Consider the following 72,089-nt stretch of genomic DNA (forward strand, 5'->3'; position numbering starts at 1 on the left):
TACATTCAGCTAAGCCATCCTTCAAAAGTGAAGATGAAATAAGTATATTTTAGATAACTAAGACTACAGAACCCATCACTGGTAAACTTGCATTACAAAAAATGCAAAACTAAGTTCCTTAAATTGAAGGGAAACAATACCAGAAGGTGGTCTGGACCTATCGGAAAGAATAAAGATCCTCAGAAATGGAATATATATTTAGAGAACTGTAAATATTTATTCTTTTCTTCTTTTATTTCTTTAAAAATTGAAGACAAAAATTTTTCTTTAAAGAAAAATTGTAATACTGAATTGTGGGAATTATATCATTTGTAAATGTAGTGTGTATGAGAACAGTAGCAGGATGGACGAAGGAATAGGTGGAACTACACTGTTACAAGGTTTCTATATTAAATATGAAATAGTGCAGTATTGGTCCTAAGTAGACTGATCATTTATAGCTGCATCCCATAATCCACAGAGCAGCTACTAAAAATATAACACAAATAAGTACACCTAAAAAGGCAACAGAGGAAATCAAAATTGGAAACTAAAACCTATGTTATTAACTCTCACAAAACAACAACAAAAAAAAAGGCAGGGAAAGCGTTATAGAGGAAGAATAACAAATCTGCTTTAAAAAAAATAAGTAAATAGAAAACACAGCAACAAACTGGTCCTAAGTTAAAAATAATCAGACTAAACACTCAGAAACAGACTACAGCTAAAAAGCAAACTGTCAGACTTGATTAAAAAAAAAGTAGGGCAGCCTGGGTGGCTCAGTGGTTTACCACCGGCCTTCGGTCCAGGGTGTGATCCTGGAGCCCCAGGATCCAGTCCCATGTCAGGCTCCCTGCATGGAGCCTGCACCTCCCTCTGTGTTTCTGCCTCTCTCTCTTCCCCCCCTCCCCCTTCGGTGTCTCTCAAGAATAAATAAATAAAATCTTTAAAAAAAAAGGTGACACTAGTTATATAAGTTATTATAAAAATTATATAAAAAAGAAAAAGTCACAAATAGTTTGAAGAGAATGATAGGAAAAGATAAACTATGCAAACATCAGTGATAAGAAAGCTGAGATATCAGACAAAGCAAACTACAAGATAAGGAGAATTACCAACAATAGATACATTTCATAACGTAAATAGGGGTGAGACACAATAATAATAAATGTGTATGTGTCTGAAACAGTCATAAACTACTGACAGAACTAAAGGAAAGTAGAGACACATTCACAAACATTACTGGAGATTTTACTACCTCTTACCCCTTAGTTGGCACTTGAGTAAGCAAATTAAACCCAAAGAAAGTAATAATAATAATAATTAATAAAAATCAGTGAAATTTGAAATGACAAAGTTAACAAAGTCAAAGTTGGTTCTTGGAAAAGTTGAATAAAACTGCATAATGCCTATCAAGAAAGACAGAAAACATAAACTATGTATTAGAAATAAAAGATGGAATGTTATGATAACTCCACCATCATCAAAAGGATGAAGGAATACCACAACCTCATGTTTATAAATTCAAAATCTCAGCTGAAATGGACAAATTTCTTAATGGACATAAATTACCAGATTGATAAAATAGAAAATCTGACTACCAACATACATATCTATCAAAGAATATAGTTTACTGTCAAATATCACTCCACGATGAAAATTCCAGGCCCAGATGATTTCACCAGTGAATTCTCTCAATTAAGGGGGAAAAAAAAATGATAGCCAACTTTTGGTTTCATATGAAACAAACTTTTAGAAAATAATGGAGGAAGAGACACTCCCCTACTCATAGGATACCCAAGCCTGATACTAACATTATAAGGAAAAAAATACAAATAGTCTCTATAATATGGATGTAGAAGTCTTAACAAAATATTAACAATAAAATATTCTACTATAATCTCCTTCCTTCTCTCTCTCTCTTTCACACACACACACACACACACACGCACACACACACACACTACAAAGGAAAAGTGGGAGCTGAGGATGGTGAGAAAGCAAATGTCACCCTTTCAAGATGTAGCCGTGACATCTGCAGGAAGGTAAGGCAGTAGGAGAGGTGTATTTTATGGTTAAAAACTCAAAGTTTTTCAAAGATTCCATAACAACTGAGGTTGTTTCCTTCAATGACTTATCCGGCTGTCCAACGCAGAGTACTCCAACTGGCCCCAGCTAATCGGCATTTTATCCAAGGACAGGAAAACATAGGTTACATCTCCACGTGGTTGGTGTTACTTCCTTTTTTTCTTTTTTTAATTTATTTTTCCTCTTATATAAGTCTTGTTTTTTTTTTTTTAAAGATGAAATTAATTTATTGATTGGCTTCCCTTGTATACAAATAAAATAGTGTGCTAATGTTAATGTAACTGTGTGTCTGATTTACCATTTGACGCTGTAGTATCTCCAAAGGATTGGAAACAAATCCTTTGGATTTGTCTTTTAAACAAATCCTTTGTCTTTTCAAAGGCAACTATATTTTAGTAAATTATCAAATAGCCATGTAATGTGATGGCATAGAACGATAAATAAAAACACAATATCTCTATATGCGTTAGTCTGGAAGGTTTTCCAAGGTATGAGCCCTGTGCAGCAGAGTACGTGCCATGTACGATCATTTGAGAGTGATGTGAAGAACAAATAATTACATGCTTTTAATATAGATAATATCTCTGGAAGGACAAACAAAAAACTGTTAATAACAGTCGCCTTTTGGGAAAGGACCTTGGTGGCCCAAAACAGCAGAGGGAGACATTTTTTACTGTCTACTCCTTCCTTTCTTGTTAAAGGGAGTCTGTACCTTAATTCCAACGTGAGGAAGGTCCTGCACACCATCAACAAGAAATTCTGCAACGCCAGCTGGGTGTCCTACAGTCCAACTCCGATCTGACGCTCTGTACTCTGAGAGCCTCGGATTCCATGGGTGAAGAGCTTCATCCCACATGACTCCCCACCTCCCCCAGCCCCCAACCCCCACCATCATCACTTCAAATGCCAGTTGCAAACTCAGATTATTTATCACTTGTGCTTCTGATTGGAAGGTCCCACAGCTCCCTCCTTGGGTTCAATTAATTTGACAGCCTGGCTCATGGAGCTCAGAGAAACATTACACTTACTAGATTACTGGTTTATTATAAAAGGATGTAGTTCAGGAACATCCTGAGGATTCAGAAAGAAATCCCTAGGGCAGAGTATGGGAAAAGGTTCTGAGTTCCATGCTCTTTCCGGTGTGCTATCCTCCCCAAATCTCTGCATGTTGTCCAACCTGGAAGCTCTCCAAACCTCACTCATTTGGGTTTGTATGGAGGCTTCATTACCTAAGACAGGATTGATGAAATCATCAGCCACAGGCAACTGGTTCAACCCCTCCTCTCCCAGGAGTAGGGCTGCAAGCTCCACCCCTTTAATCACTTGGTTGGGTCTCCCAGTTCCTAAAGTACAGTCACTTTATTAACATAACAAAAGACACTTCTATTGCTTTCATCACTTAAGAAATTCCAAGAGTTTTAGGAGCTCTGTCAGAAGCGAATATCAAATATTTGTTTCTTCTTACAGCAATATCACTTCGTGAATCTAGTACTTTGTGAACCTATCCAGCGATTGGCTCTGGGGTGCAAAATTAAGTTTGCATTTGTCATTTGCTTGACAAACAGTGATCTTCAACGTGCTTATTATTATGCAGAATTGGAGAATTATTGGAAATAGAGTGAGGAAAGTGGCAGAGGGGCCACGTGGCTTCCTGAAGTAAAAACACAGAGATACTTCTCTTTCATTATGCTTTGTCCTCATGTACTGAAGAGGCTCCTGCTGAATGTGGTGAAGGAAGGCAGGAAAAAGTCTTTCCTAACAGCAAGAGAAGTGGTGATTTGCCTTGTGACTGGGCTCAATTCAGACTCTCTACATAACCAGAGCCTTCCTTCCTCTCTGTCCTAGTTTCCTCCCTCTCTGCTTCTTGTTTACCATGTTGGCATTTCCCTCCTCGAAGCCTCTGCACTCAATGTCCCTGATGCTTGGACTGTTCTTCCAACAGGTCCTCCTCCCAGGGTTCTCTTCTCATTTCAGGTTGTCACTCACATGTTTTTTCTTCAGAGATGCCTCCTCTTACTGCTGAAAAGCAATTGTCTACGACCTGGTCATGCTCTATCATGTTAAGCATTTTATCTTCACAGTTTATCAGTGAGTGAAATTATTTTATTTGTATATTTGCTCAGGTGATTTTTGTTTGCTTCCTCCTGACTTTATCATAAGTTCCCTGAAAGCAGGGGCTGCCTTTAATTGCCAAAGCCCTAATGTTCACGCAAGAGTCTGGCACATGGCAGCTTGTTCACTGCTTGATGAGCTGTTTTTTTTTTTTTTTTTTTTTTAAGATTTTATTTATTTATTCATGAGAGACACACAGAAAGAGGCAGAGACACAGGCAGAGGGAGAAGCAGGCTCCAATGCAGGGAGACTGATGCAGGGACTCGATTCCAGGACTCTAGGATCAGGCCCTGGGCTGAAGGCAGCACTAAACCACTGAGCCACCAGGGCTGCCCCTGAACTAGCAGTTTTGATATGGGACAATCAGCCTCTGGTAACCTTGTGGAGATCACAATCACACCTTTAAAGGTCTAACTCTGAGTTCCAAATCTAGTAATGAGATAAAAGTAGCCACAGAGTGAGCAGGGACTCCATTCACCAGGAATGGGGGTTAACTTTTGAGTCTAGTTTCATCTTCCACACTTGGGATATCTGACTCTAAACTTTAGCTAATGGATTATTCTACCCAGATTCATGCTTTAGAGTGAATGAGCTAGTGAGCCCTACACTTGCTACCTTTCCCCCTCCCTCCCTCCCTTCATTTCTTCCTTTTTATTCTTGCTGCTTAATATTACCATAGGAAGGATACCAAGAAAGAGTTCTCTTGGTAGGGCTCAATCTATTTAATTGTAAATGTTAGAATATATGTGAGCTTGGGGATCCCTGGGTGGCTCAGCGGTTTAGTGCCTGCCTTTGGCCCAGGGTGCGATCCTGGAGTCGGGTCTGACGTCGGGCTCCTGGCATGGAGCCTGCTTCTCCCTCCTTCTGTGTCTCTGCCTCTTCTCTATCATAAATAAATAAATCAATATTTTTTTTTTAAAAGAACATGTGAGCTTTTCCAACTTAATGAAGTCACGTGCCCACATACAGTTTTCCATTTTTAAATTTTTGTTTCGTTTTGGGTTGAAAATGATGTAATATTTAAAATAAGAATTTTACACTATTTGCAATACTTATTATAAGACTCATTTTTAGCTATTTATATATAAAATAACTTATATAATTTCATCAAATAATAGGATCCTTATTCATATATGAACTATATAGTTATTATAAACACATATGCAGTTTTTTTATATTTTATTTTTAACTTTATCAGCCAAGAAAGCTTTCCTCTTTTATCAGCCAGGAAATAATTCATCCAGACCCCACTAATAAAGTAGAAATACCAAGATGTATAAGATACTGTGCCTGCCCTCATAAAGCTCTTATTTCAGTTGGGGAAATACATACATTCACTAACAAAGATGAGACCTTTAATAACAATTATTTAAGGCAAGGAAACAGTGTAGAAAATAAAGTAACTAAGTTACTCTGGGTGTATATAGGATGGGTAGAGATCACAGTGTATTTTTTCCCAAAGGGAATCCATGAGCACCATAGGTTAATTTTGGGAGTTAAATTGCTCTATGTACAAAAACATGTGAATATTTCTTTTAAAGATTTTTTTTTTTTTTTTCCATGAGGGACAGAGAGAGACAGACACAGGCAGAGGGAGAAGCAGGCTCCCTGCAGGGATCCCGATGCAGGACTCAATCCGTGGACCCCAGGATCACAACCTGAGCCAAAGACAGACGTTTCAACCACTGAGCCCCCGGTGCCCCACCCGTTCCATGTCTTATAGTTTTGGTGATATAAAAAGATTTCTAGTTATGTTTATGAAATATCATTTATCTATAGTGCTGATGGGATCTGACAAAGTGATCTAGGACACCTTATTTTGCAAACACACTCCAAGATTAATCTTCAGAGTGAAACCTCCTGAATGACTATCTCAAAACCTTTATTCCTCAACCTGCTGGCTTTCCCTTCTTTCTTTTTTTAGAGAGACTGAGCAAGTGGGAGTGGGGGTGGGGTAGGGGAAGGCCAGAGGGAGAGAGAGAATCTTAAGCAGGCTCCAGGTTCAGTAGGGAACCCAATGCAGGGCTCCTCATGATGCTGACATCAAGACCTGAGCCACAATCAAGAGTCCAATGCTTAACTGACAAGAGCCACCCAGATGCCCCGCCTGACATTCTAATATCAGATACAAAGCATTTGACTAACTCCTTAAATATTAATTCTTTTTTCATTTTAAAGATTTAATGAGGTCCACATCTTAATAACAAGGATAGACTACATGAATGTTGACTGTATTATTTACTATAGTGAACATTTATAAGGAAACAAATTGCCCAGAATAGGTTGAATTGTAGTTGCAGCATCAAAGATTATTAGAAAGGCATAATAGCATGGAAATATGTTCATTATATATTGTTGGGTGGAAAATTCTGGTAACCAAAAAATGCAGTTTGACCTCATTTTCTATTTAAAATAAAAAGGTTTGAATATATGCATATGTATTGTATTTCTATATATGGAGAGAGATATATGCAGAAATCTAACACATACGTATACACACATAGGTAGCATGGGAGAAAGACAGACACAGAAAAACAGAGATAGAGGGAATTGTATCTCCACTTTCTTCACTCTCTGCTCAATTCCAACTACAGGAAAAAAAGCACTAGAAATTAAAAGCTGGAAGAGGACAAAATATGCTCATTATGATTATTTTGGGGAGATGGGAATGAGTTATTTTTGCTATATGCACTAAGTATTTGATAATTTTATAATTACATTACCTTTGTTTTTTTTTTTAAATTAATTTTTAATTTTTTTTTTTTTATTTACGATAGTCACAGGGAGAGAGAGAGAGAGGCAGAGATATAGGCAGAGGGAGAAGCAGGCTCCATGCACCGGGAGCCCGACGTGGGATTCGATCCCAGGTCTCCAGGATCGCGCCCTGGGCCAAAGGCAGGCGCCAAACCGCTGTGCCACCCAGGGATCCCCTAATTACATTACCTTTGTAATTTGTGTAGTATTTCAAGTAAAAGGAGTTTGAATTCAAATTTTCAGTCAGTTTTTGAAGATTTTCAGTCATTTCTAGTAGAAGGTATATCAGCATAATGATTATTTCATCTTTAAAAAATTCTGGTATAGTTAACATAGTGTTATATTAATATCAGGTATACAGCATAGTGTCCCAACAGTTTTTTTTTTTATTTTTTTTTAAGATTTTATTTACTTGAGAGAGAGAATGCAGGTGCGCACAAGGATGGGAGCGGCAGGAGGAGGAACAGAGCAGGAAGTCAGACTCAGACTCCATCTAGGGACTCTGGGATCATGACCTCAGCCAAAGGCCAATGCTCAACCAACTGAGCCACCCAGGTGCCCAGTGATTCAACAATTTTATACATTACTCAGTGCTCATCGTGATCGGTGGACTCTTAATTCCCTTCACCTATTTCACCCGTCCCCTCACCCACCTCCCCTCTGGTAACCCTCTGTTTATTCTCATAGTTAAGAGTCTGGTGTTTTGGTTTATCCTTTTTTTTCTTTGTTTTAGTAAGTTCTGTATGTGAGTGAAGTCACAGGGTACTTGTCTTTCTCTGACTGGGTTATTTTGCTTAACATTATACTCTCCATCCATGTTGCTGCAAATGGCAATGATTCTTTCATTGTTAGCCCACAAATAAGACTCATACCACATTCTCCAAAATCATGAAATGAAATATGGCACAATCAATAAATAATATCACCCAATAACTCTTGAATGGCTAACTTTAATTAAGCGTAACATGAAGTATGCTACTAAAAAGCAGACATTAAATACATCTCCTCAAGTAATTCTTAAAACAACATCCTAAATTTAATACCAATAATTTAGTTAACATTATACAATTACATGTAACATGTTTCAAAATAATCAAATCACATAAAATTTTAAGACAACAAGAATTCAGGGCAGTCACCAGTGAAGCATTTACATAGCATTCATTATTCGGTCAGCCAAGGTACCTAGGAAGTCGGGCAACTGATGTAGATTCTGGAAGCTCACAGGTTGGAATACCTGCTAATATAGCACTATTGGAATTAGAGCCAAGATGACATCGGCAAAATCTGTTTTCTGTACTAGTTTTTTCTTGGGAACTACTTTGACTAACATGCAATTTCCCCCATTTTGTGAAATTCTTGTTTCCCATTGTGTCTTTGCCTGTGACTCAGGGCTTGAGAACCTTCAGTACTCTCCCACCCATGAAGTAGTAACAAAGGTGCCCAGAGAGGTGCCTCAACCCTTGACCTGGTGGGGTTATGGGAAGACACTGAAGAATCAGGGACCATCTGAGAGGATCAAAATGAGCTAAGTCGATAATGACCATGGTTATGGAAGTTAGCGTGACATTTTTTACCAGGTTCTCAGAACTACATGGAGTGGTGGGCAGGTTACAACTAGAAAACTGGACACCTGATTTCTAACTCCAGATTCTTATGATTAGTGGTATGGGTTCTGGCATGTCAGTTGTCTGGCTCAACTTAGAGCATTTGAGGCAGTTTTATTAAACTATTAAACCTTCCAGATGCACTAGAGTTTTATCACTCTAAGTTAATACAACTCTGGACCTTAGCTATTATCAGCTAGTGCTTTGGCCACAGTGAAAAATATCAATACTATTCAAACAATAACATTTTCAAAACGTGATGCGATACAAACCCCTGGAATGTTATTGTCCCTGAACAACTCTTATCTTAAGAGAACTGCCTCTTCCTTCTGATCTAAAATGCCATATAGTTTCTCTTTATTTATGTAACACTGCTTTCTTGGTTGTTATGGAAAATAATTATTTATAAAATTTGATTTCTTGTCTTGAAATGTAAATTTCTAGGCAAATTGTTTTCAGCTTTGTTTTAAAATATTCATTGACTTCCTACTTTCTTTACTCTGAAGTGTCAGCATTCAAGTGATTAATACAATTTACAAAACTAGAAGTTTAATCTGTAAATCTATAGGCTTTTAATATCCTTAATTTGAATTTTAATTCCTCCATATTAAAGTTCCCCATTTGAGGGAAATGACTTGCTGGGTCTTTTCAAACACCTCAGTTTTCCTTTTCATCCTACTTTACAAGCAGTGGTAAGAAATTAGAATTTAGATTTCCTTTTAGGAAATCCCTAACATGGGTCATCTCCATATTCTCCTTTGAGTGCTAGACTGGCCAGGAAATCACAGATGTCTTCTTGTATGCTAAAAATATATGTCAAAAAACCCACCCATGTTAACCTATTCATATCCATGAAGTGGGGAAATGCAGGGCTCTTGACAGTAAAGAAATGAAAACAATGCCATGTGCTTTACATTAATTAGTAATTTCACCCAGTGCTCACAAGAATTGAGAAGTGATAACAGCAAGCCACTAAACAGGATAATAGAGCAGAAAATAATTGGGAAGTTTAAGTAAATATTTAACGTGAAATTTATGACACATACATTTATGATCTCACAGTGCTCGCTTCGGCAGCACATATACATACATTTATGATCTCACAATCTTTTTTCCTTTTACTTCCCTGGAATCTGCAAATACCTTTTTAGCTGTGAATAGCTAATTCGATACCATAAACAAAGATTCATTTGGGTGGGCACTATATACATATTTGGTGAAAAAAAAGAGCAGCTAAATCCCATGTGGATAATACACACTGAGTATTGAGAATTTCAATTTCATGAAGTATTCTCCTGGTTCCTGGAGGTATAAAGCAGCTTTGGTTTTGTTCATAATTTTAAAACAAATTTATCTGTAGCAGTGATGTGATCTTAGAAAGTCACCCATGACACGTTTATCCTGCACACAAAGCACAAGGAAGTTAATCCTCACAGTGGAACCTCCTGAATGACTATCTCAAAGCCTACGTTCCACAGCCTGCTGGCTTTCCTGATATTTTAATACTAGATACAAGGCATTTGATGAATTCTTTAAATATTATGGACTCTTCTTTCATTTTACAGATCTAATAAAGTTGACCATCTCTAATAATAAACAAATACTTCGTAAAGGAAAGATAATCTCCAGATAACAATACATGGTTTCAAGATCTGAGAGGTAAAATGTGTTTGGAAATACAGAGCATAAAAATGAGCATATGGATTCTGGGAGGGAGAAAGACTTAATTCTAATCCCAACTCAGTCACATGCTAAATATATGGCACGTTATTTGTCCGAGTCTCAGTATTTTTTATCTGCAAAATAACACCTACAGTGAATAAGTATTAGAATGATAAGAATTCACATTTGTAAAGATCCAGCAGAGAGCATACATTAGGTGCTTAAAAAATAGGAATTATTCTCATCCATCGTCGCATCACATCATTGGCTAAAGTAGTCTTTCAGCTCTGAGCGCATACATTTGGCCTGTGATAAAGTAGCTGACCAGTTCAAGTAGGAGTCCAATTAAGCAGTGATCAAATAAATAAATATTCTTAGGGAATTTTCTACAAATTGCCTTCCTGTACAGCTATCCTCTAAATATATGCTATAAGACTCTGGAATAAGCTAAGAGATCAAAAATTGCCTTTATCACCTTTATGGCTTTAGTCTGGAGAAAATTATTAACAGTGATAATGACCTTGAACTCTTAAGGAATTGCCATAACTTTCCTGGAAGTCTATCACTACCAAGAAATGGATATTTTTTGGTACCACTGAAATAATAAAGTGAGCTAGAATTTAGAAGACAAATTTCAGAGGTCTACTCACTATAAAGTGCCTATGATTGTCACGTTAAGTCTGGGACAGATAAAACTTATCTTAAAATAGAAGGCAAACTTCTTAAATAAAATGCCTTGATTTGAGTTCTACTGAACTACTGCCTCAACTGACCAAAACTCTTAACTTGCACAGTGCAAGGGCAACTGCTCAAGGCAAAGCTAAAGATCAGTTTTAGAAATAAAAAATATATGTGTGTCTATATATATATTTATATATTTATATGCATACCCCTAGTGACGATTCCCCTTGAAACCTGAATCTAGGTGCACAATCATTCACAGATTCAATTTTTTCTATGACTGTAGTACCCAGATGGCTTCCTTTTTATTCTGGGGAATAAATACACTTAAATACCATGCAAAGCTTAGTGAAAGTGATCATGGATCATCTGATTGTAAGGACTCTGAGGACATGATGAAGGGTCATTTGAATGGTAAGAGCAATCTGATTATTAGCTTCTCATTTGAGGAAGTTTTTACCTTCATTTCAAAAAACGCTTGCAATTATTTCACCGATTAAACCCCAAATCATCTTCTCCATGGTCAATGGAAACAGCCGGCATGTAATTAAAATAGAGTCTTTTAACTATAACTAATTGAATAAATAGTGACTAAAATGGTGAATTGATAAATAACTAAATAGTGTAAAAATAAGAATTATCAAAACACTCTTGAGAACACAGTTCTGCTTGGAGGGCTCCAAGGAGGAAGTGCCTCATTTTCAAGAAAGGAATGACGCTTCTTTTGTTTTCGTTCAATTCTTTCCTGCCTTTCTTTCTTTTCCTAAAGAGAAAAATAGAAAACTAAAAATTTATATACACATGTGAACATTATTTTCAAAACAGGTTGCTTGCTGAAGAACAAAGAAATCTATTATAAGACATTTAAATGTCATTTCCTACTTAATTGAAAGGAATAAGAACTAGAGAACATTGCTAGAGAACATTGCTCACTTATAAGTATACCACCAACAGGTATTAATGCACCACTTAATCACGTATTTGTTAATATTAAAAGTGAAAATATTTAAACAAAATTATGAAAAAATGAGAAAAGACCTATAACTGCATAACCCAAAGAGAATAATTATGAGAAGTTACTGATGACTTTCTGAGAACAGATTCTCAGAACTCAATTTACTGCAAAGGTTGAGTATGTCATGATAACTACTTACCACCATTTGTTAACCTATTTTTGTTGCTGTCGAAAACATGATGGGGTTTTTTCCCTGCACAAAGACAATACTACAAACATTCCTGTTTGATTCCTTGTACTTACAGTCAAGATTTTCTCTCCATGTATATGCCTAGGAGTGAAACTGCTGGTTTGCATATACGAATATGTTCAACTTTCCTGGGAAATGACTGATTTTTCAAAGCAGCTGTAGGAATCCACCCTCCAAACAGCCCTGCACTGACTTTTTATGTTAATGCATTAATGATTTTAAATTCCGTTTCTATTCCTGTTTTCCTTTATTATTTCTACAGCACTTTCCAGGTTAGAAAAGTAAAGTATCTTATCTCCATGAGACCTGATACGTTTTTTTTTTTTTTAAGATTTTATTTATTTATTCATGAGGCACACAGAGAGAGAGGCAGAGACACAGGCAGAGGAAGCAGCAGCTCCTCGCAAGAAGCCCAATGTGGGAGTCGTTTCTGGGACCCCAGGATCACGCCATGAGCTGAGGGCAGAGGCTCAATTGCTGAGCCAGCCAGGCATCCTGATAGGGTTTTATTTTCTTTCAGTTCTTCTATTGTTTGGCATTTTATATTTAATGCTTTAGGGCTTTTGACATTTCTATTGCTGTAGGATAATTCTTTGAGTGATTTCATGTCCAAATGACACTCAAATAAGCCAAGTTCTTATAATTTCCTGCATCTATTAATTTGTAAATTTGTTACTTTAATAGATAGCTCATCCTTACTTGTAACCGGTTCTGAAAAGTCCGGGGGGGGGGGGGCTATTATTTTATGGGTATTATACTGCTTTGATTTGTGTTCATTCACTCAACTGTTAAGCCCTGAGATCCTACTCTGGGTCAAGCAGTATACTGGGGGCCACGCATAAAGTGATTCTAAAATGCAAACACATAGATTCTGTCCTTGCCCCTCAGGTCATTTTCAAAATGGGCAGTTAATAAACAACAGATGATTTCAAATTGTGAGAATTTCTATGGAACATAAAATTGTTGTGATTGTTAAGGAAAAAACACTTTCATAGAAGAGTGGATTCAGGGGGGATCCCTGGGTGGCTCAGGGGTTTGGCGCCTGCCTTTCGCCCGGGGTGCAGTCCTGGGGTCCCGGGATCGAGTCCCACATCGGGATACCTGCATGGAGCCTGCTTCTCCCTCTGCCTGTGTCTCTGCCTCTCTCTCTCTCTATCATGAATAAATGAATAAAATCTTAAAAAAAAAAAAAAAAAAAAAAAAAACCAAGAAAAGTGGATTCAGAGAAAGTCACTTTAAAGTGAGAAAAGATGGATAAGACAAGCCCCTTGTGGTAGGCATCGAGGAGAGAATGTTTCGGTCAAGCAAACAGTATGTGTGAGGACTCGGACAAGTGGGAGAGACGTGGGGTGTGAGAGGCCACGACAGAGCCATCGTGGGCCACCGAGACTCCAACGGGGCAGAAGACAAGACGGGGGACCAGAGGAGAATAAAGAGGCGGGTGAGTGAGAATCCTACTGGATTCTAAACCCAACAGAGCAATTGTACACGTTTTGATTGCTGCGGCATGTGATGTGTTAACCACTCATAGGAATGCGCCACCTACTCAAGTAAAATACTTATTCATATGAACGCATTACTTAGTCAAAACTTGATAATCGTGCATATTTATGATGAAATTTAAAGACAGAAAATAGTACTTTGCTTAACATTAACGAAAAGAAACTATCAACCTAAGTACACTGAAACAAAAAACATAAAAAACAAAATAATGTTAAGTCCGCCTTGACATTTCCTCCCAAACTTCCTACTGACTTTTTTTCACTTAAAAACACCAAAACGAGACCTTTTCCTTGAGGTCATCAGAAAGATCAAAAGACAACTTAGAGGATGGAACAACCTTCTCACCATTCAATTCAGCATTACTGTGTGTCGTGACCAGTCCCACCTAAAACCGTCTGGCAGACCGGCAGCATGCACTTGGCAGCGTCCCATGATTTCTGACATGACGGTCATTGCAAAGTCACTGCAAGAGTCAGTGTTTGGTAAGTGACTGCATGTGGGGATGTGGGGATGCGGTTAAGGAAGAGTATGATGCCTGAATTTTTAATTCTGACCGTTTGAGGGTAGAGTAGAGGCGTCAACAGAAAAGAGGAAATCAAAGACAATATGACAGACTTGGGGAGAGAACAGATTCCACAAGGCAGCTTCAGGTAAGAATGGCCAGTAGGCAAGGGGCACAGAGAACTGGAATTAGGGACAGAAAAGTCACAAATAAAGTGCATTCACAAGCCACAAGTACATTCACAGACAACACCTACCAGCCATTTTTCATATTCATCAATAGCTTGCTTATCTTTATCTTTTTTCTCTGCTCTTTTCAGTTCTTCTCTTCTCTTCTCATTTATTTTCTCTTTCTCTTTTTCTTTGAAAAAAGCATCCTTCCTTTCATTCCTATGTAGGATAATATAAAACACTGGACAGTTAAAGGGGAGAATAAAGTTTCTGCAGCAATGAGATGGCAATGCATTAGTAAGTGTCAAGCATATAATCTTTTTAGGAGCCACAAGTGCTATTCACTTGAAATCTATCAAAATAGCTCTCACTTGACCTCTTACCATTTCTCAATGGCTGTTAGGTTATCTTTCCTTTTCTCAGCAATTGTTTCCTCCTCTTTCTGCTTCTTTGCTCTTTCATATTCTCTCTCCTTTTTATTTTTCTCTCTAAGATATTCCATCTTTTTCTCTTTCCATCGTTCAAAAGCCTGAAAAAGTTCATAACGATTCTCTTATTTACTGCGAAAAACCAATCAAGTAAAGAGAGAAACAGCTAGACACAAATGCAGGTGTGTGATATGGTGAAATGATGACTGTGGGGACTCCAAGCCACTGAGTACCTGCAGCGCCTCTCCCTTTCTGGCAGCATTTTCTTCCTCTGTTTTCTTCTTGTTTTTTTCCTCAAGCCTTCTTTGGGCAGCTATTTTCTTTGCTTCCTTTTCTTTCATAGCCTTCCAGGCCTCAAAGGATGCTAATGCTTCTTCTCTCTTAGCAGCTCTTTTCTGATCAAGAAAATAAGAGACTGAGACGTGTGTGCATAAACAGACGGAGACAGGTAGATACGACACACAGACACACACGTATGGATTGTGCTGAATTCCCTTCATAGTCATCATTTCGAGACATTGTTTCGCAGAGCAGGTGACTTATTTAGAATAGTTTAGACAAGCTGATTGGAAAAAAGAATGTCACCAGAACTATTCATTGCATTTAAAATATTCTTTTCTAAAACCATTTATCAGATATTGATCTGCTATGAGAAAGACCTCTTTTTTGGAAGCGTACTAAAATGTTATCTAAATAAACTATAAAGGCTGAGTGCTCCTGCAAAATGCTCATAATAAAACATTCCATCACAAGAAAAGGATCAGGAAAGTTACAGGTTTATAAAGTAAGTCAGAGTGGGGTAACCCGGCCAAGCCACTTAGGAAGCCAAAATAGATCTTTGCTTGAACCCGAGTTTTGGTGGACATTAAACCATAAGATTGTGACAACACAAGCAGCACCCAAATATTGAATCTGTATGTTGGTGAGCATACGGTAGGTATGTTATTACTTGACTTACCTCCATCTAATCCCATACTATCCTTTGCCTAATAATTCTGTGTAATGTTACACGACATAAAGCCTTACATGGAGAAGACACTATTTAGGAGTAAAGGTACAAGCTACCTCCACGCGGTGTGAAGATCACACGGCAAGGTGTGTGGCACTGAGCACAGCCTCCTAATGGTGCCGACGTGTTGATGGGGGGTGGGGACCTCCTGGAGGGCTGCTCCACGCAGCACCATGCATGTGGGAAGTAGCCTTCTTTCCAAGTCCATTGTAGTGTCGGACAGCACAGGAAAGGCACTTTAGTTAGAAGATGGGAGGGAACTAAGCAGGTTGCAGGCCACCAGGCCTACATGGAGACTGAAGTCGGGTCAAGAGCTCACATAAGAGCTGGTCTTAAAGACACATATAAAATTCAAGATGGAAAAGAGGAAAACTGGAGGTGGATGTCTGATGACCCTTCCCATTCTTGGCTAAGTAAGTCATAAGACTGAAGTCAGTTTTTAATAGTGAAAAGTGAAGTAAGAGTTAATAGGTGGTCAGAAGCAATCACATGTTCCTAATCAGTAGTGTCAGATCTATTCCACAACAACAAAATAGAAATCTCTGTGTATCTGTTTCCTTGCGAGAGGATTATATTTATGTCAAACTGAAATGTATGGAGTACCAGAAAGGAAATCAGAAATCCATTCTTTTATATACATGTTATTTTGCCATTTAAAAACCAGTGGCTCTAGAAATGTTACTGAGAGATATTTTACTGACTTAAAAATCCAGAATAACTTCCACTTCTATATGTCAGATTACCTGTTCATTTTGGATCCTTAAGTTCTCACTTTCAATCCTTTTAATTCTGTGCATTTCATGTAAATACACATTTTTCTTTTCTAACCACTCCTGAGAAAATAAGAAAAAAAGTATAGAATGTTCAGTTTCCCAAAAGAATTAGAATTCTTATCCATTTCTGAAATACTATAAATTTTTAAAACGGCAAACAAAATTTAGAAATTCCATATAAGCCAGTATCATGCTTCTTTTTTCTGATAATATTCTAATACGTAAAGACTAGCATGAGTTAAGAAAAATAGGTTATCTTTCTTAGTTTTAACAACAGACTTCAAAGATTGAATATAATGGCTACATAAGTTAACATTTTTTTCTCCAAAATTTATAAGTACAATTTTCTAAAGTGTACTGTTTTGTATAACAAACAAGACCAAAAAAAGAACCTCTTTTGGAATTGTGAAGACAAATCAAGAAAGTGTTTTTCTCTGTAAGCTTAATGAAATTACAAGGCCCAGGAAAAAATTAAAACTCTTTTAGTTCTTAACAATATACATGTTAAGAAGAAAAAGAATATAAACATATATAGACATTAACCACATTTTTGCTTCTACTGTATTTTTATAAAGTGCTGTGGCATATTCTCTTAAACAACTATGATCAGTTAAGCAAAGCTTGGAAGGAAATAATTTAGTAAAAATACCTCTGGGTTGTTCAGATATTATAAAGGAAAATTTTTTTTTTTAAGATTTTATTTATTTATTCATGAGAGACACACAGAGAGGCATAGACACAGGCAGAGGGAGAATCAGGCTCCCTGTGGGGAGCCCGATGTGGGACTCGATCCCAGGACCCCAGGATCATGACCTGAGCCAAAGGCAGATGCTCAACTGCTGACTCACCCAGGCATCCCTATAAAGGAAAATCTTTTCCAATAGGGGAAATATTAAACTACGATGCCTACGAGGTCATTGTTCCTTGGTGAATGGGTAACCTTGTTGCACAATCAGTTCATTTTTTGTTACATGTTTTCCTTTTACCTGATAAACAGCTGCCCTTATGCTATCTGCTTTTTCAGGTTCTATGTTCTGTTTCTGTGAGGGCTTTTGGTCCAGGACTTTCAAAGTCCCTAAGTAGTGAGAAGAGGTAGTTGTCGATGGAGGTCTCCGTATAGAACTAGATTTCTTTAAAAACTCAGAGGTCATTAATCTGAAAAAAATCCAAATAAATCAAAATAAAATATTACAGTTGCACTTGGTAGAAGAAAAATTCATCAGAAAATTAATTAGAATATACAACTACTATATTTGAAATTACATTGTAAATTAATAAATACTTTGAAAGGGATGATAAAAAAGGAAAATGACGATAGTCTTTTCTTAGTCTACTAAGAGTTTCAAACTGCTATTTCTAGATTCTTGTAATTAGAACATTTTAAGAAAAATGGACTATATCTAAAAGTTATATGGAAAAAATAATATTAATAAAGTAGATTTTAATTCTCTTGTATCATCTTATTAGAAAAATTACTCTAACTATAAAGTTTCAGAAGTTGGCAGGAAAATATTGCCCATGGTCCAGGTTTGTACAGTTTGTTTATTTCGTAAGTTTATTGCACCACAGATTTCCCTGCCACAACAGCAGAACTGAGTAGTTACAACAGAGACTGTCTGGCCTACAAAGTCTAACACATGTACTAACTGGCAATTTACAGTTAAAGTTTGCTGGCTCTTGTTTTATTTCATTAATGATAATTTAAAAGAGAAGGTTTGATTAGCATTCATGAGGGAGACATTCATTATCATCAGTGTGAATGAAGCAATATAGAGTCCGATCTTTTTTTTTAATTTAAGATTTTATTTATTTATTCATGAAAGAGAGAGAGGCAGAGACACAGGCAGAGAGAAACAGGCTCCATGCAGGGAGCCCGATGCAGGACTTGATCCCAGGATCCCAAGATCACGCCCTGAGCCCAAGGCAGATGTCCAACCATTGAGCAGGTGTCCCGTGTCTTATCATTTTAATAAATCAACTTAGTCCATATAATCTCAAGGTTTTAAGTACAATTTTCATGTGTTAGACAAAGATACCTAATAGAGAAGTGTAATAATGCTGGACATTGGCTCATTACTGTATATCATTTAGGAAAAACAGCAAAGAAACGCTATCCCATTAGGAATGTACAGAACGGGGAACCCCTAATCAACTCCTTTACATAAAAGCATATGATCAGCTGAGGCGTTTTATCATGAAGTGACTACTTCATTCATTTCATGAGACGGGAGTTTAATCAAAATCAAATAATACAAATGAAATTCACTTTACAGAAGTTAAAATTAGCTTTGTTGAACGTAAACTCATAAATGAGGGATACCGATAGTTTATTACCTGCCAGAGGCACTGGACGCTCTATTATTTGTTGACTTTTTATTCTTCATATTTCTATCTTCAACTGTTTTCTGTAAAATAGAATATATCATAGATGGATTATTCACCATAAGTATCACAGTTAGGCTTAGGGCCAAACTGCCAGGAAATCAATGTTTCTAAAGCATCTACTATGCATCGAGTACAGTGGTCGCTGAAAGCAAATAAGGATACTACATTTTAGAGAGGGTTGAGGGACATGAAACACCAAACAGATGTGAGTCATGAAGGAGATAAACTAGGGTGAGGGGTTACGATAATGACAGTGATCAGGGAAGGCCTCCCTGAGGTCTTGACAGCCGCACTAAGACAAATGATGGGAAGAAATGAGCCCTGGGAAGGAAGGTCTATGGAAAGAAAGCAGCAGCAATGCTAAGAGCCTGACGGTTTTGAGAAACAGAAGAAGGTGAACAATGCTGAAGCACAGTGAGTAGCAGTGAGAATGGACAAATAAATGGTCAGAGAAGCAATCATGTGAGGTCATGAGGAACTGGGGTGGAGTCTGCATTTTATTCTTCTGATAACAATCCAACCAAGAGACCTTAGCAGGGGAATGATGTAATTCAGACTTGAAGAAGATTCCCCCGGAGGGTTAAAGACAAAGCCAAGGACTCAAAACAGATGTTATGATCTCACCTGCTATATAGAGATTGCCTGTTGTTCTTAGAACTGCATCTATTAGACACTATCAGACATTTCTAGGATCCTGTCTATACATTTCAGAATACCCTTCTTTTTAAGGAGTAACTTCTCTATTTTACAAAGACAGGTGTTAGTTAGCATTGAAGTGACAGCACAGATGTAAGCACTTTGCTAACTTATCATGAGTGACTTTTCCTAAGGAAAGTGGTTACGAACAATATACCTGGAACATGTTTTAATGAACCTTCTCCATAAATTGTAATACAAAGTGCAAATATTCTGTATTATAAATGTCGTACTCAACCACAAGTTTTCAAGTAGCACTGTTATCTTCCCCGACAGTAAGTATACATGGCCATCAGCTAACTACAGCTATAACTAACTAGAGCTATAAGGAATAAAAACTACATTCAGGAGACATAAAGACTAAAAATGCTGTAGCATACATTTAAAAAATATAGTATTCTGGTACAACATAGTATAGTGACAAGGAATCCTATACACCATAAATCTGGTTCTCAAAGTAATAATGATGATGTTTCTGAAAATGATCATGTCCATCCATTTAAACAAACAAGATGTTGATAAACATTGCTTAAAGCTCCTCCTTAAAATTTGTAGACTGTTTAAAAATGATATCTAAAGGAGTAATTTTCACTAATTCAAAACCTCAGAAATTGTTCCAGATAGCTGCACTTTTATAACACGAAGACTTAGAGAAACCTACCTACTTATACGTTTGTATTTCTGAGATGTTTAAGAGTATATTATGATCATATACCTTTGATAAATTTTAATGAAATATTGACTTTTATTATATTCACTGCAAACCTTTGCCAAAGTAAAATTCTACTGACTCGATGTCTACCTGACAATATACCATTACCAAAAGAGGAGTTTTCCACAGACAGTTCAGAAGTACATAATGTGGCGGATCAAATACTTAAAAGGTCTACTTTGAGTTTTAGGCTGTAGTACAAAATGTATAATTTCATATAAATACCTTTGAAGACTCAGTTGTGTCAGCAGATATTAAGATACTCTGAGATATAAATAGTGGGTCAACTGTTAAGTCATTCATAATCAGTTCAGCTTTCTCCTTTTCTTCTTCAAGGTCATCAGTAATCACTTGACTTTCCTGGGATTTCTCGATTGGTGTAGTAACTAAGTCTATCAAAAATGAATTCCCTTCATTTTCATTTGATTTCAAGGAATTGTGGTTTTCAGTGAGTTCTTCATTCTGATCTATTTTGAGACAGAATCACAAAATTAAAACTCCCTTCTTTTTTTTTTTTAAATTTTATTTATTTATTCATGAAAGACACAGAAAGAGAGCCAGAGACATAGGCAGAGGGAGAAGCAGGCTCCATGCAGGGAGCCTGATGCAGGACTCGTTCCCCGGACCTCGGGATCATGACCTGAGCCAAAGGCAGACGCTCAAACACTGAGCCACCTAAGTACCCTAAAACTCCCTTCTGAACTAGTAAGGTGGATAACAGATTCATTTGCTTTCTACTGAATGAGGATTGTTTATAATCTCTTTGTCTTGCAGAATAAAATACAAGGAGAGCAATTACATTCATCTTGAATAAACTTTTCTCCAAAGTGATCTATGAAAGAGAAAATGGCTACTCAATCTACTAAAACATTTGACATACCTAATACTTGGGGAAAAAACATCATATTGTAAATGCAATGGAATAACTACCCTAAACCAAAGACACACCAGAAGCTCCAAGTAAGTAGGATAGCAATATCTATTCTATTCAAAGCCAGTATTTCTTAGCTGAAACAAGAGGCTGTGTAAGCAGGAGTCATACATCTCTGTTACTATAGGTACAAGTGGTACAGTTGTAAAATTGTATATTCAGGAGAACCAAGAATTCATGTAATTTTAGAAGACTCATCACACAGAATAAAGCCATCCTACAGACCGTGCTATTCCTGCTAAGATGCAGTGTTGCCTCTGATATACCATAGGCGCACTAAAGGCAGGCCTATTACTCATCCTTTCTGTGCTCCAAGGGACAGTCTCAAGCTCTGGCATGAGACGATTCAGTTTTGCTATTACAGAACTATTTCCATTATTCTGTCTACCCCACTTTGGAATTTTCAGCAGAAAGAAACCAATGATCACCAACTTCAGTTCCATTGGGAGCCACCTACTGGCTAACCTTGTCAAAGATTTTAATTCTGCTCATTTCATTACACCATTTTTGAAACCCATTTTGATGTAAGCAGGATTTAAAATAATTTTGTAATAAGAGTTTCATCTTCATTTGGAGAGCACTCATGACTCCAAGTATCATTAATAGATTCTTTAGAGCTGCTAATCAATGTATTCAGTAAAAAGAACAAGGACTTTGGAGCCAAAGATTCAAATTATGGCTCTGTCACTGACCTTGGGTATGTTTCCCAATTATCTTTGCACTTCAGTTTTTCTCATCTGTAAAATGACAAAAATTATACTACACGGTAAGCACTTAATAAATGTCATGTATCTCGGTCCTTAAAAACATCCATGCCTTTTAGATCTCATTAAGCTATAAGTCACAGGGCTAAGGAAAGAAAGAAGTTGACAACTCACACCTCACACTTATTCCGTGCTTACTGTGACACTGTTCTCAGTGCTTTACATGTATCATTAACTCATTTAATTCTCACAGCCACTGCTTGGGGTAGGTTGCCCTTACGATCCCCATTTTAAAGAGTATACAGGGCCAGAGAGATTAGCTACTTTGCTCTTAGAACTGTGTCTAGTTCTGCATCTAAAAACCACATGGTTAGTAAATAGCAAAGCTGGGACTAAAACTGAGGCAAATGCAAACATGTGCCATTCCTATAACTATGTAGTCTTTCTTTTACAAATAAGATTCTAAGTAATACAGAGTTCACACATAAACTAAGATGTAATAATTTGATAGAACCACCTTCTACTGATGCTTTTCCCCCAGATCCTGGTGAAAAGGAATCTCCAAGATTTTCTTTAAGGGATGATGATGATAGACTTGTTAACCATGGATCCTGTTTAAAAAAAAAGAAAAAAGAAAAAGAAAAAGTATTTACCATGTAAGTTTAGTTCTCAAGATTTGTGGCAGGAAAATAGCATTATTAAGACTTTTAAAACTCTGAAATCATCATTATTACAAGTTTGCTAGTGCAACACCAAAGCATTAAGCCTATGGAAGCTAACATGCTTTATTTTCAAGCCTTGATGTCTTGGATCATTAAAAGGGTCACTAAAGAGCTATTCTAGTACGTTCACCGGCATCTCAATATTTGTTTTCAGTCATTTTCCAAACTCTTGCTCTCAAATCAAATCTCATAAATATTTGATACAAAGATTTGGCATCTTTTTCTCTAATTCTTATTTCTAAGAAAGCATAAAGGAGACAATAGGCAAAAACCCTTGGTGTCAAGTATTACTAGTTGTCCAAAAAAAAGCAATTTATAAAAACCAAGTAGACAGCTACTACCAAAGATTTAGATAGAAAAAGGATAAATGTCATGTACTTGATTTCCCCTTGAATTCTGAAAATTATATCAGAAATGAAATAACGGTATGTGTGTGTCTGAACTAACCATCTTTTTAGAGAATAGTAATCTAGCATAAAGTTGATGGCATCACAATGTAAGAAGTTTGATTTTGTTGTATAAATAATAAATTCTATTTTTTGTTTACACGATATTTTATGGCACAAAGACAGTTATTTGTCCAAAGCAATAAATAGAAACCATCTAGGAAGCGGGCAGAAGGGCGGGAACACAAGAATGTACCTTGAGAGGGAAAGCTTTGCAGATGAGACTGGCAAGTTAGTAGCTTTTTATCCCAGTGCATTCACTCATCTGTGCAGCTCAAGTGGTAGAGAGTTGCAGCCTTACTAGACTAGTTTAAGGGAATGGAGGACAGAATTTAGGACTAAAAGATCAGCCAGTATGTTTGAGGAAAAACTCCCAAAATTTGCATATAAAATTCACCCCAAACCCTTTGCTCATCTGTGCATGGCATGGAGAAGACTTCAGAGAAGATCCTGTAAAACCATAGTAGTTAGAAGTTGAAAGAACTAAACAAAGATTTCCTCTGACATCCAATGGCAAGGGAGACAGAGTTGGGAATTGGAGTCCAGCCACAATATCTATATGCTAAAGCATATATTCAGAGGAATATAACAGAATCTAGAATCTCTATAACATATCGTTCATAATATCCTGTATTCAATCAAAAGGTTACTGAATAGATGAAGAACTAGAAAGTGGTGATGCATACCCTTGAAAACAAACAAACAAAAACCCCATAAAAATGGTCCTTAGGACCCAATCCACAGGTGACCCAGATGTTGTAATTAGCAAACAAGGATTTTAAAGTAGGTATTGTAAATATGTTCAAGGACTTAGAGAAAACGCATGCATGGAGGTTGATATAGATGGGGATCTTAGAGATACGAAAAACACAAAAAATACCAATGGACATTATAGAGTTGGAAACTACAATATTGAAATAAGAAATTTGCTGGATGGGCAACAGCAGATCAGAGATGGCAGAAAAGGGAACAGTGAACTTAATGACAGAGCAATACAAATTATTCAGTTTGAAAAACAAAGGCAATAAAGACTAAAGGGACACAAACAGAATTTTAGAGATTGGATGAGACATATTAAGGATTTCATCACTGAAAGGAGAGAAAAGAAAACGAGGGCAGGAAAAAATGTTGTAAGACTTCCCATTTTCATAGAAAGTGCCTGTTTATAGATCCTGAAAGCTCAATGAAACCCAAGCAGAATATTTTTTTAAAAGTCTCACACCTAGTTACTCTGTAGTCAAATTGTTAGAATACAATTTTTTTTTAAAGTCTTGAGATATTCCTGAAAGCAGCCAGAAAAAAAAAAAAAAACCAAGACATATATAGAAAGACAACAAAATGAATTCTTGCTGATTTGTCACAAGAAATAATATAGGTCGGGAACAATGGCAATTCATAAAGGGCCGGGAGGGGGTGAGAAAGGACATGTCAGCCCTGAAGTATACATTCAGCTAAGACATCCTTCAAAAGTGAAGATGAAATAAATATATTTTAGATAAGTAAGACTACAGAACCCATCACTGGTAAACTTGCATTACAAAAAATGCAAAAATAAGTTCCTTAAATTGAAGGGAAATAATACCAGAAGGTAATCTGGACCTATCGGAAAGGATAAAGATCCTCAGAAATGGAATATATATTTAAGTAAAGAGTAAGTAAGCATAAATATGTAAATATTTATTCTTTTTTTTTAATTTTTATTTATTTATGATAGTCACACAGAAAGAGAGAGAGAGGCAGAGACATAGGCAGAGGGAGAAGCAGGCTCCATGCACCAGGAGCCCGACGTGGGATTCGATCCCGGGTCTCTAGGATCGACGCCCTGGGCCAAAGGCAGGCTCTAAACCGCTGCGCCACCCAGGGATCCCTCTTCTTTATTTCTTTAAAAGTTGAAGATAAAAAATTTTCTTTAAAGAAAAATTTTAATACTGAATTGTGGGAATTATATCATTTGTAAATGTAGTGGTATGAGAACAATAGGAAGGATGAGGGAATACATGGAACTACACTGTTACAAGGTTTCTATATTAAATATGAAATAGTGCAGTATTGGTCCTAAGTAGACTGATCATTTATAGCTGCATCTCATAATCCACAGAGCAACTACTAAAAATATAACACAAATAAGTACACCTAAAAAGGCAACAGAGGAAATCAAAATTGGAAACTAAAACCTATGTTATTAACTCTCACAAAACAAACAAAACAAAACAAAAGGCAGGGAAAGCATTATAGAGGAAGAATAACAAATCTGCTTTAAAAAAAAATAAATAGAAAACACAGCAACAAACTGGTCCTAAGTTAAAAATAATCGGACTAAACACTCACAGACTACAGCTAAAAAGCAAACTCTGACTTGATTACAAAAAAAAAAAAAAATGGGGCAGCAGGGTAGCTCAGCGGTTTAGCACCTGTCTTCCGCCCAGGGTGTGATCCGTGATCCTGGAGACAGAGGATCAAGTCCCATGTCAGGCTCCCTGCATGGAGCCTGCTCCTTCCTCTGTCTATGTCTCTGCCTCTCTCTCTCTCTCTCTCTCCCTCTCCGTGTCTCTCGAGAATAAATAAATAAAATCTTTTAAAAAAAAGGTGACACTAGTTTTAAAAGTCATTAAAAAATTATACAAAAAAGAAAAAGTCACAAATAGTTTGAAGAGAATGATAGGAAAAGATAAACTATGCAAACATCAGTGATAAGAAAGCTGAGATATCAGACAAAGCAAACTACAAGATAAGGAGAATTACCAATAGATACATTTCATAACGTAAATAGGGGTGAGACACAGTAATAATAAATGTGTATGTGTCTGAAACAGTCATAAACTACTGACAGAACTAAAGGAAAGTAGAGACATATTCACAAACATTACTGGAGATTCTAATACCCCTTATCCCTTAGTTGGCACTTGAGTAAGCAAATTAAACCCAAAGATAGTAATAATAATGATAATTAATAAAAATCAGTGAAATTTGAAACGACAGAGAAAGTTAACAAAGTCAAGTTGGTTCTTAGAAAAGTTGAATAAAACTGCATAATGCCTATCATTATTTAACAAGAAAGACAGAAAACATAAACTATGTATTAGAAATAAAAGATGGAATGTTATGATAACTCCACCATCATCAAAAGGATGAAGGAATACCACAACCTCATGTTTATAAATTCAAAATCTCAGCTGAAATGGACAAATTTAATAGACATAAATTACCAGATTGATAAAATAGAAAATCTGACTACCAACATACATATCTATCAAAGAATATAGTTTACTGTCAAATATCACTCCACGATGAAAATTCCAGGCCCAGATGATTTCACCAGTGAATTCTCTCAATTAAGGGGGAAAAAAAATGATAGCCAACTTTTGGTTTCATATGAAACAAACTTTTAGAAAATAATGGAGGAGGAGACACTCCCCTACTCATATGATACCCAAGCCTGATACTAACATTATAAGGAAAAAAATACAAATAGTCTCTATAATATGGATGTAGAAGTCTTAACAAAATATTAACAATAAAATATTCTACTATAATCTCCTTCCTTCTCTCTCTCTCTCTCTCTCTCTCTCTCACACACACACACACACACAAAGGAAAAGTGGGAGCTGAGGATGGTGAGAAAGCAAATGTCACCCTTTCAAGATGTAGCTGTGACATCTGCAGGAAGGTTAAGGCAGTAGGAGAGGCGTGGTATCAAGTGAGAGTGTACACAAAGTTAAAGAGGCTTGAGCATAGCTGAATCTGCATGGAAACAGACCCTGCCAGTCTTTGACTTTTCTAGTGAAGAGCCAAAGGTAATAGATATAGGAGAGAGAAGAGTTGAACCAAAAAAATAGATGGGAAATCCCTGTGAAGGTGGGCTTAAAAAAGATTCAGAGCACAGTCAGGAAGATTTTTATAATGAGAAATATGGAACACTTATTAGATTATTAAAAATAAAAGTATCCAAGTTTTATATTATGGGCTATGTTATAATCAGTAAGGGGAATGTACTCTCAAGATCACCCAGCTATATGGAAAAACTTCATGACCTAAAGCTAAGAGATGAGGAAAAAGCATGATACAAACATTATGTTAAGATGACAACTATAAAATCAGGTATAGAAAGACAGCCTAAAAGGGAAAAAGAATGATAAACATAGTTATTACTAGATGGTAGGATTATGGGTTGATACCATATTTGATTAAATTTTGTCATAATATGATGTTACTTTAAAAACTTTAGGAATACTTTTATTCCCCCTTAAATCAAAGGATACAGAAATGCTAGCAAAGAGCATTTAAAGTTCGTATCAGCACTGTATTCAATAGTGTTCCCTCAAAATTCATGTCTATCCGGAACCTCAGAATGTGATCTTATTTGAAAATAAAGTATTTGCAAATGGCATTAGTTAAGATGAGAACATACTGGAATAGGTAGGCCCTAAATCCAATGACTGGTGTCTTTTTTATAGAAAAGAGAGGGACACATTGAGATGCAGGGAAGAAGAAAATGCCACATGATGAGGCAAAGGAAGGTAGTGACACAGCTAAAGCCAAGGACCGCCAAGAATTTCTGGCAACAGCCAGCAGCTGGAAGAAGCAAGGAATGATTCTTCCCTAGAGCCTTTGGCGGGAACATGGTGCTGCCCATAACTTGATTTTGGACTTCTGGCCTCCAGAACTCAGAGAATAAATTTCTGTTTTAAGTCATCCAGTTTGTGGCAGTTTGTTATAGCAGCTACAGCAAAACTAACACAAAATCCATCTGACCAGATAATTTTACTAAATAAAAAATAACCAGGTTTGATGAGACCCCCGTCTCTTGATTTCCAGAACAAATTAGAAAATGGCACATTGTGGTCAGATAGACTTGTATAAAATTTTCAGCTTTACTGGCAAAGATAACTACAAAACCAGATCTGAATCTGTAGCCTACTGCGCTATTTCCCGTTGGAAGTGGAAGCGTTTATTCATTTACTCATAATAGGAAGAAGCTGCCCCCAGTTCCCTTTCATGCCACCTCCCAGGGACCAGATCCTGGGAAGAGTGGGGGGGGGGGGAAGGAAGCTTAACTAGGTACACATTCAGTTCCTTTTCCCCCCATATGCTCAAGCAGATTATGGACAGGGAATGTTCTTTCCATACTGACTCCTGAAAGGTGAGTGGAAGTTCACTAACCACACTTACTCCCATCCTGGCAGATGTCCCCAAAACACAGGACAGTGCCGTGATCATTCAATATACGTGTGTTGAGTGAATAAAACCAAATGAACAAAATGACACTGGCTGAACTCTCCTTGGCCATAAATTATAGAATTCAAAGTGAATAAAACTATAAATTCTTAGAATTAAAGACAGATAGCATTGCATAGATTCAGAAGGGCAACATTTTTTTTTTTTCACATTTTACTTTCTCTGAAATCGGATGGTCCATTTTATAATTACTGGCATATTGTGGATTAAGTGGCAGAGTTTTCTTCTTTCTCAGCAGTACATAAAAATAACGCTACATTTTTGCTGTATCCCACAGTAGGTGAAGTTTTAGACTCAATGGAATACTGTACATTAAAAAAATATGTCTTTAAGTTATTTCCTATCAATTGCTGTAGAAAACATGTAAAAACACACAGACCTACAAAGACACACACGCGCGTGCACACAATCTCTTTCTCATAATCAGATGCAAAGACCTCAGGTCGAGAACACAGTTCAGCAGTAGTGCTAACCTTAGGATCTAGGTTTTCAGGAGGCCAATTTTTTCTCAGCTTCCAGTTGTCCGTCGTTTAGCTTTGGAAGGGGAGAAGGAGCGGAACGTGCTTCCAATTCCTCACAGAGGGCAGGGGTTTTACCTTCTCCTGGCCCATCTTTCTCTTCCCCGTGGCTGTGTTTTTTCAACATGCTCCGTGGCCGAGGTGAAGGCTTAAAGTGGTTGTTGGCTTCAGGGCTGCTGTTGTTTTCTGTTGAAAAATACCATGTTTCAAGGGTGAGCATACCAAAGAACGCCCACGTCTTCAACGACTACCAGGATGCCCTGATACTTCCCTCTTGGGCCTGTGTACCTTGGCCCCCTGTCTCGCAGAGTCCAGAAGAAGCCCACAGCCCTTCTCTACACCAGTACACAGGCCTGTGTACCAGTAGGCCCAGATAAGCAATAGTTGATCATCAGTTTTTTGTTTTTTGTTTTTTGTTTTTTTTAAGTAGCTGCCATCCTGGAAGCACCTAGTATATTTGAATTTGTGAGAAATTAACTCTTCAGCATTCAAAAAGATAATAAAAAACAAAACACCAGCTGTGGCCTGGTTTCTGCCTCAATGACCCGAAGGGGCTCATCTGTGGGCCTTTGGTGAGCGTCTGCCACCAGGCCCTCCACACATTACTCACATCGCTGGACCTCCTAATCGAGACGGCGACAATGGCCCCGTCTGAGGATTTTACAGGTTGGAAGGGGAGGGGATTCTAAACAAAAGAAATTACTAGAGAAAGGTAAGTTCTGCTATAAGTACGAAGATGATGTGGGTACAGGGGGCACAAGTGCTCACTGACGGGGCGGAGGCATGAAGAACCACAGTCATGAGCTGCTGTTCTTTTGAGTCCATGAAACTTCTCTGGAGTTATTAAAATTTCCCAGCTACTACCTCCATTATTTCCAAGTTTAAAACAACAATCGACCACTGGTATACTCCAGCCCTCAAAACAGAAGACAGTTCTTACATACACTTTTTGCCCAAGTTGTACCTGCTACACACATTCATTTCTCCGTTGTTCTACCAGTGTTTGCTTCCAACCCAAACTTCAAAGCTGAAATAATCAACGCTTTCCTCTTTATCTATAAATGGGTTTATGAATGCTGCTAGAAGGTTCCGCCACCATACCAAGCTGGCGCCGCTATAGAGGTGTCCCTGCCAGCTTCAGCTGTGTTCTAAGCTCTGGCCAAACGCCCAAGCCACCCCGATTCCCCCCTCTGTTCCCTCCAAATGCAAAGTGTCAGGACACCCTAAGAATCCTTCTAGCTGAATCTCTCCTGCAGCCCACATTCCACGGCCCCACCGTGGGCTCCACCCCTGCGAGCCACAAGAGGTCTCCTGGTCCCCCCTCCTGGCGCGACCCTGTCCCTGACACACGCCCTCGGTCATCCGCGTGCCGACGGGCCGGGCTCACTGCTGTCGACGGGGCCACCGTCTCCTCCTGCCGTACCTTTGCCCACGCTGGGCCCTCTGCCTAGAACGTCCGCTCCCTGCTCCTTCTCCTGACAAACACGTGCCATTCGAGCCTCAGTAGAAGCAGAATATTGTACGACGCCTGAAAGGTGTTGAGTCACTTGGTGCGTGTGGTTTTGTTGTTGTTTAATCGCGGTGAGGACACTTACCCACACACGTACCCTCTTAACCAACTTCAAGCACACCGTTGGGCACGGACAAGCTGCAGGACCAGGGCTGTACGGCGGATCTAGAACTGCATTCGCCTCGCGGAAGGGAGACCACAGCGACCCCCTCCTCTCCGCACACCCCTAGCCAACACCACTCGGCCCTCTCTCTTAGGGGGTCTGTGGTGGAGAGTTCCCATCTGGATCGGGGCTCTGACACTTAGCAGCATCGTAACCGCCGCATGCCTCAGTTTACCCATGGGTACAATGAGTTAGGAATTCCTAAGGGAATCTCACTAGGGGCCTAGTGAGAGAGAGTAAAGTACACAGTACGGTACTGGACTCATGGCAAGTGCTCACTGAGCATTAGTAACTGTGATGGACTTTTCCTTTCTCCTCTTTTTGTTTTTTGGGTTTCTCACTCCTGTTTTCTTCAGGGTCGTCTCTCCTCTTCTTCCTTGTGAATTCTAGTGGGTTAACAAATATCTCCTCCATAGCTCAGTGAGAAGAGTGGGAACACAATGCACACCACCCTCCTGGCTCATCACAGAAACTTCACTGGCCCACTGCAGGTGGTCGGTCAGTATTTTTTTTTTTAATTAGAGTTGGAGGACATGCCTTTAAAGTCATGAAGCTGGAAGGATAAGATTTGGGGACAACTTGTGGCATTCCTTCCCGCCAAGGGAAGGGATGTCAGAGACAAAGAGACCAAATGACAAAAATAGAGGACCAAAGGATGGAGAAACTGGGCTAGTGACAGGGGTGGGAGGAGACAGCGAGAAGTTCTAGGAGTCGGGGAGGGAAGACAGAAGTTGAGAATCCAGAAGACATAAATACTGTTTCCAAACTTAATCACACCTACCGAGAGGTCTTCTGACATCTATGCTCAGTAAGGTGATAAATTCCTCCTTCCACAGAAGTCTGAGTCATTTGCAGCCAACACTCTTGACTACTGGTACTATTATTTGTCAGTTACAACTATTATTGCCATTTCCTCTGGGAAGCCTTCCCTGATGTCCTGAGGTAAACTTAGGTGCTCACTTCCCTGTGTTCTTACTCTACCTTTTATTTACCTTTCCATTAAATTGTACAATCTTTGCTATGGTCTGTTTGTGTACGTCCACATTCTTAGGCTGAAATCCTAACCACAAAGGTGATGGTATTAGGAGGTAGGAGGGTGATCAGGTCAGGAGGGTGGAACCTTCATGAAGGGGATTAGTGCCCTTATAGAAGAGCCTCCAGAGAGCTTCTTGCCCCTTCCATAATGTAGAGACACAATGAGCAGTCTGAGACCAGGAAGAGGGCTCTCACCTGACCATGCTGGCACTGTGATCTCAGACTTCTAGCTTCTAGAACTGTGAGAAATAGGTTTCTGTGGTTTAAAACACATCCAGTCTATGGTACTTTGATACAGTAGCCCAAATGGGCTAAGACAGTCTTAGAATATTGGTACTATGCCTTTTTTTTTTTTGGTATTATGTCTTTTTAATTTGTCTTCTTAGTTATCATCACAATGAACATAACATAGTGAAATAGACTGTATTCATAATAAATACGTGTGGAAAAATAAAATGATCTGCTTGTGAGTAAATGCTAAATAATAAAAGAAATAATAAAAGCAATTAGAAAAGTGCTTGATTTACACCAGATTGTTCTAAAATCTTCAAATGTATAAACTCATTTAATTGCCTCAAACCTCAAATCCAAGTTCAACTATTATGCCCACTTTACAAACAAACAAAATGAGGAACAAAGAAGTTCTGGGCCCATGTTAATAAACTTTAGTTTGTGGGATTAAAGCAAGAGCACCCAAAGTTTATGACTTTAGTCATTTAAATGTTAAAAGCAACATACCCTGTAAAAATTACTTTCTGCAATCACTACCCATGTGACAAGTTGCTTAAAAAAGTGAAAGAGTCTAGTTATTGCACTTTTAACAAAAGACAGCCAAGAACAAAGGAAACTTCCAGGTTCCAATATTTTCATAAAGGATTCATTGCTACTCAGCAATGTCTCACCACATTAAAAACATTAAGTTCCAAACTTTGTAGGAAAAAGAAAATGTCTAAAATTTAGGGAAGGATAAAGCTTAGCTTGTGAATCACACTCTTTCATGAATGAATCATTCATTTATTCATTTATACATTAAAATATCTGTCAAATTGTATATGCCAGGCACTAATCACCAGCCTCAATTTTTTTCTTCAATCTGAAGAGCCTAGGAATAATGCCTTTAACATATTTTATGTGAAAATTCCACTTCCAGAAGTATTGTCAAGTTTTCAAAAAGAAAAAAAATCTATACATTTTCAAAATGCTTTCTTTTATAACTAAATGTAAATGATTACCTGTGTTTAGTAATTATTTTTATTTAACATATAGTGAATGGTAAATGGCTTATGACTTTAGAAATATAGTATTGCACATTTGGGTATAGTATTTAGAATCCTGGTGCCATCTTGTGGTTTAAGGACAGTATTTCTCTGTTCATTTTAATTTGTCACAGCTTTTTATTTTTATTTATTTTTATTTATTTTTAAAGATTTTATTCATTCATGAGAGAGAGAGGCAGAGACACAGGTAGAGGGAGAAGTAGGCTCCAATCAGGGAGCTGACGTGGGACTCAACCCTGGGACTCCAGGATCAGGCCCTGGGCTGAAGGCGGCGCTAAACTGCTAAGCCACCCGGGCTGCCCTATCACAGCTTTTTAAAAAAAGGTATTAAATAGGTGGATTATTGATGATTATCTACCATAAAGCTCTAATTCTAATTATATACTTCTACCCATATCAGACCAAATTTTAGCTTCTGTATGCTTACATTTTCTTAATGTAAGATTTTCTTACAAAAAGCTTTTCAGAATCGAGACAAACAGGATAGATATAATACACAAAAATAGATTTCTGAATTCATGGGGATGAGGAAACACTGTCTGCTCTATCCTTCTTGAAGATTCCTCATTCATATTTCCTTTTTTTTTTTTTAAGATCTTATATATTTATTCATGAGAGACACAAAGAGAGAGGCAGAGACATAAGCAGAGGGAGAAGCAGGCTCCATGCAGGGAGCCTGATGTGGGACTCGATCCCAGGATCACCACCTGAGCCAAAGGCAAAGAGTCAACCACTGAGCCATCCAGGTGCCCCTCTTCATTCATTTTTCTTTAATAATGGCTCCAAGAAGTTTTCTCATAAGGAAATTACTTTAAAATTTCTATGATTCTGTATTTTTCCAATATACCAATGAACCAACTGCTGAACCCTGAACTCTGTACTTAGGGAAATGGTGAACTACTGGATTATTCACCAAGTTCCACTATGTTCCCGTTCTCTCCATCTCAGATCCTATTCAGTACGCTGGGAAGGTTCACTTTAGCAACTTAATTCTGTTTCATTATGTCTCATGCTTATATTTTTGGTAGAACTGTATAGTTTCTGAGATACACTTCAACAGATTCTGAAAACAATTCTGTAGAATAAGAAGAGCAGGTTTTATCCTCCTCCTCCTAACAATAAAGCTTACCCTGTTTGCCAAGGTCACATATAATTAACATACAGCGGCTTTTTTCCTAGTGGTCCCTGCTCTGTTCATGTTTGAAAGTTAATGAGATTATTGGGGAAAGACTGGTTCCCTAATATACGTGTGAAATAATGTTCTATCTGACGTTACCAGTGATATCTAGTATGTGGAGTATGTAATATTTACCAGTAGAGTATTTAATGATGACATAAAGGAAAGAGATTTTTATGATTTTATTTTTATAATATATTTTCTATAATACAGGAATAATGACTAGAAGACACCAAACCCTTAAACCTCTATGCCTGTGTTTCTGTGTGGTGGCCCATGGGACCTCAGAGAGGCTGGTTCCTGCTTCACTCCATCTTTGCACCATTGTGCCTAGAGCTCAGAATTGTGGAGAAACCACTGTACTCCCAATCACACCAGGAGCTTCCATGAGAAAACGGTTTCAGTAGATTTTCCCAGGGAACAGAGAAACTAAATGGAGATTCTCTTTTCTTAAGAAAAGTTGGAGGCTTAAATAACAACACCAACAATGAAACTCTCTCCCTTCACATACTCAAATATAAAAAAAAAAAAAAAATTCTGGCAAATGATGACATGGAAATGATTGTTTGAAGGACACGTTCCAATGCTGCTGTTACTCTAATTACTGGAGTGTAAGATGGATTAGAAAGGACTGCATTGCAGCCCCATCCTTAAAAACAAAACTGAAGCCCAAAGGCCTTGCAAGACTGGACCCAGAAGTTTCAGGAGACACAGCCGTGGAGGACAAGGCACTCTGGTCTTCTATCAGGAACCAGTATAGATGCAAGACTGACATGCAACTGGACATCAGAACTATGAGTTTTCTCTATGGTTCCATTATTTTGACTTATAACTCTAAAATTAAAACGTTAAGTCTATTTTAAAAATTTTACTAGCTACCATATAAAGATATTTTATGATTATCTTAAAATTAGTTCTCAATAGGCATCTGGGTGCCTCAGTTGAGTAGGTGTCTGCCTTTGGCTCAGATAATGATCTCAGGGTGCTGGGATCCAGCCCTGTATCAGGCTCCCTGTTCAGCGGGGAGCCTGCTTCGCCCTCTGCTTCTGCCCCTGCCCCCACTCGTATGCTTGCACTCTCTCAAATAAATTAACTAAAATCTTAAAATAGATAAATAAGTTTCCAAGAACTGCAATTATAGTAACGTAAATTACCTGAAGACATGCTTTTGACTGGAAGAATTCTGGGCTTAGGTTTCATCTTAATTTTGTCTTTTTCAATTTCTTGGTCATTATTTTGAGATTCAGATAAGGGAGTTCCAACCATGTTTCCACAACCATCAGGTGCCATTTCCTCATCGTTTTTGGTGGAGAATACTGGCTCATCTTTCATTATGTCACTGTTTGATTTCTTGGTTTTCAAAAAAGACAGTTTTGGAGAATTCTTTTCTTCATCATCTGATATATGGAAATCATTCATTTTTTTCTTATTTGAATTTTCATCTACTGAGGTGTCCGAAAAATCACCTAAGGAAACTGAAAAATGGAAGAGAAAAAATGTTTTCAATAGCCTCTTTTAAAGTTGTGAAAGTTATATGAATCAAAAAGATTACCTTAAGAGACTAGAAATGAATTTACAACCATGAATGGATGCAAGTCTGTTTTACAAATAGATCTGCAGCTCTAAAACACAGCTAACTTAGGCAGTTTTCATTGGTATTTATGAAATAAAAATTTCAATTTCATAAATTTTTTCAAAACATATTTATTGAGTGTGAAAAGTGTGCCAAACCCTCTGCTTTCTCTGAGAAGTCATCCAAAGGTTCCTCAAAATAACAATGACATAGGATATTTAAATTAGGTTTTGGACTATAGAGCTTTTATTTTCAAATGACTTCATCATATAAAATAAAAAGAAACACTGGTAAGTGGAGAAATTTTACTAGTTATTTGCTAATTATGTTTTTTCCATAAAAATTTCACAACTACAATTTCATCCATACCAGAGTATTCGATTTTACTGTGAGAAGAATAAAGAATGCTAACTTAACAATACAGCAATGTTTTAGCTATTGTTCTGATTATTTTTACAGAGAACATTAAAAGTTACTCACTGAATATTAAAGAATAAAACACAGAATTTCAAGTTTAGAATTCTGTGTACTTAATACTCTTACATAATCAAAAGAGACCAGATTAAGTCATACCAGCACTGATATACCAGGTTTTTAAAACTGAGCCCGTATTACAACAGCCAAAAAAACCTGATTTACAAAAAGGACTACAAAAGTGATTCTGACATGCACCAAAGTTTAGTTCTATGGGCCCTAGTTTCTAATTCACTATAGGGTCTCACTGACATTGTGTCCAACATGGTTTACAACTGACAGGCATCCTTTTACTGCAAACCTGATATCAATTAATTTATATTTTCTGTATACACGTTCAGAAATAAACAAAGACAATTATACAACTTCTTGAAGATTACGACTTTTTACTCATTAAAAAATTGGAAATTTAAAACCAGTTTATTTATAGGTATTACTTTAACATAAGTGATTGTTTTTGAAGGGATGGGCTAAATGCAACTAAGGAAGCAAAAAGAGAAAATGTTTTTACTTTTCCATATTCACACATACCAATTTCATCACTGTCAAAGTCATCTGAGTATTCAGAACTCCTTTGCCTGGCTGAGCGAGCTGTAATTGCTTTTATTAGCTCATCCTGAAAGGAGATAATGAAGATCAATTTCCACCCAAACACTGAAGACTCCTATCTAGAATTAATTCTTTAAACAAACAACGCTGGATTAATAATTGCTTTCAAACTCAGGTTTCATTCATATAACAAATATTCAATGAAAGCCTACCTTATGCCATGCACCCAAGCCCTCAGATTCAATGTGTAACATCACAGACAAGATCCTTCTCCTTATGGAGCTTACAGTTAAATTGAAGGAGACAGGCAATAGCAAAGAAATTAATTACAGCGTGTATTTAGGGCAGGAGAATAATAAACAGGACTCCATTTAGACAGATTTATTACGAGCTACACTTTGGAAGAAACTGGCACTTTTAAGATCTTTTGTTTTAGCACATTGCAGTAATAAAGGTAATTAATACTGCAAACTTAGAGGCTGAGTTTAAAATTGTAGTGACCTGTACTGAGAAAACTGAAATGTTATTATGTTACAACAGGAAAAAAAAAAAAAAAAACCTTAAAAAATATGTAAATTTAAAGTTGCTAGGTGATTTAAACTTTTAACTTAGTAAAAACCTAGTACTGAAGCTAGGTTAGTGGTCTGAAAGCCACAGAGAAGAGCTGGTAATACTTGAGCCCAAATGTGATCATCTGCAAAACTTCCAAAATAATGTAAGATTTATTATTCCTGTATTATACACAGCCGTTCCTAGAATCATTTCAAGCCCAACATCCCTAATACAGTGCTTATCTTGTAGAATCACTCAAAATAAAAATGTCTTGAAATACTTTACCTGGAAAGTAGTCCTTTTGGTGACTTTCGGACTCTTTGTATAAGCTAAAATTGTGCTAAAAACTTCATCAGACATAGTGTCTTTTTGGTTTTTGTTTTGCTTTTTACTTTTTACCTTTATAAAACAGCTAAGAGATTCAAACTCTGACCGGGTCTGAAATATATAAAAAACAAATGAGAGTTTTTTTTTTTTTTTTGCATATTGGAGAATTTCTATTACTACCCTTTAGCGCAAAAAAAAAAAAAAAAAAAAAAAAAAAAAAAAAAAAAGAGAGCAAACAAACAAAAAAAAAACAATTAGGAAAAACATCTATGAACACGGCACTACATATTCACCTCAATATGCAGAGTTCCCCTAAAGACACATAAGATTCTCACGAGTTTGTTATCAAAACAAGAGAAGTCAGATTTAAGTCATCCTCAGAGTTTTGCGATTGTTTTAAAGATGAGCCAATAAATGCCCGCAACAGCTTAATAAAATGTTGCAAATTAAAATGCAACACCTTTATTCTTCACCTCTCCTCCGTTCAAAATCTAAACCCTGGCCCAGGGAACCCACCGTGAGAGGCCTGCCACGGGGACCGGCCCCCACCGGCCGAGCCGGAGGCCGACGCCCGCACAAGCTGCGGTGCCCCAGCAGGACCGAGCTGCGGTGCCCACCTGCAGGGGCCCGGGCGGGCGGCCGCGGCAGCCGTCAGGTCACCGCACCGGGCGGCCCGCACAGTGCTCCTGCCCGAGCCGAGGCCTGGGCCCCCCGCCGCCCCGCTCCCCGCGCCCGGGACCCTCCAGCCCGGGGACCCTCCCGCCGCCCCCGCCCGGCTCCCCGCGCCCCGGGAACCCTCCCATCCGCCCTCCCAGGCCCCCCGCGCCCCGGGGACCCTCCCCCCGCCCGGCTCCCCGCCCTGCAGGCCCCCGCCGCCCGCCAGGCCCGAGCGCCGTCCACGCCGCGTCTCCCCGGCCCCCGCCCCGCGCTGCCCGTACGCACCGCAGCCGCAGCCGCAGCCGCAGTCGCAGCCGGCCCTGGGGCGGACGCCCCGCGCCCCCGAGGACCGAGCGCCGGCCTGGGCGGGAGCCTCTCGCCGCGGCCCGGGGCTGCCGGAGGACGGAGACGGACCGGGACTGAGCGCAGGGGAGGGACGGAGAGCGGACTCGGGAGGCGGTTGCCGGGCAACAGCGTCTGCGGGAGGAAGTGACTCCCGCCCGCCGCGTCTCTCGCGGACCCACCGCGCTCTCCCGCAGGACGCGTCGCTGGGGCAACGGCGCAGACGGAGGAAGTGACGTCACCCCCGGGCTTCGGGGTCTGAGCCGCGTTCCTGTTGCCCGGGAGACGCGACCCGCGGCCCCGCGCTGCGAGGGGGCCCTACCTGCACCTGCTGCTTGAGCCCGGAGCACGGCCCCCGTCTTGCCGCCGCTACGGTGGGAGATCCTGCGGCTCGGAACCGCGTACGCAGCGGCGGGCGAAGTGACCGAGGCGCCCGCAGAGCCGGGGGTGAATCTGCAGGCTGAGGACCTGCCCGCGTGGATCCTGGCGCTCCTTCCCCCTTGCCCGTGTGACGTCATGCATGCAGATTATGCTGCAGTTTGCTCTTCTGGGGGGGAAACAAAGTCACCTTACGGGGTTGCTGTAACTGAACGAAATGACGCAGGCCGGATACCTGCAAGACTGCCCGGGATTGCATCCGGTCAACTTTACAGAGTCTTTATGCAGCTCCGTCACAAAGACCTGGGCAGAGGTCGTCCCCTGTTGACACGGCTGGAAACCTATTCCAAGTGTTCCTTTAATGCACAGTTTCCTCCTTTGCATCCGAAGAGGATACTACGGTTGGAGTCAAACTAGTCAATAAACAACGTGGTCTCAGACTGGAGGGCCACGTGCTGCCCAAGTAATCAAATCAACCTCGTTTAATTAGCGAAGGGAATCCTGAAATAAGCAGAAGACAAGAACACTTCTCTAAAGACTTCAAAATAACACGGATTTCTACTATTTTTAATCGAAAAGATATTTGATCCTAGCTAAATTGTCCAAGTGAATTCATTGACTAGTAATTAAAGTTGTCCCTGGTATTTTTTTTTCCCGTATCTCTAAAGTTCATTCATTTTTCACTTATTCAGCAATTATTCATACACAAATCACACTGACATATAGATTTAATAAATTAACGTCTTGAAAACTAAACGTGCATAATAAGTATGAAATTTAGTTAGGATTATGCTTTTAGCAACACTTACAACATTTACAATTCAATTTTTTCAGAATTGTGTTTGGTTCATATTCAACTTGTTTGGAAAAGTCAGTTTACCAACATTTGCTTGATTTTGATGTATTCGAATATTTTTGAGTGAGTCATTGCATAAGACAAAGATTCCCCATTCCTACCAGTTACTGTTAACTTTCTAATTCATGTAAGTTATCAATAAACAAATGTGATTCCATCGTGGTACCTGTGCCCACAGTGAGAGGATAGAATCCACATCATCCTAATATGTGAAATCCTAATTTGGTCATGTTGGATATTTATATTCATTCAAAAGACTCTGTTCATTTTTTATCCACCTAATATGTAGTTTTCATCTAGCTATGACTTTTAGATTCATCTATTCATCTAGATATTAAGAAAATAAAATTCACAAAAAGCATTAATGAAAAAACCTATAAGAGCCTTTCTATAGAACCTACTAGATTTTTACTTTTTACTTTCAACTTAGAACAAAATAATTAATAAACGATGTCAAGCTATGTCTTGCAAAGCTACAGTTAACAGAGACAACCTGAACTCAACTCTATTTCTACACAAAACCTAAAGCACAGTATTTTTCTACTATTTTTTTATTTTTTATTTTTTGTATTTTTCTATTACCATAAGCAGCAAAATATTATGCACTTTATCAAGATTTTCAGGTAGCTTCAGGATATGGTAATAATAACATAATATCTGATTTAATGCTATGATTTTATCTAACACATAGTTTGTAATAAATACATAATTGTTGAATGAAAGAAATCATGAATAGCATTTTAACCTGAAAAATAATTTTTAGACTATTCCAGAACAAAGTCACACATATTCAATTAAAAAAGTAAAAACATGGGGTGTGTGAGTGGTCAGTCTTTTAAATATCTGCCTTCTGCTCAGGCCATGATCCCATGTCCTGAGATCGAGCCCCACATCTCTTCTCCCTCTCCCTGTGCCCCCTATTAGTGCATGCTCTCTCTCTCTTAAATAAATAAGTAAATAAATGAATGAATAAATAAATATTAAAATAAATATTAAAATAAAAATAAAAAAAAAAACACTACAACACAAAATTTCAGTAACTCAGGTAATATTTTTTCTTTGTTTTTCTTTTTTCAAATATACATTTGAACTCAGACTTACTTGCTTAGCAAATATTTTTTGAGTTTATGCCCTTTAATTTCTCAACCTGGCCTTCATTCATTCATTCATCCATACACCCATATCAGTAACATTCTGGATCAGATTTGGGGAGTTCAAATATCAACTACACTAGTTCTCTGCCTAGGGATCTTATAGAACAGAGACAGCTGGAGGGTTGGGTAAACACACGATGATTATACATTGTGCTAATTTCTCTGTAGAAGTACAGAGAGAGAAGGTCTCAGGAGACAGCACAGAAGTCTTCCTGGAGGCACGACAAGGTTTTCACAGAGAAAGCTAAATGTGACTTGATTGGTGAGTTCAGGAAATTGGAGGGATCAGAAGTATATGTTAAGCAGAGGGAATGGTCTGTGGATACGGAGTCCATCTCACTGTGGATTTAAGCATTCGAACAAAGTGATTGTGTGCTGCCTTTTGGGTGACGAGGGGGGTGAGGAGATCTATTTCCAGTCAAGAAGCAACTGAGGAGTGACTCTTTTTCAAAAGTCCCCCACTCCCCTCATCAGACAAATTGTTTATTGTCCTGGGACTGGCAGTTAAAGAGAGACGAAGGATCTTGTACTCACAGCCAGCCCTGGGTGGATAGATAAAGCACCTGTCTAACATCTTGAGAAGTGCACTACAAAAAGCAAATCGTCATAGGTGCCAATTGATAAAAACTAAATATACACTGAACACTGAATGCACATGTCAGAAGAGAGAGAGAGAGAGAGTAAGCACTCAAGATACAGTGCTTTTCTCAATACCTGTGCCAACTTGTGGGGCGAGAGCTTATAGAAGGGAAGTCTTAGAATCTGGAGGGAAGCCAGCAACAACCAAATACACTGATTAAAAGTATTTACCAGCTTCTGATAAGTGAAGGAAGCTGGCCACTTCTAGTCAATTATACCAGAATGTATATTGTAACATTGAAAGTTTGAAAAAAATATTATTCAATGTGGTAACCAGGTGACTATTTTCACCGGTGAAAAGTCAGACAAGACTGGTTTATTATACAGACTTTATGATGTGCTATCTTCAATTTTAATAATGTTTTCAGATACACAGTGACCTTACTCTTACTTAGGAAGTTGAGCTAGTGTATTCTTTCTTTTGTGATCTCTTAGCCCACGCTGTGTAAGATAATTTTACATTTCATTTCTTCCAAGTGTAGCTCCCTCTTTCATCTACCTTTTTGGAATTGCTCGGAACATTCTTGCTTTGTGAACCTTCCCCTTAAGACAAATCTGGTTTGGGGTTAGAAGAGACAAACTATTAATGTTTTTGCACAAAAATTTTATGAGTTTTCGTGGAATTATGATGCAGCATTAAGGAAAGCCCAGCCATTGCAGGATTTTCAAAGAAACTGAGGCCAGAATCCAGCTGTAGGTAATATGAATAAAACAAATTCTTCAACACTATGCAGCAAATCTGATTTTGCTTTAGCATTGCACTTCTGTGAGAATGGAATTTTTCCTTGTTTTTCTACTTTCAGAAGTCTTTTCCACATGCATTTGTAACCTACTTCCAAAAGATGGCGGCAAAGGATTTAGTACCTGGGAGTATAACAGGAACATAATCATTAATGTTTTGGGGATATTTTACTATGCTTAGAGTGATTACAAATTACATCGAAAAATAAACTATTTTTAGAATAATTTCATAAAGCTCAAAGCTGCATCATAATTCCACAAAAACTCATAAAATTTTTGTGCAAAAACATTAATAGTAAATGATCGACTTTTTCCTTATATTAGAATGTTAGGAATTTAATGACAAGAAAATATTTTTTAATAAATATTTTTTAAAAAGACTCATGTAAGTGCTCATATCCCAAACTATTCTCTACTCTCCTGAACTCAACCAAAGTCATTGTTAATAGTTGGCATTCTTTTCTATACTACTTTTTCTGTTCACATAAAAATGTCCAGGTTACACTTATTCATCTATCACCTGGTCTTTTTACACGTATTCTTCTATCACCTGGTCTTTTCAGTTGAATATCTTTTCATGCCAATTAAAATATGAATTGTGCATTCCTTTATGGTTATGTAATGTATTCTAAAGTTGTTATTGATGGTTCTTTAGATTGTTTCCAATTTTTATGAACAGCAGTGAATAAATGTTGTAGCATACTTATTTAATTTGAATAAAATCCTAGAGATGGAAATCACTGGTTCAAAGTATATATACATTAACTGGCTTTATATTTTTTGCCAAAATGACTTCCAGAAAAGTTTTTACAACATATGCACGTGAATATAAGAACATAAGAATAGTTTTCATCTAAATTTATTCATGAGTTAGATACCCTTTTTGCTCCCTTATAAAATGCAATTTTTTAAATTTATTTTTTGATGTTACTTAAATTCAATTATTAACATGTATCATTGGTTTCAGAGGTAGAGGTCAGTGATTCATCAGTCCCATATAATACCCAGTGCTCAGTACATCACATACCCTCCTTAATATCCATCACCCAGTTACCCTATCCTCCCACTGGCCTCCCCTCCAGCAAGCCCTCAGTTTGTTTCCTATGAAGAGTCTGTTACGGTTTGTCTCCCTCTCTGATTTCATCTTGTTTTATTTTTCTTCTCTTCCCCTATGATCTTCTGTTTTGTTTCTTAAACTCCAGATATGAGTGAGATCATATGATAATTGTCTTTCTATGACTGACTTATTTCACTTGGCATAATACTCTCTAGTTCCATCCATGTCTTTGCAAAGGGCAAGATTTCATTTTTTTTGATGACTGAGTAGTAGTCCATTATATATATGTACTATGTGTGTGTGTGTGTATATGTACACACACACACACATATATATGTATATATGTGTGTGTGTATATACGCCACATCTTTATCCGTTCATCTATTGCTGGACATCTGGGCTCTTTCCATAGTTTGGCTATTGTGGACATTGCTGCTATAAACATTGGAGTGCAGGTGCCCCTTTGGATCACTACTAAATTGCAACTTTTTTGCTAAACTTTACTTCTCATTTAATTCTGTGTAACTCCAGGGTTAATTGTCTCTTTTTTAAACAAATCATATATTGACACAAAATAAGAAAAACTACATATCAAATAAAAAATGAATATAAAATATTTTCTTCAGTTTTTAAAAGGAAACATGAGTTAAAGAAGTAATTATTTAAAAATATAACAGGAAAGTATTCTTCTGTGGGTAAAAATAAAACATTCCAAATTTCCTGAATTCTATAAGTATTATTCCTAGCATTAGGAAGGCATTATTTAATATAGTGCTCTTAAGGAGATCCATTAGGTCGCAGGAACTAAAAATAACATAAATTAAAGCTCTTCATGCTTGAAACAGGCAATGATGAATGTTAAGGCATTATTAAATAGTTTATGTAACTTCAAAGGCACTATATTTGCCCAATCAAGGATTCAATTTTAAGCATTTTATATACATATACTATAGCCAAACTTAGAATAAACTTTCTTTTTTTTTTTTTTTCTTTATTTATTTATGATAGTCACACAGAGAGAGAGAGAGAGAGAGGCAGAGACACAGGCAGAGGGAGAAGCAGGCTCCATGCACCGGGAGCCCGACGTGGGACTCGATCCAGGGTCTCCAGGATCATGCCCTGGGCCAAAGGCAGGCGCTAAACCACTGCACCACCCAGGGATCCCTAGAATAAACTTTCATAAAAACCTTCTATTATGCAAGTTTCTTAACCTTAAAATGAACTTTTGTGATTCCTGAGTAAATATGTAAGGTGATGCTTTTATTCTTTGGCTTGGATCCAGATGTCAACTTTTTGTTTTAAACAGCATGGGTGGCTCAGCGGTTTAGCGCCTGCCTTTGGCCTAGGGTATGATCCTGGAGTCTGGGGATTGAGTCCCGCATCAGGCTCCCTGCATGGAGCCTGCTTCTCCCTCTGCCTGTGTCTCTCCGTCTATCTCTCCGTGTCTCTCATGAATAAATAAATAAAATATTTTGAAAAATAAATAAACAGCATGTCCATACAGCCTATAGCAACTGACTTTTTCTATTATGGAGAAAGAATAAAGTATGTACTCTAAAAATTCAATGGACATTTTTTTTTCTGCATTATCTATTATAATATCTCTTTTTTTTCTATACTTAAAGCCTGCAAATTTTTCCCTTTAAAGCAGCCAATATAAAAAAATAAAATAAAATAAAACAGCCAATATTATATCTGTTAGATAAGACAGATTTTCCCTATTAGCTGCCAGTGTATCTGGTTTTTTTTTTCCTGTTTTTATTACTTTTGTTTTATTTTACATTTGGAAGTGTGCGTCAGGAGTTGGTCAAAATTAGTGATATCTGAAAGTTACAGATAGCACAGACATGGTATTTATTTTCTTCTTTTTTCTCTTCTTTCTTCTTTTGAGAGGGCTAATATTGCAAAACCTAAGTCTTTTGGAAGTTTGGACTCACCTTTTTAAAAAGGAAATCTTACTGTTTTGATGGAGTGAGACAATGAAGTAATGAGACATAATTTGGCATCTGGTTTACAAATATCAGTTTTAAAGTTTATATTCGAATATGTTTTAGATTCTTTTCTGTTAGACAAAGCAATTCAAGAACATTATGTCTCACCTAGAAGACTCTACTGTCTAAATGAAACTGTGCTACCCTGAAAGAATACAACTAAAATTCAAGAATGCCATAGAAATAATAACATAATTCTTGGCATATGAATGCCTTTGACAATATTAAGGGAAAACATCTGTTGGAATGTTCCCAATGATATAGAGGGAATATCCGATGTATGTTTTCCATTGTTGGACAGTTTTAATTATCACAATTTTATTCTTTATGCTTAATCAAAATGTGCTACCCCACTTTATATACATTGATTCTAGTTCTATTCTGCAGAATTTTGGAGAATAAATCTAATCCTTCTTTTATATGACAAAACTTCCATTTTGAAAAGATTTAGCATAATCCCTTTCCCTATTTACCATTTTCCTTTATTGCTATCTTCCATAGTTTCAAAAACCCATTATCATCCTGAGTATTCTTTTCTGGACAGTATAATTTGATTTTATCTTTCAAGATTTGTGTCTAAAGATAAGCAAAATAACCTAAATGTGGTTTAATCTGTGCAAAGAAATGATTCCTTTTATGGTCTGAACACTGCTCACCCTTATGTTAGCTTCTTTCTAGGAGATGGGTTCCACTGTTGGTTCATGTTGTGGACTTGCACTCAGTCAAATGCTGTGATTTTCTAGGTGCCATATAATTCAAAAGAGTCTTTGAATCTAATTGTAGGATGTGTATTTTATTTTTTAAAAAAACTTTATTTCTTCATGAGAGACACAGAGAGAGAGAGAGAGAGGCAGAGGGGGAAGCAGGTTCCCCCCAAGGAGCCTGATGTGGGACTCGATCCCAGATCCTGGGATCACACCCTGAGCCAAAGGCAGAGGCTCACCCGTTGAGCCACTCAGGTGTCCCGTGTAGGATATGTATTTTAATGTGTTAAATACCATTGTCCGGTTTGGGGCATCTCTTTTCAATCTTTCAATGTATAGAAAACTCGAGTTCTTATTTTGTCATCTAGCATACAATTTTTCACTTTTGTGTTATCTTTAAATTTAACAAAGCCAGGCATGTGGCAAGGATATTTACTGAAAGTGTTACTAGAACATTTAATTTATCCACATACACGGAAGTCTTTCTAACCAGAGTTAATGCAAGTTCATTTTGCTATCTCCCCTTTGGCAATAGTCTGGAGAAATGGAATCTACTTCTGAAACATAATCTTCTTTCTCCTTCCTAAGGCAGCAATAGTAACATCAACACTCCCTTCATTTGGTTCTCTCCTCCTTCGGTAGCAATTGCCAATTGCAGTTATAATTTTTCTTTATATGATAGTCTGTTAATGGGTTCAGTAGTCATGTAATATGATTGAAACCTAAAACATGCTATAGAAAATCATAAATGTCCAAGAAATGTTTATTTGAATGAAGCCTCAATAGAAATGAATATACTACATATTTACTCTAATCTGTCGTTTGTCATTTCTCTCTGCTGTGATTTATTGGAAATTGTTTCTCCTTTCTAAAAATTCCTCCACGCTATCTAGTAGGAAGTTGCTATGGCTGATGTCAAAGAGGTTGCTACCTGCATTTTCCTCCAGGAGTTTGATGGTTTTCTGTCTCACATTTGGATCTTTCATCGATTTTGAACTTATTTTTGTTTATGGTATTAGAGAGTGGTCCAGTTTCATTCTTCTGCATGTGGCTTTCCAGTTTTCCCAACACCATTTGTTGAAGAGACTATCCTTTTTCCATTAGATAGTCTTTCCTGCTTTGTCTCCTGAGGCATGGAAAACAGAAGCAAAAATAAACTATTAGGGTCTCATCAAGATAAGAGGCTTCAGCACAGAAAAGGAAACAATCAACAAAACTAAAAGGCAACCTTTGGAAGGGGAGAAGCTATTTGCAAATGACATACCTGATAAACGGTTAGTACCAAAATCTGTAAATAACTTATCAAACTAGGGTCACTTGGGTGGCTCAGTTGGTTAAGCCTCTGCCTTCCGCACAGGGTCATAATCTCAAGGTCCTGGGATTGAGCCTCTCATTGGGCTCCCCGTTCAGCAGGGGAATCTGCTTCTCCCTCTCCTTCTGCCCCTCCCCCTTGCTCATTTTCTCTTTCTCTCTCTCCATCAAATAAACAAATAAAATCTTAAAAAAAAGAAATAACTGATCAAACTCAACACCCAAAACCCAAATAATCCAGTTAAAAAATGGGCAGAAGACACGAATAGACATTTTTCCAAAGAAGACATCCAGATGGGCAACAGACATATGAAAAGATGCTCAGCATCACTCATCATCAGGGAAATACAAATCAAAACTGCAATGAAATATCACCTCACACCAGCAGAATGGCTAAAGTTAATAATATAGGCAACAACAGATTTTGGTGAGGATGCAGAGAAAGGGGAACTCTTTTATACTGTTTGTGGTAATACAAAGTAGTGCAGCCACTGTGGAAAACACTATAGAGGTTCCTCAAAAAGTTAAAAATAGAATGACCCTATGACCCAGCAATTGCACTATTAGGTATTTACCAAAAAGATACAAAAATACTGGTTTGAAAGGATGTGTGCACCATAATGCTCATAGCAGCATTATCAACAATAGTCAAACTATGGCAAGAACCCAAATGTCCATTGATTGATGAATGGATAAAGAATATATATATACACATATATATGATATATAATCATATATATATGATTTCATTCATATGTGGAATTTAAGAAAAAAATAAACAAACATAGGGAGGGGAAAAAAAAACAGAGAAAGGCAGACCACAAAAGAGATTCTTTTTTTTTTTTTTTAATTATTTATTTATTTATGATAGTCACAGAGAGAGAGAGAGAGAGAAGCAGAGACACAAGCAGGCTCCATGCACCGGGAGCCCGATGTGGGATTCGATCCCGGGTCTCCAGGATCGCGCCCTGGGCCAAAGACAGGCGCTAAACCGCTGCGCCACCCAGGGATCCCAAGAGATTCTTAACTATAGAGAACAAGCTGATAATTACTAGAGGGGAGATAGGTGGAGGGATGTAGTTTAAATGCGTGATGGTTATTAAGGAGGGCACTTGTGATGAGTGTTGTATATAAGTGATGTATCACTAAATTCTACTCCTGAAACTAATATTATACTGTATATTAACTAACTGGAATTTAAATAAAGACCTGAAGGAAAAAAATTCCTCAGCACTATTACATTAAATATATTCAATAATTAATATAATTAATTTAGTTATACATAATTAAATTATGCTTAATTTAAGACGATTTGGGGATGACTGAATTATACTACAAAAATTACTATTATCAGACATGTCAGTTATTGACCTATTAAAAGAGATATTAATAATTTTCTTTTATTTTGGCAAATAGAGATTTTAAACAGTGTTAGCATGAAAACAGAAATAGTACTAATAGCTCTAAGATTAATTAGGAGACATTGATAGACTAGGCTAAGTAAATTTTTAAAATATAACAATTTCTTTTTTTTTGAATATTACATATGAATTATCCAAAATCCTAGGATAAGCTACATTTCTAATATAGGAAACATCAATAGACATGTTTCCATTTATTGTATTTTTTAACTTAGACATTTGGTTATGGATGAGAATATTTATTTCTGTTTGATTTTATGGTTAGACTTTTGTTGTGCAAACACATAAAAACACACACACAGACTTTCATAGCTTTTGAATAGGATTCAAACTATTGTTGAATAAAGAGCTTTTGTCACTTTGGGTATTGCTTTTATTTTTTTGGAGTTAGATTTTGCCCTATTTCTATCACACCTCTCTCGCCATAGTGATCCTAACAAAATCTCAGCCATATTTCCCATATCCATGTCAATAGAAGGCTAGATTTTAAAAGGGGGGAATATAGGAATCCTTAAAAAAAAAAAAAGTGTTTGTTTTTTTTGTTTTTTTTTTTGTTTTTTTTTTTACCACTTGCAGTGTGAATAGAGTTGGTGGGCATGCAAGGAGGACCACAGGGCGGTTGCTGCTTCTGCTTTCCGGAAGAGAGAACTAGTAGAATCAGCAGAGTGGTGAGATCATGCACAGGAAACAAGAAATAGGAATGGGTAATTGCCTCACCTGTTCAGCAAACCAGTTGGAAATTAGATATGTCTGTCCATTTCTAAAATGGAGGGGATAGGAATATACATAAAGGGAAGAGTATTAAAACCAGGGAATGCTACACAGAAGATGGAGAAAAGAGGTACAGGGATAGGGGAGGGACTAGAAACGGCTTTCAACAACATCCGTGACTGTGTGTGAGGAGGGGCTGCATTTTCCAAACTGTGAGTGTGACCCACTAGTGAGTCATCACTTTAATTTGATTGTAATCAAGATTCAAAGGAAATTCCTGACATAAACTGGACTGGAATAGTACAAAAATACACAGACATTACAAATTGGAAAAGTATGGGCTATTTCAGAAAACCTATATTCCCCCATATATAATGAGTATGCTATATATGGAAAATATAGAACAAATATTTATATTACACAATATACAGACATGTATAGAAATGCACTTATGGTGAAGTGGCAGGATAAAATATATTTTTTACCACTATCTATGGCAAAAATCTTGACAGTCCCTGAAATGTTGAATATAGTCTGTTCTTTTAGGAAAGAGAATGGGAAGAGAAAGATAAGAATTTCCTATTCTCACACAACCAGAAAACCAGCTTCCCTAAAACCATAATATTTAATTTGTCTACCACTACTGGAAGACAACTCCAACTTGTACGACAGCTTTACAATTGGAAATGGACTAAGCACACTGAATAACCTATCTTGCAGCAGTTGATACAATTAATAGCATCAAAACATGTGAACAAGAGTCAGAGAAATACAGAATTCCAGGACTGCACACCTGCTCCCAAGCCCGCCACCCGACTCTGTTCAGACAAATCTATGTTTTATATTACACACACACACACACACACACACACACACACACACTGTGTTTTGGAAGCATCTTTTAAATACAAATGTCATTTCTTCCAATCCTCCCACCTACCATCATTCAAAACTCTTTCCCACATTTACTGCCCCCACAAAAACTTCCATTATTAACCAAATACAATGTGATAATTACTCTCTACTGTCCAGATCTTAAAATAGAGAGATTCCATCATTTAGTCTCTATTATATGTGGGCATTTATAGAATAAAGTAAAAGAATTCTTATATATAATTTCCATGGATGGAAAGTTAGGGTTATTGTGTGCTCTGTGTGTGTGGATGTGATATAAATCTTATATAATTAATTGTATTTCTTTTTAGTTAAGTGTTACTTCAGATAACAGTTGCATTTATTTCAGTTTTTACGGTTTTTAGTGGAAAGGGATGAAATTTGTTTGATACTCTTTTCGGAGACACTTGGGTGACTCAGCGGTTTAGCACCTGCCTTCACCCCAGCGCTTGATCCTGGAATCCAGTCCCACATCGGGCTGCCTGCAAGGAGCCTGTATCTCCCTCTGTCTGTGTCTCTGCTTCTCTCTCTGTCTCTCTGTCTCTCATGAATAAATAAATAAAATATTTTAAAAAGAATCTTGTCCGAGGGCAGTGGAATGAATATAAGAGAATTCAGCTACCTTTAGATTCTGGTAATGATAGTAATGGTGCTGTTTTTGTCCTGAAGAACAGATTCTTTCTTGAATCAGCTACTATAACTTCTTTCAGTAATTCTTATTCCATATCTCTTTCAGCAAAGAGTATTTTATAACTTTTCTTACTATGCTCCCCAAAGAGTGAAAACTTGGACAATTTTGTAATATATTAAAAGTCTATGCAAAGGTGATATTCAAAAACAGCACAGAAGACCCTCTTTCTACAGTTGCATGCATGTGTGTTGGAATAAGTCTGTGAACTCACCTCTGCTTATCTTCTTCTATTCTGGCTTTTTCTTATTGGCCCAAGATATTTAACAAGATTAAATTGGATGTTTATGATTCAGAGATGTCACTAATTGCTGATGTTCCCTTTAAGTTTAGAATATTCTTATTGTTGAACGTGTATAAATGGAAGATAAATAGAGAAAAATAAATTTTGAATAAATAAATCAAAATATATTTTAGAAAGGAAAACATCAGAAACAAAGGAATAGGCAAGGTTGGAAGTCAGTTCATTGGGGGCAAGACTCTTGATTAATTAATAGGAATAATGTACATACCACACTTGCACCTCTGGCTCTGTTTATCAACGCTTTGCTGTAAATCAGTTGGCAGGTCTCATATATTTTCTCGATGCCTATTGAAACTAGATATAAAGCTATCAAATTTTATTCATTTATATGAGTAGCTCTTAGAGTTATGTACCATTTTTGTGTCCTTATTCATTTATTTCTTCTATTTGCTTATTAAATTTAAATCTTCTGTATTCTTTGTTTTTTTTCTTTTTATAATTTTTTAGTTAAACATTTGTTTCATGTGTTTGCCTTTCTTTACATCTTCAATTTCAGTGTAAATGTCGAAAATAGATTTTGCAATTTTGCACTGTGTTCATGTATCTTGCATAGTGGCATTTTGTCTATTTTAATTTGTCAATTAAATTTGGGCATTAGGATGAGAACTCTGTGTTAAAATCCTGGCTCTTCCACGTAATAGCTTTGTGACTTTCGGTAAATTAGTCAACCTTTCTACAGTGTCCTCCTCTGCAAAACAGAAAAAAAAATGGGAATACTTATCTTTGCTGTTGAGAAGATTAATAAAGATAATATGTAACACATTTATCCTAATGCTAGAGTCAATGATGGAGCTGTGAATATATATTTATATGTGACATATCTTTCAGTTTTATATTACATATTCTATCACATATTATATGTTATATAATACATACTATATGTTCCAAATAAATTCCTCCTATCCATATTGTATGTATAGACACAATCCAGTTGCTTCTTAATTAAGATAAATTACTCTAGTAGTAGTAAAGGAAGCTCAAAACACCCAGGTCAAAGTCTCAATTTTTAAATGAGATCATTGTTTTATCTCCTCGGGGAAGCATTCACTAATCTTTTAATCGTTTTTGTTTTTTCCCTCTCAATAACCAGTTGTAGGGAATTCCCAAAGTAGGTCTTTGTTTAGGTTGAGGAGGAGATGAAATACTGTTAGAGTAGATGCCTCAAAAGTATGAAGCTCCTGCTCGTGTAACTTGACTTTTGCTTTCAGGACTTACTTGAGCCCAATCTTGTATGGCCTGCTTCCACTTGATAATTAGGTGTTGTTATATATCTTCAACTTCACAACTTGGCAGTTTCAACAATACATGTCTTATAAGATGATCGGTTTCTATCAGGAGCCAGGCCAGTGGCTCTTTCTCAAAAAGAGATTATCTGCAGAAGTAAGCATGGCTATTGGGTCTGTGCCATGAATCTTTATCAAGACTTACCAGAAGCTCAATATAACCTATCTACTTGCCTCAGATTGGAGCAGAAAACTCGCTTGCTTTACATGTTCCTTCCAAAATACAGCCTTTTATTTTTTTTTAATTTTTATTTATTTATTTATTTTTTGGTGGTAAAGGGTATAAGATCCAGAAACATGTCTTTATGTTGGAAAATAACATCTCAGTATGTCCAGCATACTTGGCCTCTAGACATTTTCTTGAGATGGGGAATATTCACAGAGATATAACATTTATCTTCTTGTATGCATGTGTCTTAATCATGACATCTAGGGTATTTGACATTTCCTGTTCACAAGGTCCAAACATCATGAATTTATCAATATGGTGGACAATAGTGGGTAATCTATATGAAGGTGGACCTGTCAATTATCTTGAGCATTAGAGTATGACAGAGATAGAACATATATCCTTAAGTTATAAAAGAGAAAGTATAATATTCTCTTTGCCATGTGAAAATAAACTGTTCCCAATGTTTTTTGCTAATCAACATATATTTTTAAAAAGTTTTTTTTTTTTTTTTAATGCTCAGTAACTTCAAAAACGCCCCATAAGCTCTATGGACTTATTTCTGTAATGAGATCATATCTGAAACAGAAGCTGCAGTTGGAGACACCCCCTGATATGGCTACAATAAGCCACTGTTATTTATTTGTATTTTTTTAGGTAAGTCTGTCTTCCACGCAGGCTAAATACGTGAGTTAAATGAAGATTCAACCAGAATCACTACTCCTGTAACCTTCTAGTCTTGGGTGGGTACCATGATATTCACTATTATGTCAGGTAGGCAAGTATTGTTTTTTATTTATGATTTGAAAAGGAAGATCTATACCAGGGTTTCCTCTTAACACTTCCTACTTCAGTTACCTATAAGCTAGTCTCAGTGAGCCAAAGCAGGTTTTTGCAAGTTTTAGGGTATGCCTATGCCAACTGCAAATTCATTTATTAGCAGAGGGTTGATTCTCAGACCAAATAGACCTACAGTGAAACTGACTTGAGTAATATATTCATTTATCACCTGACCTCTGAACCTCTCTTATGATGGTGTGCCATGACATTTTGGACACTCAGATATTAACTTTACCTCAGAGCCAGCATTCAGTGTTTATCTCCCCCTAGTGCCTCCTAAAATGGCTTTAGGTCTCTTTCAGGGAAATTTAGAGCCCATATTTGAGATGCTTTTGCCTGGTCCTCAGTGCTATTCATCCACTACTCAACTCAAATGAACTTGAATCTGTGGACTGGGTCAGGTCTGGGCATTGAAAGAGAAGATGTTTTGGCACCACATGTCTTTAGAAACCTAGAGCTCTGTGTGTTTGTGTTTGTTGTAATTGTAGAGATCAAGTGAGACTTCTGTAGGCTGCCCATCTGTCTAATTGGCATCACCGATTAGCTGCGTCTAAAGATCTCTACAAGTTACTTCATTCTCATTACTGCTCCGACTTTCCTGCTTATTACAGAATCCATGCCCACCTTGTACAGAAATTAAGTGCTGTTACTTGGTCTCTAGCATTCTCAGATCCTACTCCCTCCCCAGTAAAATCAAAGAGTGTGTTTTATGGTAAAATTTTTGACATCATTTCTGGCCTGCAAAAACAGGTTAGAGCTCTTCAAGGAAACTGGAGCTCCCCTCACCAATATACGTCAGTGCTGCAAAGGAGCGTCCTTTGGGATTCTTCAGGGTGTGTAGTAGGGGCTGGTTGAGTGAGCTACACATAACAAAGCTATTCCAACATTTCCATTTCCTTATTTTTTAGATTCTTCTTTGAGTTCTACAAAGGAAGTCCTGGAATCTAAAGTTCATTAAATACACAACACCATTGAGTCCAGATTTCCATCAGACAACCAACTATGAAAATGACTCCTAATGCTTGAGCTAGCACATTAAATACTCTCTGATAAATATGCCATCAAAAAATTCCAACTGACAGAGTGCTAAGCTAGTTCCTTCCCAGTTTAACACTGATAGAATCCATTCCCACAAATATTCTCCAGGTTTGTGCTGGAATACATTGGAAAATATTGTGATTATTTTGGTCTTCATGCTATCTTTTCCTTTCCCTTTTCCATACTTTTTATTTGTTCACATAGAGCATGTAGGAGTCTAACTCTAGTTACAGACCTAGAGCTATTAAGAAGTATAGAGGGGCATCTGGGCGGCTCAGTTGGTTAAGCGTCTGCCTTTGGCTCAGATCATGATCCCAGAGTCCTGGGATCTAGCCCCTAGTCCGGCTCTCTGCTGGGTGGAGAGCCTGCTTCTCTCTCTGTCCCTTTGCCCACTCATGCTCTCTCTCTGTCTCTTTCTGTCTCTCTCTCTCTCAAATAAATAAATAAAAATCATATAAAAAAAAAAGGTGCAGAGAACACATTTTGAGGGATAAGAAAAATACCTCAAATAAAGACAATGAAGGATTTCCAAGAAAGGAAATCTAACAGCCTGAGGTTAAGAAAGTCATGCTCTTTCTCTGGGGCAGCCACAGTGGAATTTAAAGGATAAAAATCAGCAGATTAATCTGAACCTACCCATATTTCTCAAGTCTGGTTCTTTAGGACCCACACTCTCTCCAACCATGTCCTGACTTTCATAAAGAAGATCTTCTCAGACTATAAATTCAAGTAGCACTATAATTAAATTTGTGCTGTAATTACAAGCAGAAGGATATAATTTGGATTTGTTTTAGTAAACAGTGGCCTTGGGGCTGTGAGGGAGAAGATAGCCTTGGGTAGTCATAGAAGGTTTCTGAAGGGCCCAGAACTACTTCTGGCAGCAAATATTGCCTGAGGCAGGGTGCAGTAAGAAGAGCAGAAACCATCCCAAGTATTTAACACCAGAAGTGATATAATATAGAGAATTAGGGACTAAAAGGCTATAGAAAACCCTTCGGGTAGGAAGAGCAGGGAAGCTACTACAAGTGTTAGGGAAGTCAAGAGGTAGAGGAATCATCACATCAAGAACAATTGCTCATGCTGCGTGCTGCCCACCGCACCATAACGGCTGGCTCACTGGAGGCTCCCGAAAGCATGTCAGGCGGTGTTCTTTGCCACATACTGTCTAGTACTTCAAATAATGTGCTCCAAAGGAATTACTTCAACCATGAAATGTCTCTGCTTCACTTCCTTTAATGAGGTAATCAAGACTATCATATGCCTCCAGGAACAAACACATAATTTATTTTGATTGATGAAATAAACAAGAAAACTAAAAATAAAAAAGAATTTGAGAACAAAAACCAAAGACACTGTAAACATTTTTTTACTTGTGATCTGTTTTTGTCTTTAGTCCCTTCACTCTTACTCCTATAGTGCTCTTAAAAATGTCAAATCTGGGCAGCCCGGGTGGCTCAGTGGTTTAGCACCACCTTCAGCCCAGGGCCTGATCCTGGGGATCCAGGATCGAGTCCCATGGCAGACTCCCTGAGTGGAGCCTGCTTCTCTCTCTCTGTCTCTCATGAATAAATAAATAAAATCTTTTAAAAAATGTTGAATCTGATAGTCAACGTCTTATTCATTTTGAGACTGCAACCTAAAACACAAAATGAGAGGGACTGTGGGAAACCTCACCTTGATATTTAATAAATGCCAATTTTACATCATTAAAATAAAGAAGCGATTTTAAGATTAAAATGAAGAAGCGATTTTAAGATTAAAATGCTTTTATTCTGATGGTTCAAATAGGGAGTTGATTTTTCCCCACTTTCTGGTTCCCAAGAGGAAGAATTTTCCTTATTAATGTATTGTGGTCTCTTAACCCATGCTTCATTCCTCTCCACAGAAGTGAGATGTATTACGTTATCAAAGCCATTGATCCATATTTATCTTGTGGCTGGAGCTAACCATTTTATTTTTTAATTTTTTAAAAGATTTTATGTCTTTATTCATGAGAGACACAAAGAGGGAGGCAGAGACACAGGCAGAGGGAGAAGTAGGTTTCCTGTGGGAGCCGGATGCGGGACTCGATCCCAGGACTCTGGGATCACACCTGAGCCAAAGGCAGACACTCAACCACTGCGGCACCCAGGAGTCCAGGAGCTAACCATTTTAAAATCTGAAAGTAGGGGATCCCTGGGTGGCTCAGCGGTTTGGCGCCTGCCTTTGGCCCAGGGCGTGATCCTCATGAATCTCTCATGAATAAATAAATAAAATCTTAAAAAAAATAAAATAAAATCTGAAAGTAAGATATCTTTCTCCTCACTCCATTTAAAACACTATGAGGCAGTAATCCTGAATAAAAATTTCACCCTACCAACCCATACATGCTGGATGAGCTGGTGCAGGATCTGGACTGGAAAGGGGGCAGGGAGTCATTCCGCTTCACTCTCACACTTCAGCTCTAGCCTCCGTTATGGCTACTTGGCCAACAAGACAGATCTGCCTTCCTCTGACATCTACCTCATAGGTGGTCCTGACATCAGTTTTAGAAAAGGAGTGTGCAAACTGAGGCCAACAACAAAAGGACAAAGTGCCCACTTTAAAACAATGGGCTAATGTCATGTACAACTTGGTGACTATAGTTAATAATACCGTATTGTATATTTGAAAGTTACTAAGAGAGGAGATCTTTTTTTTTAATTTTTTTAAAGTTTTTATTTATTTATGATAGTCACAGAGAGAGAGAGAGAGGCGCAGAGACACAGGCAGAGGGAGAAGCAGGCTCCATGCACCGGGAGCCTGATGTGGGATTCGATCCCGGGTCTACCAGGATCACGCCCTGGGCCAAAGGCAGGCGCCAAACCACTGCGCCACCCAGGGATCCCAAGAGAGGAGATCTTAAAAGTTCTCATCACAAGAAAACAGTTTGTAACTCTGGGTGGTGATGGGTGTTAACTAGACTTATTGTGAGGATCATTTTGCAGTAATATATACAAATACTGAATTGTTACATTGTACATTTGGAATTGATATGTTTTATGTCAATTATATTTCAATTAAAAAAATGGGCCAAAGACTTGATGAGACACATTTTCAGAGAAGATAGCCAAGTAGCCAATAAATACATGAAAAAATGTTCAACATCATTAGCCATTAGGAAAATTCAAATTAAAACCACAAGATACCACTTCACACTATTAGGGTGGCTATAATTTTTTTTTAAAAATTGGAAGAAAGTAAATGCTAATGAGGGTATGGAAAAATTACATGGCAAGTGAGAATGTGAAAGGGTGCAGTCACTGTGGGAAACATTTTGGCAGTTCCTCAAAAAGTTAAACATAGAATTACCATATGACAGAGTAACTCCACTCCTTGGTATACACCCAAAAGAACTAGAAATGGGTATTTAATCAAAAAATTATACACAAATTCCATAGGAATATTATTCACTGTAGCCCCAAAGTAGAAACAACCTAAAAGTCCAATAACTGATGAATGGATAAACAGATGTGGGATATCCATACAACGGAATGTCACTCAGCCATAGAAAGAGGGAACTGTTAATAAATGCTATATAATATGAATGAACCTCAAAAAAAAACTACCCAATGTGGGGAGAGCCAGATACAAAAGAGCATGATACAATTTCATCTTTGTGAAATGTCCAGAATATGTGAATCCCGAGAGTTAGAGAGGAGATTAATAGTTGCCGGCGGGGGGGGGGCTGGAGAAAGGGGAGAATAGAGAGTGACTGGTCAAGTGTATCTGAGGCTTTTTCTGGCTGTTATGAAAATGTTTTGGGACTGTATGGAGGTGATGGTTGCAGAGCATTGTGAACAGACCAAATGCCATGGAATTGTACATTTTATGTTATATTAAGAAAAATAAAACCCTACATGTGATTCTTTTAAACCTTATGAACCTTGATAATCAGACTAAGTAAATTTTGTGAAACAAAAGGACACACGGAGGCTTTGTGGCATGGGCATATACAGCTTTAGACCTCAGGCTTTAGCTAGTGGACAATGTGGGGTTTACAAAAGGCCCATCCTGGCCTGAAGCAAATATGCATGAGTTTACTGAGCCTTAATAAGGTGAGACAAGGATTGTATTATAAGAAAATATAAATCTCTGCACACCAGCCTGTTTAGTTTCTGGGAGTACATATGGAAAAGGGATTTCACTGGGCATTTGACCAGGGATTCTCAAACTTCAGCTGCTTAAAATGTAGATTCTGATCCAGTAGGTATGGGATGGAATCCGAGCTTCTGAATTTCTAACCGGCTCCTACCTGACACAGATGCTGTTGGTCCAGCATTTCATTTCTTGAGTGGGGTTAACCAACATGTTTAGATCTGTCATTTTTAGAGGGCTAGGGCCAAATAGTGACTGGAGTGCAAGATGAATGGACATTTCTCCTCTGGCTCCCTGTGGACAACTTTGTCCCCACAGGCTTTCTCTTTCTTATTTAACTATTATGGATTCTCATGACAAATGTCCAGGATAACATTATTTTCAATAATCTTGGGAACTGAAGTGATAAAATCATGAGGATCAAAGCTTATCTGCACTTTTCCTTCTTGGCTTGCCATGGGTCTCTCTTTCTTTTCTTCCCATCTGTCCTCTTATCTACCTATCACCTTGCCTTTATTCTCTTTCTCTCTAGCCCACTCTGTGACCAACTCTGTCTGCATCTCTATTGTACACTTGGACAGTAAAGGGACTAAGAAAGAGTAGACCAAAGGTTAGAGGGAGACTCTTGCACTGTCAAGGATCAATTGACTGATAGACACAGAGATAGAACTCAAATTTCCAGATGTATATTTCATTTAAAAATTGCACTTTTACTAAACTTTTTCAGATATATTTTAACAAGACATCCTATTTATGTAAAATCACTTATTTTAAAAATACAACAATTAGTTCACTGCCCCTCTTTCAATTCTATCAGGATGATTTAATGTCCCTGGTATGTTTTTCTAATCTGGAGGATAGAGCTAGTGTAGAACAGGGAAGATGAGAGAAGAAAGTCAAAACTTCATGGCTATTCCTGCCCTATTATCTACAAAACTACAGAAATGACCCCAATTCTTCATCCTTCCCTATATTCATGCCCTTTGCTGTGTGACTTCTTTATTCCTTTCATTAAAGGCAGAGTTTACTTGCTTCTTAATTTTGGATCACCCATATGACTTGTTTTGACCATTGGGGCGGTTAACAGATTTAACACTGTATAATGGTTAATTTAGGTTAACATAATATAAATATAACATAACATAACAAGTTTTGAAATTTACTGTTCAGTAGTGCATTTACTAAAGTTATCAGTATACATTTTGTAAGCTTGAAAATTATCATTAGACTGATATCATTTCTTGTTTCTGATATTTATTTCAACAAAGACCATTATGTTATACTCTACAAACAGATCATCTATGAGAGTTTGGGGCAAAATATTACCAAAGTCTTATCTATAACAAATTGTCCATGACCTTTAGAAAATGAGTATAATTAAATTAGGATAATGACTTTTTCTCAGATATTGTTATGATAATGTTCTAATTCTGTCAAGTGCATAATTATAACATATTTGGATTCTATTGGATACATTGGATATATTTTTTAACAATTTCATGGTATCAGTATTTATAAAAACCTGGAAACTGTATCTAATTGAAATGAACAAAAATTTTTGAATGCCGACTTAAAATGTTTGTGACAGAAACATAATTTATGACTATTCATTTTGGAGATTATGAGTAAAGTGTTTAAAGACCACCGAGCTGGTCTAATTCAACTTGATTCATGTGATTGTTAGCGTATTTATAATAGAACTTAGAACCCACCAATAGTTGAATGCAGATTAGGGTCAACTATTTTCCTATAATCTTGTCATGAAGTTACAATGAAACGGGAGTCTTATAGACTAGATTCTTCTATATTCTTCCACAATTAGCTATTTACTGGCAAGCAAGAACAAAGCAATCATATAATCTTTTCTGTAAGCTCAAGAATTCCCAGCTTTCTGTCTTTCTTTGGAGCTTCAAAAATGCCCCATATGAAAATTCTACTTCAGAAAAATAAGACCTTATTTCAATGTCAGGATATGGCCCATCAGCTACTGAACTCAAGAAACTAGAACTCGTCTGAGGACGAGTGGCAGGATATAAGACAATTTAGGGACCAAATCTTGGGCACCAACTATTAGCATACAGTCTCCTTGACATAAACTCTTAATCCTATTTATGCAAGAACGAGAAGAATCATGACACTATTAATTTTACTAATGAAAATAGATTCCCAACATCTATTAAAACTTAGTAAATCCTTTAGTGTTAACGGAAGGTAAAAATCTTTGAAGTTTTTGTTAACTCTAGAGCATGGCTTCCTGATTAGCATTCTAACTCACCACTAACATTACCAATTAAAATTAGATTCTCAATTAGAGTCTGTGTTCCTAATTATGGCATTGATCCCACCTAGAGTACCACTGAAATTGGCATATGCATAAATTCATACTTTCTGTGCTTTCTGTGATCTTAATTATATGCATCATAAATCATTGGGTATAAGCATATACGATAACTAAATCCTAGCAGATTGTTTTCCAAAATGACTGTTCCAGTTTATATTTGCCGTAGCAAAAATGAGAATATCAAAGCCCCACATTTTGCCAATAATTCTTATTATCTAACTTTAAAATGTTTTATATTCTTAAGAATTTTAATGTGTGCCTTTCTCATTAATAGAGAATTTGGACATTCTTCAGACCATATTTTCAAAAAAATGTGAGCCTTTTGGGCTTTCCTTTCTGTAAAATAAGTACATATTTTACATATTTATGTGTAATATATATTCATATATTTTTATTTATATATGTAAATATTTCAGTTATTTAAACATATAAAAAATAAACATATATATATATATATATCAACTTATTTAAACAAAGAAAATTACCCTGTTCTCCCACCCCCCACTTCCCACCACCATACCTCTGACAACCACCAATCTGTTCTCTGTATCTATGAGCTTGGTTATTTAATTCTTTATTTAGATTCTACTCTCTTGAATTAAGAGACATCATAGGGTATTTGTCTTCCTCTGACATGTTTCACTTTGCATAATGTCCTTGAGGTCTATCCATGTTGCAAATGGCAAGGTTTTGTCTTTTTTATGGCTAAATAATATTCCATCATATATATACATATGTGATATATGTCTCTGTATCACAATTTCTTTATCCATCCACTCATATCCATCCACTTAGGTTGTTTCCTTTTGTTCACACCTCTATTGGGTTTCCTGTCTTTGCCTTGTTGACTTACATTCATTAATAAATATTCCATGTTACGTAGGCTCTTCATATTTCAACAGAGACTCTCCCAAGTTCTATTAAGAGAAAAATACATATGAAAATAAAGAAGGTAAACATCTCTCGAACTCAGCCTCTTGGGAATCTAGGAACAGTGAGATCTTACTTTATTGGAATCTATTTTTACAACCAGAAAACTCTTTTAGGTCCAAATAGCTTTGGAGATAGATTAACTGCTTGTCTCTTAGCAAAATATGTTGATAGTGCTCAAGCCAGATTTCATTGTTTTATTCATTTGTCACCTTCCCCTCCTTTAACTTATTTTCCACATCTAACAGCCAGAACTTAGAACTGTTCCTCAGATGACTATTTTGAGCAACTGAATCCTTCTTTGTTCATGTGCTAGAAGCCCAAAGACCCTAGAAATAACATGTTCTTTCAAGTCAGCCCTTAAAAAGTGTCAGACTGGCCTGTGCTTAGGAGAGTCTTAACTTCCTTGCCTACCATCAGATGACTGAGGTTTAGTCTACACTCCTGACTGAGTTCCCCTGCCAGAGCAGTCTGAGACAGGGGAATCAATTCGTCCCAGGTTGCTGACATTTTCTATTTTAGTACCGAAAACGCTGTGTCCAGGAATTGCCCTCAGTTCTGGGCAAGCCTACTTTGGACTTTGCCTGGCCTCACATTCTCACTTATCATCCTCTCCTCTGTCCAGTTTCCCACACCTCTCACTAGTTCCTTCCTATTCTGAGTAATTCCTTAATAGAGGACTTGCACGCAAAGTTGTCTTGGTGTCCCCTTCAGGGGAAAGTGACCGAAGACACCCTCCTAACTCTAATGCCTTATAGTTATTATGACTCAGCTAGTTTCCCCTCCCCCCCCCCGTTTGGCTCTTTTTCTTGCTATTACTGATGTTTATCTTCAATTTTTCATTCCCATGAAGACAACCATGACCTGACTGGTCCAGTTAGTCAGCATGATCATATTGGGAAGATTTTAGATACCAAAAACCTTGTAGCAGATTTAGCAGATTTCTATGTCATAAAATAACTCCTACTAAAAACAACCTCCCAAACCCCTTTATTTTATTATTATTTTATTAAATGCTAAATTCTTATGAATTTATGAATCTTTTACAATGCTACCCAAGGGAAATTTTTTATGTAAAAGTATTAAAATAGGTTTAAACTAAAAGGCAAGGCAAAAAGTAGTGGCATAGGAGGCACACAATAAGAAGAATGTAGAAGTGGCAATATTTTCTAATAATTGCATTTCATTCATTAATGTATACTTTATAACATCACGTTAGACAAATAGTTCCTTATACTACAGCTTACAAATACATAAGCATTAAATATTTTATCTATTTGCATGCTTTTAGGCAAATCTACTTAAAACATTTGTGGTTTTGATGTGAGATTTTGCAGCTATGAAGCTTGATTTCTTTTTCAGCTCTGCAATTTGCTTGAACTTATTTGTATGAGGAAGTAAGCTTGTTAGAGTCATTCAAGTATGTCCAACTTGCATTTCTGAGTTTGAGTCCTACACACTCAATTGAATTTTTTTCCATTGCTTTCTCTGGCTTCTTTAAAGATAAAAAATGACATACATATTTTTAGATGTTTTCAAGCTATGCTTCTTAGAAAATTTACCTAATTCAGAAGATTTTACCTTTTATTTTAAGCCCATTTCCCTTTTCTGGATGATGATGAGATTCTGCAGATTTAAACATCTCTAAGGATTTTGCATCTATTCCAAAGTCTCATGCTTATAAGGGCAACTCTTAGAGTGTCTATTGTTTTAAAACAGGATCATACTCATACCTTTAGTATGGGTATTGGAGGTACTTCTAAGAGATTTTTTTAACCTCTTTTTTGGAGGGGACATTAATATGATCCTGGATAGCCCTTCATGTTCTTCTGTAGGCAGCTCTTCATATAGTCAGGAAAATCCTTTATTTTACTTAATAATTGTTTAGATGTTTACTCTTCTCTATACAAATTCTGGTATATTTCAGCCTGAAGCCACAGAGCTTCTGCTCTTTAAAGTAACTTTGGTCAAAAGAAAATTTAAAGTCGGATACAGTGTGCCTTTAGGCCATGTCTTCCCATATAGCCCATGGCTTCTTTTTTTTTATCTTCAAGTTTTTTTTTTATTTTCAAGTTTTTAAAGGAATTAATATGTAATACAAAAATAAAATAGTTATGAAAAGCTTGCAATAAAAAGAACTGGCTCCCTTTTCTCTCAACCCATCATTCTTTTTTATTTTTTAAGATTTTATTTATTTATTCATGAGAGACACAGAGAGAGAGGCAGAGACACAGGCAGAGGGAGAAGCAGGCTCCCTGCAGGGAGGTCGATGTGGGACTCATCCAGGACTCTGGGATCACACCCTGGGCTGAAGGCAGATGCTCAACCATGCTCAGGGCATGTCCCAGAGTCCTGGGATGGAGTCCCACATCTCCCTCTGCCTATGTCTCTGCCTCGCTGTCTGTGTCTCTCATGAATAAATAAAGAAAATCTTAAAAAAAAAAAATAAGGGATGCACATGCAATATTCCACTGTTTGTATTAATCATATTTTCTTTATTCATTCATCCTTTGACGGATATTTAGGTTGTTTCCACAACATGGCTATTGGCTATTGTAAATAATGCTGTATTTAACATGGGGGTGTTAATATCTCTTCTAGATGCAGATTTAAAAATTTTTAAAAATCTGGTGGGTTGTTAAGACTTATGGTAATTTTTTTTTGTTCTGTTTTGTTTTTAAGGTAGGCTCTATGTCCCATATGGGGCTTGAATTCGTGACCCCAAGATCAAGAGTCACATACTTTACAGACTGAGCCAGCCAAGTGCCCCTTATGGTAGTTTTACTTTTTATATTTTTATATTCCATACTGTTTTCCATTTCAGCTGCACATTTTGCATTCCCACTAAGAGTGCACAAGGGTTCCAATCTCTTCACATCCTCATCAACAACTTGTGTTTTGTTTTGTTTTGTTTTTTCTAATAGCCATCCTAGTAGTTGTGAGGAGATATCTTATGGCTTTGATTTGCATTTCCCAAGTGATTACTGCAGTGGCATCTATTACCTGTTAGCCATTTATATGCCTTCTTTGAAAAAATGTCTAATCCTTAGCCCAGTTTTAAATTGAGTTATTAGTTTTTATGCTATTGTGCTGTAGAAGTTCTATTGATTGCTAAAATTAACCCCTTATCCGATACAGGTTTGCAAATATTTTCTCCCATTCCATAGGCTGTCTTTTCACTCTGTTGATTGTGTTCTTTGCTATGTAAAAGCTTTTAAATTTGACCTGGTTCTACTGGTTTGTTTTTGCTTTGTTCCCAATGTTTTTGGTGCCATAGCCATGAAATCATTGTCTAGACCAACATTATAAAGATTTCTGCTTTGTTTTCTCCTAGGAACTTTATAGTTTCAGGTCTTATATTTAAGTGTTTAATCCACTTAGAATTGATTATTATGTATGGTATAAATAAAAATTCTATTTTGTTCTTTCGATGTGGATATCCAGTTTTACCACCACCATTTGTTGAAGAGACTATCCTTTCTCCAATTGTGTATTCCTGATAATGTTGTTGAAGATCAGCTGACTGTATACATATGGATTTATTTCTGGATTCTTCATCTGTTCTACTGGACTATATTTATCTCTTTATACCAGAACCATCATATTTTAATTACTTTAGCTACATAATATATGAAATTGGTAAGTATGATGCCTCTAGCTTTGTTCTTTTTTTTTTTTTTTTAACTTTGTTCTTTCTTAAGATTGATTTGGCTATCTTTCGTGAATGAATTTTAGAAGAGTTCTTTTCTATTTCTACAAAAAATACCACTAGGACTTGGGTATTACATTGACTGTAGATCATTTTGGATTGTGTGGACATTTTAACAATGTTAAGTCTTCTTATTTATGAACACAGGGTATCCTTCCATTTATTTGTGTCTTTTCAACTTTCTTTCATCCATGATTTGTGGTTTCCAGTAAGTCTTTCATTTTCTATTTGTTGAAAGTTTCCCATAGAAGGGTATCACATTTTACTATACTTTTTTGCCATCTAGTGAGATGATAGTGATTTTTACCTTTTATTCTGCTAATGTGCTGCATGGCATTAATTGATTTTCATATCAATTGAGTCGTTCTTGCATCCCAAGGATAAATTTCACTTGGTCTATTTAATGATCCTTTTAATGTGACCTCGATTTGGCTTGCTAGTATTTTGTTGAGGATTTTTGCATCTATTTTCATCAAGGATATTGGTCTGTAGTTGTTTGTTTTTTGTAGTGTCTTTGTCTAGCTTTCGTATTAGGGTAATCCTGACTCTGTAGAATGAGTTTGGAACTCTTCTGTCCTCAATATTATGGAACAGTTTGATAATAATTGGAATTAATTAGCTTTTTTTTTTACATGTTTGATAGAATCCCTCAGTGTAGCCATTTGTCCTTGACTTTTCTATGTTAGAACAATTTTGACAATGATTCAATCTCCTTGTTAGATATAGGTGTGTTCAGGCTTTCTATTTCCTCATAATTCACTCTTTTTTTTCTTTTAAGATTTCATTTATTTAGGAGAGACACAGGGAGGGAGAGAGAGAGAGAGAGGCAGAGACACAGGCAGAGGGAGAAGCAGGCTCCATGCAGGGAGCCTGATGTGGGACTCAATCCCGGGTCTCCAGGATCAGGCCCTGGGCCGAAGACGGTACTAAACCTAAACTGCTGAGCGACCCGGGCTGCCCGTGATTCACTCTTAACAGGTTGTATGTTTCTAGGAATTTATCTTTTTCTTCCAAGTTAACCAGTTTCTTGGCATATAATTGTTCATGATAGTCTCTTATGATCTTTTTTATTTTTCAGGTAACAATTATAATGTGTCCTTTTTAATTTCTGATTTTATTTATTTAGTATTTTCCTTTTTTCTTAGTCTAGTTGATAGTTTGTCAATTTTATCTTTTCAAAATCCCAGCTCTTAGTTTTGATGATTTTTTCTATTGGTTTTCTATTTCCTATTTGACTTCTCCTATAATATTTATTGTTTCCTTCCTTTTAACATTAGACTGAGTTTGTTCTTTTTCTAGTTTCTTGAGGTGCCAAGTTAGGTTGTTTGAGATCATTCTTCTTTTTTAATGTTGATATTTATTGCCATAAAATTTCTCCTTAGTCTACTTTTTCTGCTTTCTTTAAGGTTTGATATTTCGTGTTTTCATTTTCATTGGTCTTAAGATATTTTCCAATTTCTTTCTTGGTTTTTTTTTTTTTTTTTGGCCCTTTGATTGTTGAAAGTGTATTTTTTAATTTCCACGTGTGTTTGAATTGTCCAATTTTCCTTTTTGTTGATTTCTAGCTTTTCCATTATTATTGGAAAAGATACTTGGTGTGATTTCAAATTACTTAAATTTGTGAAGATTTGTCTTTTATTTAACATGTGATGTATCCTAAAAAATAGTGTTTGTATTCTTGAATATATTTTGCAGCTGTTGGGTGGAAAGTTCTGTAAATGTCCTTTAGGTCCACCTGGTCTATAGCATTGTTCAAGTCTGCTGTTTCTCTGTTGATGTTCTGTTTGGTTGTTTATCCATTATTGAAAGTAGGATGTTAAAATCTATTTTTTTATTGCTGTCAATTTCTCTCTTCAGTTCTGTTAATGTTTGCTTTGTGTATTAGGTACTCTGATGTTAGGTGCAAATACGATGGCTACATCTTTCTGTTGAATTAACCTTTTGTCAGTATACAATGTCCTTTTTTTTATTTTTATATTAGCTTTTGACTTTTAATGTATTTTGTTTGGTGTAAGTATCTTTTTCCATCTCTTCACTTTCAGTCTGTGTCCTAAAATCTAAAGTAAGTCTCCTGGATGGCATATAGTTGTATTTGTGGTAGTGCAATCTTCTACTCTTTGTTCTTAGTGGACCTTCAGTTTCTACAGCATGCCAGCTTCCATCCTTGCTCTAAGATAGGCCAGATAAAACATGGTCCCTTGAGCAACTCCTGGAAAAGTTGGAACATTTGAAATGTGGGGCCAATTCTTTCTCTTCTGAGGGAGAAGCTGGGAAATATATATATTTTTTATATCTACTCACTCTGTATTAAGCCAGGAGGACAAGCTATAATGAAGGCCCACATGCAAGTTCAAACTGCTGCCTTTGTTCTCTGTAGTCCCCAGGATCTGGTATATGCCAGGCCCTACTAGTGCTCTAGACAGGTGAGATAAAAGCCATCTCTTCAAGTAGTACCTGAAGAAGTCGAAAGTTAGATGTGTGATCCAACTCTCTCTTTTCAAAGAGAAGCTGAGAACTGAAGTTTTCCTCCTACTCCTATGGCACTGTGCCAAAGAGGGGGCAGTTATGGCAAAAGAATGTCTCTAATTTTCCTTCCAGTTTTGATGTGGCTGGTTTTGGATCTGCCCATTGTGCAGGAGTCTCTCAGCTAGTTTCTGGATTTCTCACAAATTGAATTAGTCCACGTATTGCTGTTAAATTGGTACACCCATGGAAGGAAGAATAGTCCAGGGCTCCTGTTCTGCCATCTTGTTGATGTCACCTACAAGACCCTCTTAGGATGATGTACAAGGTATAAATTTTTTTCATCTCTGTATGTAAAAATTTTTCACAATTCAATAAAATAAACCTATATTATGATGAGAGAGAAAGAGAGAGAGAGAGAGAGAGAGAAAGGGGCTGGGGGCAGGGGAATAGAGAGAATCTTAAGCAGGTTCCATGCCCAGGATGGAGCCCAACATGGCGCTCAATCTCACAAAGCTGCAATCATGAGCTGAAATTGAGAGTGCCTTACATTATGATTTTTAAATAAGAAACAATGTATTTTTTTGGATTTGTAGAAATTGTACTTACCTCTTCTTTTATCTGATTTTGTTGTTAAGAAATGTAACTTCTCTTTTTGTTATATTTTTTCTGAAAGATTTTAGAAATGATGGCTTTATTCCTTGTATTTTTAAATTTACAATAGTGTGCATTGAAGTACATATAATTTCATTCTTTGGTCTTGAAATTTGGCCTGCTCTCAATCAAGATAACTGTCTTTCATTTTGGGAAAGCTATCTTATTATGCTTTTGATAATTTCCTTTCATCTTCCATTCTTTCTTTCTAGAACCTTCTTCATTTAGAAGCTAGGCACTATGGATTGATCTTTCAGTTCTTTCCTTCAACCCCTCCCCTTGCTTTTAGTCTTCTATTACTTGTTTTTCTATTTTACTTTAAAAAGATAACCTAAAATCTCTCTCTCTCTGCCAGCCAATCTTTATTTCTGCTTACTTCTACTACACTTCTTTTTTGACTGATATATCTTTTCATATCACTGTGAAAGTAATAATTATCATTTTATGTGTGTGTGTGTGCGTGTGTTTAATTTGTTTCTGGGTCTACTGATTTTTTTCTCTATTTTTTAGTATTTATTTTTTTTTTCAGATTAGAGGATTCTCCAAATATGTATAATTAGCGGTCTGCTCCATTCAGAAGTGAATCTCTAAAAATCTAATTGGAAGCTCTACGGGCATAAGTGGAGCTTTCCTACTGCAACAGTTTATCTACAGTGTTTTAGATAGGTGCCAGCAATTTAATTTGGTAAACCTGCAACTGACAATAAAATGCTGCAATGATTTACGTAGAAGGATAGCTGAGAATCTTTTATGTATTTGTGTGTGTGTGGACATGCACGATTGTGTGTGTATGTAGTAAGTATTAATCATAGAGACATTTAGAATATCAGGAATGGTATAATAGTTTTTATGCTTATTTATGTATTTATCTCAAAGTAATGTATATTTAATTTTAATTATTTTTAGAAGAAACAATGTAACTATATAATTTTTGCAATTAAACTTAACTTAAAAGTGCTAAACATTAGATTTGTTTAATTTCTAATTTGTTGATATCTTAAACAAATTTGATTCATTGCTTTTTTATTTTTGAGCCAGAAGAGGTAAAGCAAAGTGAGATTATTTTCTCACTTGTTTCTGTTGAGTGCTCACTTGGGCAGCACATATACTCACTATTTATGTTGAAGAATTTGATCTCAAAATTGGTGAGTAGTATAACTCTATTACTCACATCTGGACACTTATCAAGACTTTAATGTTAAAACTAACAAGTATGTTTTGTTTAATAAACCAAAATCTAGTGATGTTTATGACTGAATATTCAAATGAGGGTTTCTTTCTAAATAATCAGAGAAGTATAAAAATTGAAAATAGCAAGGATTAGTAAAAATTACATTGCTGTTCAAAATTTAGCCTTATGAAAAACAGAATATATATTCCTGTGTTTACAACTATAATTTCCTTGATTTAGTCTAATCAGAGGAAAAAATGACCCTCTATTTATAAGTTAACTTAAGGCCATTTGGAACCAATATGCCATCACCATTGTTGTCTTCAATTATTGTTTACTGAGCATCCATGAAATATATAACATTGGCTTAAGTTTGAGCAGTCCTGGTTCCTGTCATTGGAGAGCTTTTGACCTACATTAAGGAAAAGTACTACACAGGATCAGGACATGTATATAGCATATAGTATATACTTGTGGTGGGGGCAGGGATGCTGTTTGTGAGGCTTTGCCATATTCTTGCCTGTCACAGAAATGTTCATACCATAGTTTTGACACATGGGAAGTTAGGGTTTTAGCAGAGGTGGAAAAAAGATTTTAAGCTATTTCAGATGTTGGAAGGACAGTTAGATGTGGTTTTGAAGCCATAAAAGAGAAAAATCCATGCGGCTGGTAGTAATAGCAGCAACTTGACTCAAACAACACATGTTTACAGATCATTAGTAAACTAAAAGGAGGCTTTGCCATGGTTGATGACAGCCTGGAAAATTATCCTACAAAATGCCCTAGAAATAAAACAAAATGAAAAAGCACAGATAAGATATTTGGCATGAATGTATGAGTTAGAAAGATGAATTCCCTAATTCAGCATCTAAGAAATAAGAACAAAAGAAGCATTCATTAAAAAAAAAAAAAAAAAGAAGGCATACTGGAAGTCCACTATGTAGACTTCTTTCATTAAAGAAAGGAGGAAATCATATGCAGAAATAGAGAGAAGCAGTATCTTAACGTCTAATATTTTCAGGGCAAGATTGCCAAGGAAAACATGAGAATATGGTTTCAAACTCAAAGTGGTTGAAAGCAGAGATGAGATAGGGCAACATGCATTGCATGGTTTGGCATAAATTTGCATGTTTCCATTGGCATATCAATAAAAGGGATTGTATTGAGAGGTAACCATGGCACAACTGGTAAGAGTTCAGATAATGAAGCCAAATTATCTGAGATGGGATTCAGATTCTCCAATTTCTGGTACCTGACCCCTGGGCAAATTGCTTCACTTCTGTGAGCTTCATCATAGTACATAACTAAGAGGAGTTTTGAAAATTAAATGAGTAAATATATGCAAAGCACTAGAATAACTCTTGGTTCATAGCCTTAGCAGTTATTTTCATTGCCATTATTACCATTAATTTTCCTTTTTTCACTGCATGTAAGGAATTTTTACATATTTCTGAATATTTATTTTTCTTGTCTTGGCTCTATTCATCCATTCGGCAAGTCAAGAATACTAGTGAGTGCCTGGCTATGGGAATATGTAGGATGTATAAATCTGTGCTGATGGAGAGCTTATATTTAGTTAGTGAAAAAGACATACTAGTAGAGTAAAATTTTGATTTTAAATAATGTGGTTCTCAATGTCTTTTGCTACTACCCCTTCCTCTATCATTCAGGCTTCGTTAATGGCTTTTTATCTGTACTGCTTTCGGTATAGGTTTGCTACTTCATACATGAAGACAAAAGAAAAAACTTAATGCTCAGTTATTAACTTGAAAACCTTAGTATTGATTAGTAAGAGCAAAGTCTGAAGGATTTAGAGAGGAGGTTTCAATCAGTAAACTAATAGATTAGAAAAGAACGTAGGACAAGGTAAGACAGTTTGATTTGCAACACATTAATAGAAAAGACCTTTTTTAAAAAAATAATATAGGAGGTAGGAGTGGAGCTTGGTTAAAAGGAGAAAAAGTATTTATAGATTAATGAGGAATTCCTCCCACTGTCTTCTCAGGACACATTCTGTGCCTTGGAGGGAAATGATAAGGCAGCAGATATTTTTTTAAGGGGGACCCCA

At 37.0% G+C, this 72,089-nt stretch overlaps 1 protein-coding gene across 1 annotated transcript; it reads right to left on the reverse strand.

Moving 5' to 3' along the window:
- Positions 1–7,863: 7,863 nt before the first annotated feature.
- Positions 7,864–38,540, reverse strand: MAP9 (microtubule associated protein 9). The gene is given in 15 exon segments (XM_038559087.1): positions 7,864–11,646; positions 14,350–14,482; positions 14,647–14,792; positions 14,925–15,086; positions 16,444–16,533; positions 17,460–17,628; positions 18,808–18,878; positions 20,492–20,733; positions 22,419–22,512; positions 28,778–28,795; positions 28,797–29,008; positions 35,139–35,459; positions 36,563–36,647; positions 37,418–37,570; positions 38,402–38,540. Coding segments are annotated over 14 exon segments (1,941 nt in total). The 5' UTR covers positions 37,493–37,570; positions 38,402–38,540; the 3' UTR covers positions 7,864–11,523.
- Between the last annotated feature and the right edge of the window lie 33,549 nt (positions 38,541–72,089).

The sequence above is a fragment of the Canis lupus genome, chromosome 15, assembly GCF_011100685.1.
Source record: "Canis lupus familiaris isolate Mischka breed German Shepherd chromosome 15, alternate assembly UU_Cfam_GSD_1.0, whole genome shotgun sequence".
NCBI classification, from domain to species: Eukaryota; Metazoa; Chordata; class Mammalia; order Carnivora; family Canidae; genus Canis; species Canis lupus.